The following is a 72,089-nucleotide window of genomic DNA, read 5'->3' as shown; positions in this document are numbered from 1 at the left end:
ATTTTTTTACAAATTAAATATATTTCTTTATATTTATATTTATTTTTATTAAGTTATTATTATTTTTTAAATGTCAGGGGGATTCGTATTAAATTGAAACCTTAGGGGGTGTCAATGTAATTTACCAAGGTTAAGGGTAAATATGTCATTTTAACTTAAAAGTTAACACCGTCAAATAATTTCACTGGCAAGGAGGGTTAGTGTAATCTCCCAAATAAACATAAACTTCAGGGGGTGTCACTGTAATTTATCCTTAAAACTTTAAAAATTTAAACTATATTGAATTGAAATATGCATAATACTACAATATTAAATGGGATGAGAGTATAAGATTTATTTTATGCGAGTAAAACAACACATATTTTTATTTATTTATTTATTTTTTGAATGTGACCAAATAAAAGGTAGCTCATAGAGATTTTTTTAAATGTTTAAAATTAAGATAATTAAAAAAATTAGTATAAAATATTAAAACTCTCACAAGATTGCTCATTCAAAATTTTATTTTTCTTATATAATATATAAATAATTATAAATACAATTCATGTATAACACGGATGAAACATTAGACGAAAATGAATCAAAATTGTCTTGCCAAAAAAGATTGTTAAAAAACCTACTTAGGCTTCGTTTGGAAAGCCAAATGTTGAGTTTTTTTTGTTAAAGTAATTAAAAAATAAATAAAATAGACTTTTTAGTCATAAAAAATAAAACATCACATTCAACTTATAATCAGTATATTATTTCTCACACAAAAAAACTAAAAACCCTTCCTAAATGAGATTTTTTAACTCTAAATTAAAATAATTAAAAAAATTAAAAAGTAAAAAAACTAACCCAATATCCAAACGAATAGAATTCTTCATTAATATGATTATCGTTTTAGAGATATTGGCGGGTAATATTTTAAATAGTTGTGAAGCTTTCCCGCCATTTCCCCCTAACACCGTTTTGGGAATATTGTGCGTATGGTCCATGTTGGAAAAGCATAGGACCAGAAACACTGTGCAACCATTCTGACTCTGAGTCAACCCGGAGTGTTCCATGTGATTTTTATTGTGAAGATCCTACATGATGTTCCATCATGCAGATTGAGTACGTCCCCCGTTTTTTTATCTTTTTTTTTCTTCGATAAATAAATTCAGTAGGTCTCATTTTGAATATCGACTATGGCTTATTTCGGTGTTTAAAAAAAAAACACAAAACACTATAGCGTATTTTGGGAAATAGATTAAAAAATTGATTGATTGATTGATTTATTTATTTATTTTAAACGTATAAAAAATTAGAGAGGTGATATAACAAAAAAAAAAAGGTCAAAAAGTAAAAAAAAGACTTTTCAAGTTGCCAAAACAAGCCTATATACTATTTTTTATATTTATGTCAATTATAAATATGGGAAATTCTAATATACACACCCTTAAAAATGATGTATCATATGCACAACTAATTATGTCATTTTCTGCTTTAGTTGTGACTAATTTTTCTTATTTAGTTATAACATTATTTTAGTTATATCTTATGTTATGTTTGGTTATGACTTTGTTTTAGTTATGACCCAGAAAATATGAAATTATGCCATTTTATTCTTTAGTCATAAGCATGACCGAATCTGACTTTTTCGAGCCCCAAAGGGAACTTCCAATACAGGGCCTTTCACACATATTTTTTAAAAAAATAATAATTACGTGTCTATTTTTTTTTTTTTTTTTGATATTTGACAATCCTTGTGAAAAGATTGCTTTCAGTATTGATCTATTAAATTTTACTTAAATATACATTACATTTTACAATAAGGAAAATGACCAAAATAATATAAACTGAAGTATTAAATAAAAATTAAACAAATTGTAACAAAAATCATTTAAAAATTATTCTTCTCACATTTTTAGTTGTAAAATTGCTTATCTCGTTTGCACAATCCAAATTATAAGCTAAATCATTTTTGATGAATAAAATTACTAATATATTTTAATATTTCACTTGATATAGTTGAACAAATATAAGATTTAATCAACTTTAATTTTAAAAGAGCAACTGTAGGTAGTATAGTCAATCGTATTCTATACATAATTTATACATTTAAAAAATAACCATTTAATAATTTCAAATAATTCGCCATATCAATAAGCTTTTTGATTTGTTTTGGTTAAAAACAACTATCTATTAGTTTTAATAATTTACCACATCAACCATCTATTAGTTTTAAATCATAATTGAATTTTGTCGAGACTTTTTAAATTTCAGTGAGATTTTTTTATAGGTTACTATAATAGTTAACAAAATTTTGTACCATTTTTTCAATCAATTTTTCAGGATCCAAAGTGAACTTCGCCGACTTATGTCCAAAGCCAACCCTGATTATAAAGTGAGTATGATACACACTTTAAAAGGGGGGTGTACCATAATATTTTCCTATAAATACGCATGCCATTTTTATTGTGAAGATCCTATTTAATAAATTTACTTCACAAATTGGTGTTCCATCATGCAAATTCAGTAGGCCTCATTTTAAATGTCAACTACTGCTATTTTTTATATTTAGGTGAATTATAAGTACACATGTAGTTTTAAAAATTATATTTCATCTTTTTAATTTTTAATTTCATAACAAATAACTTATTTTATTAATAAATCAATAAGTTAAATAATAATTTTTAATGATATGATTAATAGATTTTAATTAACAATTCATGCCATTTTATTATTTTATATTAGAGTAGTCATGAATTTCAATTTTTCTGTTAATTCTATTAAATACAAAATGATGGGTATTTATAAATTTTAGAACTATACAGATAATTCGTATTTTAAACAAATCTCATAAAGTGTATTTATAATTTATTATTTTCGACCAGCGAAAAGTAAAATGGTTAATTGTTAAGTTATAAATTATTAACCATGTACAATTACACAGACATATCTTTTTGTAATAAAAATTTGTTTGTGCAGTTTTTTTTTTTTTGGTGTGAATGTATAAAATTGCACTTCTAAATTCATTATCCAGGGATTGTTTAGTGGTTTTAAAAAAATAAAATAACAATAGAATTGATAATTAAAAATCATAAACTACAAACACTCATCACTCAACTTTCAGAATAATAATTTTTTTAAAACTTATTTAAATGATTTTTGCCTCATCAGTTATAACCATAAACTATATCAAACACTAATACAAATTCTGAAAATAAAAAATATAAAAAATTACAATAAATTGGACTAAACAATACAGGAGTAATCATTTTAAGGGCTTTTATAAAATTTGAGATCAATACTATACAATTTCTCTATAATAGTGGCTCATAAATTAAAGTTGCTTTGTTGAGCCACCCCACATTAATTGTTATATGGTTAATTACATACATCTTTGAGATATTTGACAATTAGAACATACATAATTTGTTTGTAATTTATGAAATTATTAGATTCATTGATCAGACAATGTTAACAAAATATTTAAATTGACCACTATTATAAAACCACAATTTATAAGTTGAGAAGTCAAACTTTGATGTCATGGATTAGGGCACATTGATGTATGACAGATACCAGTGTTATTGTGATGAAAATAGTGATGGCGGTGATAGCAGGGTATGAGTTTACATAGAAAAGCTTAAAGAAAAATATTGGCATGGTTAGAATTGTATTCATTAAAAAATAAATAAAAAAGTGAGAAAAAAATCACACCCCTAGGTCTCGTTTGGGAACCATTTATTTTAGTCAAAAAGTCACTAAATTAGCCAAAAAGTTAACAATCCATACAAAAAAGTCAAAGATTCTCTTTTCTCTCTACTTTTTGCACATCTTTTCGTAAAAAGCCAAAAAGTCATCCAAAACATACTAATTTTTTTTATTAGCTCATATTTTAGCCAAATAACCAAAAAAAATCATTAAATTAACCTGTTTCCAAACGAGGTCTTAATGCCACTGGCTAAAAAATCTATCACAATCAGGATATCAATATAATTGTAGAAACATTTTGAGATATTTGACAATTTGAATATATATATATATATATATATTTGAAATTTATGAAATTATTAGATTCAACAAAATATTTAAATTGATCATTATTATTAAAGCACAAATTATAAGTTGAGAAGTCAAACTTTGATGCCGTGGATTAATCGCACATTAGTTTGACACATTGCGATGTTATTGTAATGAAAGTAGTGATGGTGATGACAGTAAAAAAGATTGACATAGTTAGAGCCTGTGTTTGGCAAGGGCTTTTTCAAGTTTTTTGGCTATTTTGACCACAAAAAACAAAATAGGTTATTTTAGCCATAACAAACAAAACATCACATTCAACCTATAATCATTACATTCTTCTCTCACAAAAAAAGTCAAAAAAGCCAAAAAGCCCTTCCCAAGCCAAGCTTTTTAGCCCAGGCTAAAATAGCCAAAAAAGTCAAAAAGCCAAAAAGTCAACCCACTTCCCAAACGAAGGCAGAATTGTAATGACTACAAAATAAATAAAAAAATGAATAAAAAATCACATCCTTAACGTTACCGGCTAAAAAATCTAACACGATTGGGATATTCAATAAAATTGTAGAAACATTGTGAGAAATTCATAAATTTATTAAAGTTCAAGAGAAATTAGCCACTATTTTTGTTTTCAAATTTGTTTTATTTGTTTAAAATTATAAACTAATTTAATAAAAAAATATATTTAAAAAACAAAAGAATCCCTTACAAAAAAAAAAAAATCATATGAAAAAAACGAATATTTAAAAATTTTCATTTTATTCACCAAACTATTTTTACTTTGCTTTTTAAGTAACAAAATTGAAAATCAAACCAAAGTGAGTGTAATTTATCATTTTATGGAGAAAAATAAAGAAATTCAAAACACTACTTATCACGTTTTAGCAAAAAAAGAAGGAAAATCAAAATATTGTAGGTTTTTAATTTTTCAAATTTAAAACCGAGAACATGACTCGGACGAGTCACTGAGTCATGAAACCGCGAATTCCGAGTCAAACCAATCTATATGTTTGATTGTGTGCCCGCCTCCTATAACTCCCTCACAAAGACTCTGGCGAGGCGCTGGTTTATCTCCCCCATTAGGGTTCTTATCACACCGCACACCCCCCCCCCCCCCCCCCCCCTCTCTCTCTCTCTCTCTCAAAGAGACGTGTTAATGGCGGTTATCGATCAGTAACATGGTACAGTTCGTTTTCACATTCATATACATCTGTATATGCATATGCATATGTATATGTATATGTATATTTAGTGTTTTTTGAATCTGTTTTATTGACATTGAAGTCGTATCGTTGGTTGATGCATTAATCTTCACTTCGACGCTGATTTTGATTTGTTATAGTGTTTAATTTTTTTTACTTGATTATGTTTTTTTGTTCGTGAGATCTGTAAAAACCCTAACTTCTGCATTGTTTTATTGAATTAGGTTTGATCAAATCCTCAATTTTTTTCTTGGTGAAGTATTGGAACCCTAGGGTTTATTTTTTGTTGTTCCAATGGAACCTGCGGTAATTAGATTGGAACGGCGAGGGAGAAAAAGGAAAAGGAAGGATGTAGAAAACGTTTTGGCGGGTCCGCAACCGAATAAGCAGGTGGTTGAGATTAGGTCGATGGTATTGGTTGGTAGATATGTGAAGAAAGAATTTGAGGGTAGTGGGAATTTTTTTGGGAAGATTGTATATTATGATACCGGGTTGTATAGAATTGATTATGAAGATGGGGATTGTGAGGATTTGGAGAGTGCTGAAGTGAGGAAGTTGCTTATCAGGGATGGTGATTTAGTTGGTGATTTGATTGTGAGGAAGAATAAGTTAGATGAATTATTGGCGAAGAAATATGCAAAGGGTAAGGATATTGTGGATGGGAAAGTAAAGGATTTGGTGAATGTTGCGGACAGGGTCAAAGCATCTTTACCGAATGAGTTAAGTAATGATGGTGATAATGAAATTGATGTTCAAATTGACGATGATGATGATGCTGATTCATCAAGTGATTCATGTGAGCACACATGGGGTCATTATTTTAGTTCAGAGGCTGATGCCCCATTTGTCCCACCACCACAATTGCCTCCATCTTCAGGAAATATTGGTGTTCCAGAGGAGTGCGTTTCACACCTTTTCTCTGTGTATGGTTTCTTGCGCTCGTTCAGTATTCAGCTGTTTTTGAGCCCCTTTGGACTTGATGATTTTGTGGGGTCACTTAACTGTCTTGTCCCAAACACACTGTTGGATGGCATTCATGTTGCTCTCATGCATATGTTAAGGCGCCATCTTGATATGTTATCCTATGATGGTTCTGAGTTGGCATCAAAATGTTTAAGGTAAATATGCATTTATTTTTCTGCTCTTTGACAAAAAATATAATTTAGTTTTACAGTGGTGAATTTAAGCTTGAGCTTGCCATTGACAACCATGAAATATTATTTAGCTTTTTGAGATGTGGAATGATGTAAGATTTTGCTCATTTAATCATCCTCACAAATGGAGGAATTTTTTCAAAAAGAATGGTATTCATTGCACACATGCAAGAAGCATTACTTTTGCAATTATGTTTTCAACATGTATGACCCAAACTATAAGCACTGAGAACCTTTCGAGTTCACTTTATTGGCCATATTTTATATTATAAGCCATAATGCAAGAAGCATTTGTTTCAATAAGCATTGATTAGAGCTTAGAACTAACATTTGACTCTTTCTTGTAGGTTCACTGATTGGAGCTTGCTTGATACATTGACTTGGCCAGTTTACTTGGTCCAGTATTTAATGGTAATGGGATACACAAATGGACCTGAGTGGAAAGGATTCTACATTGATGTTTTAGAGAAGGATTATTACACTTTACCTGCGGGTAGGAAGTTGATGATTTTGCTAATATTGTGTGATGATGTTGTGGAATCTATAGAGCTAAGAACAGAAATTGACACGTGCGAAGAATCAATAGTTGGAATAGATTCTGACGCTGTTGTTTCTGAAAGTGGGCCAAGAAGGGTTCATCCTAGATACTCTAAGACTTCTGCTTGCAAGAATGAGGAAGCTATGGAGATCATAGCAAAAGTTCACGGGACGAAGTCCACTTGTAACTCAAGTTATTTGGGTGTAAAAGGCACTAAAATGAATGTGGATGCTGATATTGTTTATGATGGTAATGGTGATGAATGCCGGCTTTGTGGTATGGATGGGACTTTGCTCTGTTGTGATGGGTGTCCATCAGCTTACCATTCGAGGTGTATAGGTGTAAGCAAAATGTTTATACCAGAAGGGGCATGGTATTGTCCCGAGTGTACAATTAATAAGATTGGGCCAAAAATTATGAGGGGTACACCTCTGAGAGGAGCAGAAATTTTTGGCATTGATTCATATGGACAAGTGTTTTTGGGCACTTGCAATCATTTACTGGTGTATGTTTCGGATACCTTTATTACTGTGCTTCTTTGTTTCCTTTCATTTTTGGATATGATGTCTTGTTCTAATTGGATCACTTTGTTTATGGCCCTAATCCACCTTGGTTTGGCTCTATGTTGTATTCTATTCCTGCTTTTATATGTTGTCTTCCGGTTTCATCATCATCTGAAATCCTTTTATGATGTGTTTTAATAATTGATTGCAGGCTAAAGGATTCAATCAAATCAGAACCATGTCTAAGATACTACAATCAGAATGACATTTCAAAGGTACTGCAGGTACTGCATTCATCTGTGCAACATATTGTGTTGTACTCTGAGATTTGCAAGGGAATTATACAATATTGGAATATTCAAAAAGATAGTTTACCTCTTCTTGAAACAGTTGAAATGTGTAAACCATCAGCCAATGTAAAGGAAGATGGCGACTGCTCTACTTATCTGGCTGTGAGTGAGAACTTAGCAAGTTCTGTAACTGAAAGTAGTGTGGAAAATGCAGTGGTTTCATGTCCTGAAAACTCTTGTAAAGAGCTTGTGTTTAACAAGAGGTCACTGGATACAATGACCCAAGCTGGAAATCCTAATCAGCAGAGGAGTGGTGACACTACAATGAAGCAGGTTTTCCTTGTTAAAAGTACTGAGCTCATAGAGCAGACTAAAGTGGATTGTACCATGTCTTCTGGTTCAGTAATTCAGCAGGCTGATTCATCTGACTTAACTCATCAAAGCTTCTCTAGAAAATCAAGCTTGCCAGAACTTGCGACTAGTACTTCAGGAAATAGCAATGGAAGTCACAGAGGATATGTAGACGGTATATGTGTCATAGTAAATGTGTCCTCTCAAAGCAAAGAAGGTAATGTGGGAAGCGCTGGAAGAGGTTACAGGAATTCATCTGATGATTGCTTGTACATGGGGTCACATTTTAAGTCCCAGGCATATATAAATAACTATGTCCATGGAGATTTTGCTGCTTCTGCAGCTGTCAATCTGGCTATTCTTTCAACTGAAGAAAGTCGTGTTTCTGAGTCTCATTCAGACAATCGGAGGAAACTAGTGTCTGCTAACACTTCACTGCAAGTAAAAGCTTTCTCATCTGCAGCTATACGTTTTTTCTGGCCGAATTCTGAAAAGAAGCTTGTGGAAGTACCAAGAGAAAGGTGCAGTTGGTGCCTTTCTTGCAGGGCCCCTGTTACAAGCAAGAAAGCATGCTTGTTGAATGGAGCTGCCTCAAATGCTATTAAAGGTGCTATGAAAATTCTAGCTGGTCTTCGTCCCACAAAGAATGGAGATGGAAGCCTTCTTGGCATTGCAACGTATGTTATGTTAATGGAGGAGAGTTTATGTGGTTTGACAATTGGCCCCTTTCAGAGTGCTGCTTACAGAAAGCAATGGCGTAAACAAGTGGAACAGGCCACAACATGCAGTGCAGTAAAATCTCTCTTGCTTGAGGTAACTACTATATTTCTTTGCATTTCAATTGTGGGCACGCTGACATGATCCTGCTTGTAACGAGTCATATTTTCTTGTACGATTAATGCTTTTTTATTGTTTGATGGAGATGCCTGTTAGGTGGTCTCCATGTAATTATTGTTTTATTAATTGAACTGTCCTACTCTTGGTTCCATTATATACAGATGTAACAACCATTATGTTACCAGCAGGTTCTGCATTCCATTTGCCACTGGGTTTGCTATTCCTCATTCAAAATAATGTGGGTGTTTGGGAAGTGGGTTTTTATGTAAGTTTTTTTAGTTGTAGGATATTATTGGAGAAATTTTTTTTGGTGTTTGGGAAGATAGTTGGGTTTTTTTGTGATTGGATGTGATGTTTGTGAGAGAAAAAATGAAATGATTATGGGGTTGGATGTGATATTTTGTTGGATTTGTTTTTTTTGGTTTTGCAAAAATTTTGTCTTTTAGTGGAAAAAATAAAAAAGAACTCACAAAATTTTTTCCCCAAACACTGCCAATATGTGAAAGGTTCTCTTTAGAAAAGAAAATTGAGGTGTTTTATGGAATTTATTTTAATTATTAATAATGAGTTTTTCAACTTAAATGATTTTATAGGAGGATTAACTTTCGTCTCAGCTCTTCAATCTAATTTCTTCAACTTGATGACCTTGACCTCTTTATGGTATAGATGTGATACTGGATAAGATGGATGTTCACCTTGGAGGATTTGGTACACCTTTTAAACGTTAATTGCATAATTAGTTTTGGTGGATAGTTTGATGCATTACTTGTCAAACAGAGAGACCTTGGCAGTAAGGTGGTTACTGCCAAGTTGTTGCATGCTTTGTCCAGCCCGTCATCATCGTTAGGTTTTTGAATATGGATGATGTTAATAGAATAAATAGGTTCAATGTCTGTTAAGTAGCCTAATTAGTTGTAGTCTATAAATTGTAGTTAGTTTTTAATTGAAGAATATAGGAATTAATTTATGCATTTGTGTTTTATGTTCTCGGTGGTGTGACCATCTTTATATATTTGCAGCTTGAGGAAAACATCCGTTCTGTTGCTCTTTCTGGGGACTGGGTTAAGCTTGTGGATAATTGGTCTGTTGAATCTTTTGTGACCCAGAGTGCTACATTTGCCACTGGAACAACTCAGAAACGTGGACCAGGTGGGAGGCGGGGTAGAAAACCGTCTGTTATATCTGAAGTCACATCTGATGATTCCATTGACAACTTGAGTGACTTCAACTGGTGGCGAGGAGGGATCCTATCAAAGCTGATATTACACAGGGGGGTTTTGCCACGCTCAATGGTTAAGAAAGCAGCTCGCCAAGGTACATCTGAACTCTGACCATCTTTCTCGCTGCATAGAAATTGACTGCTTTTGCTTTGTTGCAAGCTTCATGGTTATCAAGTCTAATATGCTGCTTCTTCTTTATCTTTTTTTGGAACTTTAATTTCTTTGCAAGGCAATTTAAATTTACTTATACTTTTCCTACATATCAGGTGGTCGTAGAAAGATTCCTGGTATTTACTATGCTGAAGGTTCTGAGATTCCTAAAAGAAGTAGACAATATTTCTGGAGAGCTGCAGTTGAAATGAGTAAGAATGCATCCCAGCTTGCGCTTCAGGTGTGTGATCATCATCTGCATGCTATAGCAAATTGTACTATCTGTCTTCTTTTTGGTATACCAAAGCATTGCACTCTCTGAATGTCTGTTGTTCAGTTTTATGGTGAAGTTTGTGATTTTTGTGGACATACATATAACAATAAAGTTGGCCCTTCTTTCAGGTGAGGTACCTAGATCTTCATGTAAGATGGAGTGATCTTGTTTGTCCTGAACAGAACCTTCAAGATGGAAAAGGTCCAGAGACAGAAGCTTCTGCTTTTAGAAATGCTTTTGTTTGTGATAAGAAAAATGTGGAACACATGATTATATATGGGGTTGCTTTTGAGAATCAAAAGCATCTCCCTTCCCGTGTCATGAAGAATATCATAGAAGTAGAGCAAAGGCAAGATGGAAGGGAAAAATACTGGTTTTCTGAAACACACATTCCTTTATATTTGATCAAAGAGTACGAACAAGATATAGGCAAATCTCTTCTGCCGTTGGCTGGCAAGCCTGCGAATGTGCTTTCCAAGTTACAAAGAAGGCAGCTGAAAGCTTCCCGTAAGGATATATTCTCCTACCTTTCATGTAAGAGAGATAATTTGGATAAGTGCCATTGTGCTTCGTGTCAACTGGATGTTTTACTTGGGTAATGTTTTTAAATCTACTGCAAATTTCCCTCTTGGCTTTCATTCTTCCACTTGCTCTTAGCTGAGTAACATGTTCTCTGCCGTGTTTCAGGAATGCGGTCAGGTGCAGTGAATGCCAAGGTATATCAGTGAGCTATCTCATATCAAATCGTCAAAATATTTGTGTCATCAAACATGTAGAATATAGTGTTTGTCCAACTCTGATTCCTAATTCAATTCAAAGCTCTCTACATTACTTGAATTACATTTTATTAGTTATTTGAATTGCCAAATCAATCATCAAAAATGCATATGCGTTAGTGTTGAAAAAAAATGGTATTATACCTTCATCATACTAATACAAAGATAAGAATGCTTTCATAATCAACAGTTGTGCAACCTAAAAATAATTGTAGATGCCTTGGTTTAATCTCTAATTTCATGTTAGATGTTACTGCCGTAACGATGATGACAATGTTGGTTACTTTTTCACAAGAATTTTTGAAAACTTGGGGACACTTCTAACATTCTCTCTCTTATATATATATATATATATATATATTTATCATAGATGAGTATTATTGTATGGATGAAATTGGTCAATACTGCTGAACTGACCCTGCCATTTTTGTGGTCAGGTTTTTGTCATGAGGACTGTACCATCAGTTCAACAATTCAAAGGATTGGCGAAGTTGAGTTCTTAATCACCTGCAAACGGTGTAGCCCTACCAAAACTATCCCCAAAAGTGAAAACAGTAATGAATCATCAACAAGGCCTTTGCTTTTGCAAGGGCAAGAATTTCAGAATGCAGTTACAGTCAGTAAAGGTGCAAAGCAAAAAAGTTTTATTCAACCATCAACACCTGTTGGACATTTAGGGAGTTTTTTGAAGATTAAATCAGCTCCGCGTGGTTCTAGTTTGGCTGCAAAGAACAGACACAGGTTATGTTCGTGGGGTTTGATATGGAAAAAGAAGAACCTTGAAGATAATGGCATTGATTTCAGATTGAAAAACCTTCTTTTGAGGGGCAATTCAGATATGAGCTGGCCAGGACCTGTTTGTCACCTGTGTCACAAGCCTTATAATTCCGATCTCATGTATATTCGATGTGAAACATGCAAAAGTAAGCCTGCTTTACCTGATAAATTCCATCTCTTTCTCTCTCTGTTGGTCAGTTTCTCTGTTAATTTATGCCATTCATGACTTTCATTTTTGATCATTTGCAGATTGGTATCATGCTGATGCTGTAGAACTTGAGGAGTCGAGAATTTTTGATTTGATGGGATTCAAATGTTGTAGATGCCGTAGGATAAGAACACCTGTGTGCCCGTACATGGATCCAGAAAACAAGAGAATATTAGAGGCTAAAAAGCCACGCACAAGGGCTCCAAAGGCAGGAAATTCAGAATCGGATCCCGATTATGGAACCATTTCTGAACAAACTCAAGAATTAGAATCTGCCCCTCCAATGTTGCCAAAAAATGAGGCCAAGAGGACATTCTCAAGGGCTCCAAATTCAGAATCGGACCCTGGTTATGGAATCGTGTCCGAACAAGCTAAAGAGTTAGAATCTGCCCCTCCAGGGTTGCCAAATAATGAGGAAGCTGTGCGTGTGAAGGAGGAAAACCCTCTTTCTTCTATTTCAATGGCTGAGCAATTTACAAAACTCAAATCGGAAATAGATGTTGAAGGTAATGCTGTTACTGCTACTGCTACTGCTTCTGGAACTGGGCCCCGGAAACTGACAGTTAGAAGGCATATACAGAATGAAAATAATGTAGATGGAACCTCAGCAAATAATCTATCTCAGGTTGAGCTATCCACACTCGTTGAACCGAACCATGTCTTGATTCCTGCAGAGGGGTTGTGTCCTGGTGTGACGTCGGATGTTTCTAAAAGTTTTGAAGATGGTATGTTGTTTGACCATGAAGGCCTAAGCTACGAGGACATGGAATTTGAACCCCAGACCTATTTCTCTTTTACAGAATTGCTAGCATCTGATGATGTAATGGGGGATTGGCAAAGTTTATCTGCAGTTTCATCAAATGGATTTCCTGAGCCTTGTGGAATCCGTGCTAGCAATCAACAAGAACATAAAATTTCTGTCAAACCCGGTGTTGATCTAACAACTTGTCAGGTGTGTTCTTGCACAGAACCGTCTCCTGATCTGTCTTGCCAGATTTGTGGGGTATGGATACACAGCCGTTGTTCACCCTGGGATGAGCAGTCATCTTCGGAGGAAAATTGGAGCTGTGGCAACTGCTGGGGGTGGCGGTAGCTGATCACTTTTTTTTTTTTTTCAGGTTTTCGAATTTTGTCTGTTCAACTCTGTTAAGAGGGTTGTGAAATGGATCATATAGTTGAGAGATTGCGCATTTTTACAAGAGATTGGGACGGGCAGATTTAATGGTGGATTTTTTATTTTATTTTGGTGGGATGGATTTTTTTTTTGCCTGTGGTTCATGGCGAACTTTCAGAGCTTGAGCACTTTGTACAGATACTTGATGGGCTTCCCTGGTGGTGGTTAGTGGTTGCAGTTACTGAGAAGATGATGTGCTTTCTGGCAAGTTCTCTCATCTGATGAAATTCAGATTTTGACATTGCCTCAGATTCTGATTTTACAATCATAGGCTTGTTTAGATCTACACATTAGGATAAGCAGGTATGTTTTTGGGGAGCTTATCTGATTATTTTTTACTTTTGTGTAAATCAGGATTTTCTTTTTATATAATTGAGATCAGGAAGGACTGAATCTTTTGATTGTTTGGTAGAGATCAAATATTTATGTCTAGTTTTTCTGTAAAACTTGAACTGGGTCCTGGGAGTTCTGAATCTATTGATTGTTTGCTATCAATACTTATTTTTTGTAGAACAAATGTTTGGAAATGCACTATTGAGTTTCATAGTAATTAGCCCATTGGGTCTTGAATTTTGTCTCTGGGGAATTTTTTTTTTTGTTGTTTTTGTGTGGGTAAAATGGGACATTTCACTTTGCCCCTTCAACTATTACACTTGTTTCACTTTTCCACCACTCCCTCCCTCTGGCGACCCTCCTCCCTTTGGCAACAACTTCTACCTACTCGGTGGAAGATTGAAAGGAACTAGAGTGAGTGAGTGAGGTGGGAAAGCCATTTTGGTGCGAATGCCAGAGTTGAAACAAATTCTACTTCTTGAATTACAGGCAGGACGTTGAACTACTTATCCAAATTAGATACTGAGCTTAATTTTTTTGGCAAAAAAAATTGGAATTTAAACATCACGCCTATCAATAGAATGAATAATGCTATATGTATTAATTGATGTATTAATTAATGATGTAACATAATTTAAGATATTTTTGATATTTATAATTTGTATAATAAGTAGAGTCAATAATAATGTTATAACTAGTATTAATATATTAGTTAGTACTCTAATTGGTTACCATAATAGAATAGTGCCATAGCCATCCAGGTCAATATTCATATTGAAAGTTCACCTGCGGTGTTTGGAAATATCTATTTTGATTAAAATAGCCAATAAATATTATAAAAAAAAATTAAAATAATTAATAAGATAAAATATCACATCTTACACATCAATTAATTATTTTCTTTTTCATAACTGTCTATTCAATTATAAAAAAATCTACAAATAATTCTAAACACAATTTTATTTTTCATCTCATAAAATAGTTAAAAAATCAACTAAAATAACCAAGTTTGCAAACGAGGGCTAAAATTGTAAAGAAGATTGACCTTCCAAAAAAGAATGAGAAATTGAATAGATCGAGTTTGAGAATCACTATTTCTAATGACATCTCGAGTTTTTTCCCATATGAAAATGATTTTCCCCTCAAATTTTGTTCCCCCGAACAACCCGATTTTTTTTTTTTTTGGCCTTTCCCTCTTTTATCGCTGTGCTGAAAATAGAGGGAGGAAGAAAGAGAAGAGAGAAGAAGATAGAGAAAGAGGAAGAGAGACGAGGGAGGGGGAAGAGAGAGTACCATCACCGGCACCACCACCATCCTGTGTATACACAGATCTGTATAAATCTATGTACCTCTCTCTCTCGGTGTGTATCTCTCTCTCTCTGTGTGTGTTGATGGTGATGATGATGATGTGTTGTTGATGATCCGTGGTGGTTTTGATTGTTGGGTTTGTTGATGATGATGGTTTTGATTTTTAAGTCTAATTTTTGGGTTTGATTGGTAGACTGTTGGGTTTTCTTTAATTTTGTGATGGGTTGTGATGGGTTTTGTAGGTTTTAGAGAAACAAGAAGATGGAGGAGGTTTGATGTTAACAAATGTTCTGTTTGGGTTTGGTAGGTTTGGGAAGGTTTTGTTTGTTAGATGTTCACAAATGTTTGAGCCAGAAAAGAGAGGAGGAAGGCAAACGAAGACGCAAAAAAAAAGAAAAGAACAAAACGACATCATTTTGCATTTTCGAACCGTTCAGAGCAATTAGTTTTGAGCTACCCAGCAGAACTCTTATCCATAATATTTAACAAATGAAAAGAGGCCAGAAAAGTTCTTCCGAGTAGGTTTTTTTCATAACATCCTTTTGGAGCTTTAACACAGTAATATTCCACCAATTGTTATATATATTCATGGGACATGTAAGCTATTTTTTTTGGTCAACATTTTATGCAACAGCAAAACATCTCAGGTCCCTAAGCCAGCAAAATCACAAACCCAAAAAACAAAAACAAAAACAAAAACAAAAACAAAAAAAAGAAAGAAAAAGGCACATCAATGCTACATTAATTTTTTCTTTCCCCTCATAATTGCTCTTATTGGAAAAATAAATATGTATATCCACAAACAAATGAATTTGCTACAACCAATCCTACCTTCATTCACCACCTCACATACTATTCATATTACAGAATACCAATCCACTGAAACCTCGCCAGATTAAAACGAGGAAAAGGTAATAGAATTGAAAAAAAAAAAAAAAAGAGGAAAAAGAAAAAAAGAAAAGACAACCAACCCTCACCCCAAAATAGGAAAAACTCACAAGGCACAAATATGATTTGTGCAGAAAGAATCTCATCTCAAACGCCTGACCCATCCCACCCCCCCTAAGAAATCCAACTCAAAAACACAGAGCCGGTCACATATACGCTCATAAGTCCGATAGCCCTTGCATCGCATTTCTATTTAACTCACCTGTTGACTTTGGGGACGGGGGAGATAATGGGTGTAAGGCTGTATACTGAGTCTTACAAAGTGTCGAAAAAAAATCTTGAATTAATCACATTTTCACTTTTACTGAAACAAACCAGCAAGCATAGCGCCGGGATCTGATATTGCTGTCGGAGCACTGGTTGGTTGAGCTTGCTGTGGAGTTGCCGGACCAGGTGCCCTTGAAATTGTAGGAATGCTAACCAATTGTTCCTTGATGAACTCTTTTAGCCTGTACAAATGTCAGTCAAATTTGGCATCAAGTTGAATTTAGTTAAATTCTACAAAGTCGGAACCTGAAAGTAGGGCGGCTTACTCAAGTGTTAGTGTGGGGTCCCCTGAGGCAACTGTCATACGCAGCTGTGTTCTGTCCGCCGGATCTGTTTCGATTCTTATCTGAATATCACCAATAATAATAATAATAAATCATTTGGCATCACATTGTGAAGACATTTGTTATTTTTTGCTACATCAGCTTTAACTTGTCTATAAGTGAGTTCAGCCCTCAAGAGATAAGCAGCAAAATTTTCATAAACTAGTAGAGAATACAGCAATATAGAGTAATTTTCCTGCAACTATTTTCATCTAAAAGGTTATAAAATTTGAACGATTGACCGAGGTAGACTTCAGCCAAGCATGAAGACACAGAACTTTCAGACTAGGTGTTTAACCATTATATATCCCACCATCAGTAATCATTCTGTATTTTGGGAATACTATGTTGGCTGTGTGCCTGATCTATAGCAGAGCGCTAAATGCTAGTATGACCCAAAAAATAAAAATAAAAATATGGTCGACAAATCATAAAACAAAATTGGACGGGCAAGCAATCACGTGGTGTACTGGACCTATGTGATCATTTCTGCACCATAAGGTTCTTTGTCAAATGCATATTTAACAATAGCAATGACGGGATTAACTATAAATGTAGATAGCTAATACCTAGCTATTAAAAGCCAAATCTTACCAAGCATAACATGGCTCGCGTACTCTCTGAATAGAAGGTCGTGCTTGCAACCAAATTATTGGCATTTGGATCCTGAAGCATGAAATCAAACAGTAAGCGAACTTTATATAAGTTGATAGAGGGAGTCCCAGGTGGAAGGAATCAAAAACTTACAAGCCCGGGACAAACCAACAACCGGAAACTGTTAAACAAGTTTGTCATTTCCGCGAGAGACATTGGTCTTACACCTCTAACCTGTCCAATTTCATACACAAAAAGGCAAGATGAAAAAATTTATATATATATTTGCCCAAAAAAAAAATGACAGTACCCAACAAAAGCAGTAAAATAAAATTCAGAACGCTAGGCACGTGTTATGTACACAAAGGCCAACAAGGAGGTAAGAGTGTACATACAACATCTTGAAGTTTCAAAGGTGGTCCAGAAAGTGATCTCCATTGGGGAAAAAACTCTTCGGCAGACACTGATATAGGCTGAAGAAATTTATTCAAGACAACAGGAAGACGAACTTTGACATTGACCTGTAGAAGGACAAATATAAGATTCATGAAGTTACGAGAATTACACCTAGGAAATACCACATAAATCTCATTTATAGGCAATACCGCATGTGTTCCAAAGTTGTAGGAGAAGTCGAGAACAGCCACATCCCTACTTGGGCGGAGGTTGACGACTTCAAGAGGGCATTGCACCTAAGCAACAAAAAAACATGTCACAATTGAAGTAGAAGAACTAACAAAAAAAAAAAAAAAAAACACACGAGAGCCAGCTAATAATCAGTGATTATGAACTTTGTTGTCAAATCAAATAAAAAATCGAATTGTGAATTGGTTTGCTAAAATAGTGAATCGTGAATAATAAGATTCGCGTTATTTAGCATAATATATAATTATATATATTTATATACATATAATTTATAAAAATACACAATATTTAAAGTGCATTTAGTATCAATATAACTAAATTACTTGTATATGTGTGGTAGAATGCCTGGTCGAAGGTCCAGTACAGTAGGTAGCAGGCGTGTTTGTTTTGGCTCCCGAGCGAGAACAATAAATAGGCGATGCATCATGAGAAATACCGATTCTATTATCTAATTAGTAATAAAAAGAAGGAATGGAATAAGGAATAGTCATACCTTCTACTAGGTAACTCTTAGAGGAGCAACCAAGTATATATATAATCACGTATATCAATATAATTAATTAATCACTTTTTTTATTTTACAAAAACAATGTCATTTCATGCATAATGTAAATAGTATTGAATCACAGTGACTCGTAATGAATCGCACTGAATCACAATTGAATAAGATTCACTCAATTTAAGGTTTACTAGGACGAATCAAATCGTTTTGGCTGAAACTTGTATTGTTGAATCGTATGAATTGATGTTGCAAAATTCCAACAACCATGATTGTGAATAATTAAAAGCATCAGCAGTTGTCTAACCTGTGCCCGTGGAGGAATAACTTCAGGTACTAATGAGAGCTCCATCTTCAGATGGGAGGGAGGCAATATCACAGCTTGAACTGCAACTAGTGGAGCAATATTCTTGTTTCCCAAGAAAAGAACAAGTCGACCCTGATGGGCGCGCCATTCCGCTTTAATGCCAATCTGGGAAAATATTTAAAAGAAAATTAATACAAGCCTCGGTTAATCACTGTCAACTCACATAATTACCAGAGATGATTCTTTTCATCAATAACAAAATACTTAACAATTATGTTTCAATACGCAAACAGTCAACCCAAAATCTTCAAAAGGGCTGCATACCTGAATATAAGGATCCTCGTACAACACACCGCTATCTTTCAGGCATAAAGCATAAAATCTTTCTGCAAGATTTCCTATTGGCTGCAAAATTATGAATCAGTCATTCAGAACTCAAAGGTACAAATAGCACATGTAAGTCTGGTCTTTACTTTATAATGCGTAGCAGTAAAGCTATTAATCAGAATTTCTAAATGCCGATAAAACCAGATAAAATTGCAATGCGGAATTGCTATACGGTGCAGTCTGTTTTTCTTTATGTATCAACAACAAATACCCATAGCCATTCAGAACATAGAAAACAATAGGTCAAAATGATAATAATCCCCTGTACAGTGGTCAAAGCATGATGGTCAAGGATTCAAGTCTTCTAGTATAACAGTCATTAACCAGAAAAGAGGTCTGGTAAATTATTATTGTTATGGTCATTAAAAGCCTGTTCCACAAATATAGAGTATTTACGTCTGCATACTGTTCTCAATATCCTAACCACTAGAACAAAAATATTTAAGACGAGTAACAATATCATTCTTATTATCTCTATAGGGTAGCAGGAAAAGCTGTGCCCATCCCAGAAAAGCTTTGGGCTTGGGTGGCTAGAATATTGTCAGGTTGAGCAGGACCGGAACCAGCCAGCTTGATGTTTCATAAAAACATAATCTTTTCAAAAAAATTTAGGTAGAAGCATATGAGACCAGTTTTTCTAAGTACTTTATTCTTAAAGGTTACCAGTTGTAGGATAACTAATTGGGTGTCAGTGATCCAGATAGACTAGAACATGTTATGCTTGCTCAATTGGAAGGGTGACTAGCCTCAAGTCACACTAAACCAAACATCTTGGTGCTTGTTAGAGGAAATAAGTTCATTGGTACATGATTGAGCAGCAAGAATAGAGTATATGTTAGAGAAGACATTACTTATTCAAAGAGGTTCACATGTCCAAAAGTTTCAGGGGTTTATCAGAAAACCAACACTGAGTTTATTGATCACGTTAAGCAATTTTCAAAAATTCAGACAAACTAAACAAGTTGCAGTTACGAACTCTATTTTGGCATATGAATCTTAGATATCCTAGTCTAGCAAGAAGTCAAATAAATGATTAATCAGAACCCAATCAATAAGGCATGTAATAAAGCAACAGAAACCTGGATGGTATTTTTCTGCTCTTCAACAGGTGTGAGTGCTAGAGCATCTTCTGCATTTGGAGCACCTTCTGCTCCAGAGACCAAATTATGCTCAGATTGGGCAGCAACATGAGGAGGTCCTTCAATAGCCAGTGGACCTAAGAGATCACCAAGGACATCAGCTGAAGGGTCAAGCGGTTGTGGATCCACCACAGTCAGAGTCCCATTCGCCTCAGTCACCCCTTGATCTGCTGAGTTATGATCCTGTCCAAATAGTCAACCCCTGATCAGTTTCTAAGTGAAGCTAAAATTAATAGAATCTCAAATTGTCAACTCTATGGTTCATAAAATCCTGCTCAAACATGTCTCACCACATTGCTCATGTCGGGCACTTTCACCAGACCAAGCTGGTTCACAGGTGGCACTCCATTGGCAGGGCGTTGGTCAGTCACTACCAATGCATTAGAAGTTTGATGCAGTGACCGCAACTTAGTAGCACTTTGCTCTGCAGTATCAGCTTCAGTATCTTCAGCTTTTCTAATCAATGCAGACTAAATACAAAAGAAAATACTACTATCAGTGTCATAAACAGTATCATACATGTATATACATATGTGCACATATATACATATATATTAAAAGAAACTGGGCTAACAATTCTTAAAAGAAACTGGGCTAACAATTCTTAAAAGAAATTGGGCTGAATCCGATTGTACTCAAATGTTGTAGATCACATACCTGGCGCTCGGGGAATTTAGGCATTTCAGCCAATATATCCACTAAATCTGCACCTTTCCTACTCAATGCAAAATATTCAACAGCTCTTTGCTGTATCTCAACATCAATACAACTCTCATATCTGGAAAGAAAGAAGGGCAAGACAGTGTAAAAGAATTTCAAGGCATTTTGTGAGAAAGCATGAACCACAAGCTCCAAATAAATGAAAGGAAAAAATTACAATCCAGAATGGGTTAAAACTCACTTGTGAAAAATTGCCCAAATTTGATTCTGTAATTCTGGGTCTGGGGGTTGATTGTGCATTAAAATCTTAGCATATGTTGAAAGAAGAATGGAAATCGTAGAAGTCCTGATGATGCATAATGTCCATTAAGTTACTTAAATGATGAACAACAAATATTACCAAGAAAGCAGAAGTTCAAGTGCCCTTACGAAACAGTAGGAAGCTTCTCATGTATGATGCTAAAAATCTCCTTTGGACTACACCCAGGCCGTCTGGCCAGAAGGTGACTGTATTCTCCAAGGATATAAGCACTGACCTGCTCCCAAAAAACCCAATGCCCAAATACAATTATGCCTTGCAATTGATTTGATCCAAAAAAAGTTCCTCGATAATTAATCTTGGGATGCGTAATTAAATTATGAAATGGTTTTTACTTATCCAAAATAAATAAATAAATAAATAACTTGATTAATTAAATAAAAAATTATGAAATGGTTAGGAACTTGGTAATTAATCTATCAAAGAGAGGACACAATATTAAACATAAGAAGGTAGTTCAGAGCTGGCAAAATCCAAAATATGCCCATTCTGTAAAAAACAAAAATACCACTTTGTAAGGCCTAATACAAAAAGCCACAGATTCCAAGTCCAACAGATATAGTGCAACAGAATGGGCTTCTGCTAAACTATGACAGCATCTTGCTCAAGGGACAGGCATCAGTATCTTAACAAAGTCCTTATTCTTCATGTCAACAACATGCAATATCAATAAAATGCATTTACTGCTAAACTAAAAGTGTGTACCACAACAATGTCGGGTTGTATCAGCACCAAAGGGTCAAACTAAACATTAGCTCTAATGTTTGAGTTAAAATATATTCTTTTTCACATTTTATCAGAAAATGTAAATGAATCATGGGCAAAATATACACAGCTTTATGAATCATAAAAAAAATTACATATACACACCTTGACCATTGTCTCGTGTACAGCAGGCTTATCAAGATACTCCCTGGCTTTTACTGCTGCATAAAGCTAATGAAATATAAAAAGTGTAAGGCAAATAGTGAATGAATGAATTTCATAAAAAGACAAGACAAATAATGAAGCATATGTAAGAAAAGTTTTAGTCACCTGTAGGTCTTCATTGTTCGTAACAAATTGCACAACACGAAACCAAATGTCATCACTGACAAAATCGCCTGCTTTATCAATCAACTGAAGGATCACATCCACATACCTGCACAATGATTAGAAAAGAATGATAGCATAAGTAGCATATACAATAACAAAAGGATGTCCCTTCAATAATGTACATTATAAATAAATATATAAATAAACATTTTGCAATATCTGATTAAATAAAAACTCGGAAAGCTCAGGAAGAATTATTCGAATCAAATATTTTACTGCGGTATGATCAACAAAAAATTGGATATACAAAATTGTAGAGCAACAGTTTTTTAAGTATTTAAATTTTGTGTTTCATTTATAACCAAATAGTATGATATATAAATTATCAACAAGCTTGGTTGTGTAAACCTTACAGCCCTCATCCCAGCCCAATAATTTTGACGTCACAATCTCTGATCTATGTTGGAAAACAGATAGATTTCAGTTCTTGATGCTCATTGAGCAATGGGGTGGAAATGAACAGTAATACTGGCACATAGATTTTAAAAAAAAAAAAAAAACGAGAATCCATATGGTTCAATACTTCATGGCCTTAAAAACTGTCATAATGGCACAGAAATCTAGTTCATTTTCAACCAAAAAATAAGGTTATTTGGATACTTGGAAAGATTCACGATTAGTGGAACTAGTTTTAGTAATGGAAGTATAAATTGATAGGATCCATCAGTATTATTTCTTTGCTACCAATAACACACAGATCAAAAGGAAGAGCAGGACAACAAAATATCACAAACAAGTATTCGATTTTCAATAGCTTATTGACCTCATATGCAAGGCCAGGAATCAAACTCAACAGCTACTGCTTACATATGGCAAAACCTAGCTATCACTTCTCTTGCACCCTCCAACCAAATGTAGTTGGAAACAACAGTAGCTAATTTTATGCTGACGCAGAACAGAGATTAATGATTTAAAACCATACATCAGCTCACTTATGAGTTATGCCCATGCCAGCTATACATGTGAGAAATGACACCAGCAGTTTCATGATATGCAGCTACATATAACAAGGGAATATATGCTCTCCCACTTCTATAGAAATACAATACTTACCATGACAGGTCAGGGGCGAACTTCTCAGCAAGAATTGCAGCTTTTAGCGACAATTCTTCACGCATTGCAAAGTCTGCTGAACTGAGATACTGAAAACAGATAATTGTCAGCGACATGTTTGTTGTGTTTTGGTTAGGAACTTTTTTAGAATCATTTACGGCCAACTATATATATTTTAAGTAAATGTCAACTGAAATCAAAGACAGTTAACTGTTTGCGAACAGCAGTATGGTACCTGCAATAATTCTTCAACTATGTCCTTTGCATTTGAAACATCACACATGCCATAGAGCAGATCAAGAGCACGTCTCCGAATACTATGAGGGTTAAATCATTGTCAGTAAATCATAGGTACATAAACAAGCATACTAGCACTACGAATGAATTTAGAATAATGACTATATATATATTTTTTTATATGCGTAGGTATCAAGGGGACTTGTGCCCCTGACATAAAGATTGGGAGTCCAACTGCGTAACACTTAAGCCTACAAGCTCAAATATCATTAATAATCAGTAATGAAAAGCAGCCCGATTAATGCATCACTGTTTGCTTAGGTGAGCATTTTAGATTGTTGGAGCTACAGAGTGCAATCTAGAATGCCAGGAAAAGATATAATCAGCTCAGCATCTACGATACAAGTCAAGCTGATTTTACACATCTAAGATAAGCAATAAATTTCTCAACAAGTTCATGCAGATAACATAGGCATTGTACAGTATTAAATACAGATTTAATGTTGCTTTTGCTTACCATGTAACCGATCATTGTGCCTCGTGGTGAAGAAGCAGAAAGTATCTCCAAAAAACTACAAAGCACTTAAACTAACCTGATATCTGGATCCTTCAAGGAGGTGATGATCTGTGATTGATGCCTTTTAATAATGTCCTGAACATCTGAGACCATCAACATCCGGGTCATATTCTCCTGCATCAGATCAATCCATAAATCATGCAACCAGATGAAAACAACCAGATCAAACCTTCCAAATTCTGACATTTGCATACTACAACTTGGCATGCTTTGAACATAAGTTGCATCAATGAGATAAGAACTGTTGTGTTCCCGTAACTTACCAAACCAAGATATCGAATATTTGGCTCACGAACAGCAATGAATTTCCCAAGCAAGGCAACACACTGAGACATCATTTCTTTCTCAGCATCAAGATGCATGACCTGTGATAAGGCGATTAGAACACATAAAACCACAAAGAACCCCTCAAAAACCTTAGCACGGTGAAGCAGATTAAACCTACCCATGCAAAACTGCCCGTGTGTGTGTGTGTGAGAGAGAGAGAGAGGGAGAGAGAGAGGGCAAACAATGCATTGTGTTATTAGTAACTGTAAGACACATGTAAAAATTCAATGTATAAAATCAATGTATAAAAAAGAAATAGAGAATTGTATTATTGATTGATATATGTTGTTGTATAGATATTTATTACAATGATTCATGATTCCTATATATAGAAGAGGGTGAGTGTGTAGTAGGTAAGGAGTAGGTGAAGTGGAGGTGGTAGTGGTGTAGTGGGTTAGGTTTAGTGGAGTAGGTGAGGTGGTAGTGGTGTAGTGGGTTAGGTTTAGTGGAGTAGGTTTAAGTGGGTGAAGTAGGTGGAGAGTAGGTGGATTTTAACAGCCCCCGCAAACTCAAGGGGGATAGGAACTAACCAACTTGAGTTTGGAGAGAGTAACAAAACAAGAAAATACATAAAAATAAAAGAGGATAAGAGACACTGTATGGTCGTGTCAGACCATTGGTGAAGACACTGGATGGTGGTGTCATAACGTTGTAGAGGACACTGTATGGGGGTGTCATAACCATGTAGAGGACACTGTATGGTGGTGTCATAACGGTGTAGAGGACACTGGATGGCGGTGTCAGACCGATGTAGAAGACAGTTTATGGGGTCATGTCGGACCGTTGTAGCAGACAATGTTGTGACAGTTGTGGTGACAGTTTACGGAGTCTTGCTGGACCCTTGTAGAAACTAACCGGAATCAATGTCGGGACAATTTACAGAGTCTTGTCGGACCCATAAAGGAGCTAACCGGAATCAATGTCGGGACAGTTTACAGAGTCTTGTCGGACCCATGAAGGAGCTAACCGAAATTAATGTCGGGACAGTTTACAGAGTCTTGTCGGACCCATAAAGGAGCTAACCGGAATCAATGTCGGGACAGTTTACAGAGTCTTGTCGGACCCTTAAAAAGTCGCACCCTCAAAAGGTGTGCCCAATCTTTCAAAAGGCGTGCCATCAAAAGGCGTGCCCATGTTTTCAAAAGGCGTGCCATCAAAAGGTGCGCCAGACACGCGGCGATGCACGTGATCGACAGAACGCGTGTCGGCCTCTTTGTCATGGTCTTTATAAACCGAAGCGGAGGCTGAGGCTTGGAAGCAGAGACAAAAACCTGCTAGAAAAACTCTGAAAAAACTCTTCGTTTTCTGAGAGAGATTTCTGAGAGAGATACTCGGTAACACTCTGTTTTCTGAGAGAGATTTCTGAGAGAGACACTCTGTAACACTCTGTTGTCCAGAAAATGGCTTCGTCTTCCCGTGGTCTGCTCACTCTCTTTCCAGACCTTAACGAGTCAACAAGAGAGATAACTGGTGCGGGGGCCAGTGAACCTCAACCAAGCGCCCCAGGGTTTGCTCCGTTGAACTTTCCTATGCGGTCTGTGGAGCAAAAAATGGCAGTGCAAACTGACATTGAAGCCAATCAGTATACTTTGAAGTCCTGTGTGGAGACGATGACGGCAGTCACAAACTTGTCGCACCGGCTGCAGAGTAGGACAAATGAGGTGCAACAGTTAAACTCCCAGCTGGCTCTGCTCCAACGCATGTATAAGGATGCACGAGCAGAGATAAGTATGCTAAAGACAGAAAACAAGGAGCTGAAGCGGAAGGCCACCGTGATGTTCCGATTTGGAGGTCCACCATATGCTGTAGTGGAGGAGCAGGGAGGAGGAAACTTGCTTGGTGGTCTAGGAAGCACGGAGGCAACACCGTCAAGGGCCGTCCAGGACGGAGGCAAGAAGAAGAGACCGGCGGAATAGGCGAAGAAGTGAGGTCGGCGGGTGGGCCGGCTGCAGAAAAGAAAACAAAGCTTTTGGTGTTTTTTTTTTTTTGGTGTAAAATTGTGATCGGGGTTGATCCCTGAGATGAATAAAATATGGTGTTGTGTGCAAAGCTATATGGTAGGAATGGAATGGGAAAAAGATTAAAAATAATGTGAAAGAAAAATAAGGAAAGAAATAATAAAAATATATTTGAAATCAAAAATGAAAGATGGGGGAAATAAGGAAAGTGGTTTGGAGAAAATAAATAAAAATAATGGAGGTTGAAATCAAACGGAGGAGAGATGATGATTTTATTTTATTTTATTTTATTTTATTTTATTTTATTTTATAATATAATAAAAAGAGATATATATATATATATATATATAAAATAAAGAAAATTGGGTAGTGGAGACATGATGATCAAAATAGGATAAGGGGGTTAAAATAAAATAAAATAAAATGATGATGGGTGTGCAAACTTTCGTTTGCTTTGCAAAAAAGATGGATTAAAATAAATAGAAAAAAAAAGAAAAGAAAAGAAAGTAGAGTGGGGAACAGGAGTGCATTGATTATTTGATATAATAATAATAGTAATAAAAAAAAAAAAAAAAGTTAGACCACTTGAGGTTCACTTTACCGAGGATAAGATTACAAATGGATGTTGTGACCTTGCTCCACTGGAAAACATCACCATCATCAAACTCCAAGGTTAGAGTTCCAACAGGGCCAAGCTGAATTGATGTCCCCCAAAATTTGGTTCTTCATTGTTCTCTGGAGGCTCCACAAACTTGAATACAGTTGCTATGATAGTCTCACCAGGAGCAAGAATAACCCCTGGAGGACGCATGAAACAGCTTCTTCTTTGATGTCCCCTGGGAAGAAGAGATCTTTCCGCAGACGAGACCGAGCTTGAGCTTGAGCTTGAAGTGTTGCTGTGTGGATTCGATCCTTCGACCTGTGAACTCTGATGATGAGCAATGTGAGACGAAGACGAAGACGACGTCGTAGAATGCGAATTCACCGATTACCGAACAAGGCGAGGCTGATTATTAGGGATTGGAAGTGAATCTGATTATTATAGATTACTGTATGCCTGGAATGACAGGCTATGATTTGCTCAAGAAAATTAAGGAATCTTCATCTCTGAGAAATATAACAGTAGTGATTATGTCATCTGAGAATTTTCCTCATATGATGAAAACCAAACATTTGAATCAGCAACAACAAGAAGATCAAGATCAAGAAGAATAATTGGTGGCAGCGGAGTGAAGGTATGTGTAGAGGTCCGGCGGGCGGCCAAGGCGATTCTGCCGCCCGCCGGTAAAGCAGAATTATTAGCTTCTTAACTTGGCTCTGATACCATGTAAAAATTCAATGTATAAAAAAGAAATAGAGAATTGTATTATTGATTGATATATGTTGTTGTATAGATATTTATTACAATGATTCATGATTCCTATATATAGAAGAAGGTGAGTGTGTAGTAGGTAAGGAGTAGGTGAAGTGGAGGTGGTAGTGGTGTAGTGGGTTAGGTTTAGTGGAGTAGGTGAGGTGGTAGTGGTGTAGTGGGTTAGGTTTAGTGGAGTAGGTTTAAGTGGGTGAAGTAGGTGGAGAGTAGGTAGATTTTAACAACACAAAATGTACAAGATGTAAAAATTGCTGAGAAACTACTTAAGCTGCGGCACTGGTTGGCTGGCAATTCATTGATACTGAGATGTAACTCTGTGATATAAAACTATATAATCAAACCTCCAAGCGTTGCATGTAGAATCAACAAAAGTACCCCACTACCCATTTCATTATATTTTAATAAACTTTTCTTGAAAAAAGATAGCAGCGAGGTTGATAACGCATTCACAACTCTTATCATAAGCAAAATTATGTTTGAACAAAAAACTTCCTTTTTTTTTCTTTTTGATGAATATGTTTGAATAAAAAAAACTTTCAAACTTTGAGAAGTGATCATCACTATCATTAGTAGAGGTTTCAATGAAATCTAACATGCTCTGGATCCTACTTGTCAGAAATCTAACCACCAGCTTATAGTTCCTCAAGCTAGAAGTCGAAGTTTTAAAAATAGTTTCAGAATTTATAATTACGTATATCACAACTTTACAAGCAATGAATTATAAATCAATAAAAAAGAAAAAAGAGATTAAAAAACTTTTATTTGGATCACAGTAAAGAAAACTATTCAGTAATACTTATTCAAAAGATAAAAATAAAACAAAACAATTCAATAATAAAAGATGTTTCCAAATTGACAGCAACTCTCCACTACACAAATAGACTATTCTTAAAGTTGATCATCCTCTAATTTGTTTCCCCTGCAGCACATTGTGGACATCTAAACCAACTTCTCCAGTGAACACCCTAGTGTTGCTTCAGCTCAGCAAGAAACAACATAAATTAATTTCTATTTATACTTAAAGCAAAAGAATTCAACTAAGAAATATACTCTCAAAACAACAGCAAGTTTGTTTAGTATACAAGTTATTTCTCATCCAAGTTGATAATCCTCCACTCCTTTCCCTTGCAACAATTTAGAAACCTAGGTACCTGTGAGAAGCCACAGTTCTTAATTGGATTCGTACTCCTGGGATTTGCAAACAGGTGAAGAACTCTCCCGAAACAATTGCTACGGGCAGAGATGATGATGAAACAATCAATCATCTACCATGCACTCATTATGAACCTATGTCTTTTTTTAAGTCGGTATGCTTTAGGCTCGCCTCGGAACATCTACTCCCAACCAATTTCAGTGTTTTGAGGTTTGGGTGGGTTTAGGGGCAGAAACTTGCAGGATACTTCTTCATTCTCAGTGATCAAAGTTAAAAAGTAGAAATTATACCCTCGATTTTTCAGTAGAGGATAAAACAATCACCTCCTAAATTCTTTCTCTGACAAGTTCCAAAGCATCTTCCTCTGGAACATCATGACAAATTGGAATTGTATGGCTCCTTTTGCTAATTCTGGGAATTCATCTCTCTCTCTCTCTCTCTCTCTCTCTCTCTCACACACACACACACACACATGCTCGCAGAGATCAGAATTATCTCAAAGAGAATAGTTACACAAATTCCTTATGGAAAGTATAAGCATTTTCAATCCCTTGCAAGTGTTTCCTCCTGTGATACAGCTTAGTATTCCTTTTATTTCAAAAGCATCTCCCTTTATGATATGGTTTAGTATCCTGCTTATTTCAACACCATTATTTATGATGAAAATAGAAACCATGAAAGATTTAGGCAATTTAAAGGTTGAACACATTGTTACTTATCCTTTCTCTCTATAAAATTCCAACTGCATCCATTAGAAAGGGTTCAAAAACATTTCGAAGAGTCGGCAAACCATAAGGTTCCTTCTTTATCTCTTTCAGAGAATATTAAAAGTTTCTTATTCATTGTTAGAGGTGCAACTCAGGCGAATTCGGTCAGGTTGGGAGGTTGTCCAAACCCAACACAAGTTGTATTGAGACCTGCCTAGGCCCACCCAAGCCCAAATTGTAACCTGAGGTTGTCCGCTCAAGCCCGACCAGAGTTAAAACCCGAATTGTAAATGAATTTTAGTTTTTTTCTTTTTGGCAGTGAAATTATTAAAATTAGACTTTCCTTACATTTTTTTTAAGAAAATCATTAATAACATCAAAACAAATAATTTATACAATGTAAGAGAGATGCCGCTATAGTAGTCTTTACAATCGATGAGTGAGAATAAAAATTGTAAAATTTTGTGTTACTTGTATATATAATTTATATTCAATGGTATGATTTAATAATCTAAATTACATTCATATCATGTAATGGCTAATATCTTATATGTATATTTAATATTTTTATTATCTATATATGTATAATTCGGGTTTCGGATTGCTCGGGTTGTTTGACGTCTTTGCCCAAGTTTGTCCAAATTTAATTCGGGTTTTTGAATTTTTGTTGAAGCCCGTACCAAATTTAAAAATATCTTGTCCAAGTCCTAAAAAAATTCGGGTTGGCCTCGGGTTGAGCCCACTCAAGTTGCACCCCTATTCATCGTAAGGTCTGCTTCCCTGTTCCCACAATCTATCAATTGGATTTACCGAGTGCATTAGGGATCCACAAGGGTTCTGGTACAAATCTATAGAGGTCTAAGATCTTATGATCCGTAAATGTCTCCATGTAACTTTTTCTTTTTAAAAAAATTAAATTTATACAAGGAAAAAGGTGCTGATGGGGCACTTCTATATGTACAAAATTAAAAAAAGAAAAAGAAAACCTTCCACATTTACACATCATATATCCGTAGAATTGACATCCAAGAAAGGAATCAAATGACAAGATCACCCTATTTGTTTGCTCAATTCTTTTGCTATTTTGCATGCAGATATGCAAACCAAAATATACACAAATAGATACTATGATACCATATTCAATTTCTGGAGTCCATTGCTGTTAATATTAATGCATGAAGAACATTTAAAAGTGAGATAACTTAAAACTTACAGGATGAATTGCATATATAATATATGAGGTCATGAAAAAAAAACACCTTAGCCATATATATCGTACTGCAGCTTTAACATACTAATCAGCTTAGAAAGAGATGCTAACTTACAAGAGCAAGGGCTTCAAAGAGAACAGCATGTGATGCATTGTTTTTGTTCACATTTTTCACAACATCGGTTCCCATTAGAATCCGTTGTAAAACCTAGAATCACCAAAAAAGAAATCTTTAAAACTATGAAATCTAATGACAAATAAATGATTACCTTGGAAAAAAATGAACCTCAAACAATGCTCTTCTAGTGTTTGGATCTTCGATAGTAGGAAAATATTGAAGAGCCCTCATTGTCTTAACCTGCACTGACCAAATACTTTTTAAGGAACAAATGAAAGTATGTTAACTATATATCAGTCACTTTCATAAGGCTATTACTTTGAAGACACAAATCGAGTGAAATTCAAACATTCAGCTTGCATTAATTCCAAGGAAAATGATATATGTCACCGGTGTACTCCATTTTTTCTCATCATACGTAGATCCACATAACAAATCCATGTGTATGAATTGGACACAATTTGGTTGTTTCTTTGGCTCAATTCCTTCAATTATTTGCAATATTTCTATAGAATATTTATTGGGCCATTCATCAATATCGTGATTAGTAAAAAAAATGTGCAATCTTCCTGGGTTTCCTTTTCTCATCCTTTGGACATGTGTAATCCCTAATCCATGTCCTAAAACCAGTAGAGGAGATCATTCAAATTTTAGCTTTGAGTTTAGATTTGTCCTGCTCAACAACATCCTTGGACTGGCCAGTCTTTGTATTAACTTATGGCCCTGATCATTTAATAGAATAAAGTTTTTTAAAGGAGGGATACAAACCTGAAGCCAGGGAGATGGGATACCATAATAAGTGTATTCTGGTGGAATATCCTGGTTCCTGGCCAGCCTTTCCAATATTTTTACACACTTTGGAAGACAACTCCAATATGCATCGTGGTTATTAGCCACTAAAGCAACAAGAAGGCTCATAGAAGAAGTCAAAACACCCAGATCACGTTCATCTAACAGCTGTGACATCCGATCTGACCTGAAATGAGGTGAAAAGACTTAATCATAAAAGCTTAAGCTAAGTTACTCCAAGAACTTTCTGCCTCAAAAAATCTACAGTTGTGCTTACCAGCCATCTACATTGACAACATCAGAGTTTTTCCTGAACAGGCGAAGGAGACACAGAGCAGCCTTCTTTCTCACAAGTGGTCTGCAACTACTAGAAATCTGAAGGAAAAATAAAGGTTACCATCATTCACATCACATTAGTGTCAACTTAACTCCACAAATGTTTTCCTCTTACAAGTAACTTCTGAACATCAGGTGCTAATGATTCTGCAAAATCTCTCCCACCAATATTCCCAACCTGCACAAGTATTTACAACAAATGGAAGTTGGTAAGATTGTAAAGTAGTTTCCAGAGATTTTGAATGCATATATTGCAGGAAGTATAGGATCTGGTTATTATACATAGCTAGAATATGCCAAGATGATTGTAATGTATATATGCACGATTTACACAACTAGTTGTATACATGCATTATAACAAAGTGAAAACAATTAAAAGTGCCGTTATTTTAAAGATCGAGGTAAAACAGTTAATCTGTAGCCATACCAAAGTCAATGCCAGGCACTGAAAAGTTTCATTCCGACCAATAATATCATTGCGAACAGTATTAATTGCTAATCTCAAAAAATCATGGTTCTCGTTGAGCAAAGACGATGTCACTATGTACCCAACCTGCAGCAATTGGTAGCATGATAGAAGTTAGATTAAGTAGAGAGTCATAAACCCTTTTCAAAACACAGAAGGATTAAGTAGAGAGTCATAAACCCTTTTCAAAACACAGAAAACAAGAAATTTTTTTAGCATATATAAGCACTGCCAAATAAAGCAACATGCACATATCCTTTAACTATAAATCGCATTCCCAAACTATAATGATATAATATCCAATTTCAACTTCCACATTTCTATTTTACAATATCTTTCTTTCTTCAATTTGGGATTATCATCCAACGTTCTAACAGAGCAAGCATACACAAAATTCGTTTCCTGGACAAAGCTGACTCAGCTAAGCAATCAAAACACCGAAGGATAAATGCTCCCATTTGATAACCAAAATCAGAAAACTTGTTCAACCTATAGTTAACTAGAAGTTTCAGTTTCAAGAGCTGAAAACCAAAGCAAGGTATATCTATGAGAGATGAGAAGCGCAATGGCAAGCTTGACAACTTTTCACCAAGTATAAAATAGAATCTGTAAGAAAGGAAATTAAGTACTAACATTAGTTTTGAAATACTTAATTAACAAATTTTGAAGTTGAAAATTAACAACTATTTGGGTTGATTACATAATCTTGTTTTGCGATTCTCGTTATGCTCAATCAAGGGCCATAATCTCATTACAGATATACTTTTATGGATCAACATATATCATAAGGATAATTATGAGGCACCATTACTCACCATACAACAACTCTACACTCGATGAGTCAACTTATTCAAGTTGACTGCATGTCACTTACAATGCCATTGAAGAAACCAGTATGTGATAATACAAGAATGGGTAAGCATATTGTAAAAGAAATTAGAAAGATAGATTGGATACAACACCTGTTTCTCTGGATACTTTGGTGCAGATATTAAAGAAACAGCTTCCATGTGACCAAAATCAACATCATAACCAAGCATAAAGATGTAAAGCATTTTCCAAACATATTTCTTCTTTTCATAATGTGTCAAACCCTGTCAAAATAGCAAGAAAAAATATATATATATCAATAACCAAAGGCCAAGTCACAACGCAATCCTCCAAATACACTGAAAGTAAAGATTTGTCTTAGTAAAATACTTCTCAACCCCAAAACCCCACTAGTTTTTGGTGAAGAAACCACCTCCTAACTAATCAAACGATCTTTCTTCCCCTCATCAAATTTTCAATCTTATTAGCCACCCATATAGGAACCTTAAGAAAAAATAAATAATACATAGGCATACTTGACAAGACAGATTGGACCAAAGTAAATCTACCCCCTTAGATATCAAAGCTCTCTTCCGTCCTTCCCATCTTTTCCGAATCTTCTCCACACAGCTGAACCCCAATTAGAATTCAACCAATGATTACCCAAAAGGTAGCACTAGGTACTTCAAAGGCAATTATTCAATGGGATATCCTAATTGAACCACCATTCCTTGCAGTCTATTCTATAGAACATTAAGCCTCATTATTGCACTCTTACTCAAATTAACCCTGGCACATAAATCAATTCAAAAATCCTCAAAACATAGCAAATTAACCATCTTATCCTCGTCAATAAAAGAAAAAGGGATAGATCTGTTACACGGTCTTGGATAGAACTCAACCCCAAAAGCTAGCTACTAAGGTGAGGGTGCCTACACAGTACACACTTATATGCTTAACATTACTTTAGTATTCAGGCGATGTGAGACTAAACTTCAAACCCTCCCTCACGCCCAGCATGCTCACTCGGTAGCACCTACGGCGTGTAGGCCAGGGACACGAACCTTACCCATCGCTGAGTACTCCAACTCTGATACCATGTTACATGATTTTGAGTAGAACTCAACTCCAAAAGCTAGCTACTGAAGTGAGAGTGCCCTCACTTATATGCTTAACATTACTTTAGTACTCAAGCGATTTGGAACTTAACCTTCACAAATATAAGTGAGACACCAAAATGTCATCCCTCCGTACTACAAAACCATCCACTAAATCAACCTCCTTGGCCATATCAATCATCCTAGCCAACACATCAACCACTAGCCTAGCAAAAATATTTCCAAATGTGTTTTTAGCAAAATCTATTAAAAAAAAACATTTTGAAAAATTGTTTAATTCCCAAATTATTGAAATTTTGTATACGTAAAAATAAAATTGATAAATAACGATGTATTTTCAGTTTCTTATTTTTTGAACCTAAAAAAATGAAAATTGAAAAAAGAAAAATGAGAACAATTAAAATGGTACCAATGGACCCTTAGGTTTAGTTCTAGAGAAAATATGACAATTATAGTATCCGATAAATGCGCATGTGGTCTTTCTATTGAATTACAACTAAGAAATGAGAATTTGAGAGTGTTTGTGTAATCCTACTCAACTTTGCAACTATGCAGCCTCCTTCCTCCCTTTTTCTTCTTTTCTCATTCTCTTTTGTAAAAAAATTGTGAACTATTGTTTCATATTGCTATCCATACATAGAACCCCTTTCAATTACATAACTCTTTCCAATCAACCTTCTATCAACCCTATCTCCCTCACATGCCTATTGCCCTTTCATTTAACACAACTAAAAAAAACATTGTAAAATATTTGAAGGGCTTACAGTGCCTCATTGTCTATATAAAACAATCAGCCACTTATAAATTCAAGCCAATTACAACTCCTTCCCACTGTCAAATCCTAAACTTTTCTTCTCTGCCTTTTAAAACCCCTAAACCTAACAGCTTGATTTGCCCCAAATCCATCACAAAACACAATTACAAGAAGTTTCAATCTAAGTTTCTTAAAGCTCTACTACATCATATTTGTTCATAATTTGGTCCCCTATATCCTCGAGTTACCACTTTTCTTTAGCTCTCCGTACCAGTAAAGCATTCCATTATATGGCTTCTTGACTTTGTGGAAACCTGAGTTTTCATGTTCAGGCCCCTTCAAGAATAAGCATCTCATCACCCATATTACAATTATTTTGCCAAGCTCTTTCTACCAAGGTGCCTCACACTCCATGCAATCTTTACTTGCCCAAATACTTCAAGCATATGCATGCATAATTCAATATGCAAATTTTCACAAAAGACACCCCATGCATCTAATAGAAAATATTGCCAAGATTTTGTGCTAAAGTTATTCATGGAATTATATATCACACTTTGATAATAAGAATCAGCTACTTTTTTTCCTTGCGAAAAAAAGTAATTTATAGAGGGCGCCGCCTAATGGGTGCAACCTTTATACAAAGAGACTATACAAATTCAAAAAAGCCCAACACCAAGATTGGGTTCGCCTACAATTTTTTATTATTTATTTGTAAAGCAAGGTTCTCCTGGAAAATCTATACCAGTAAAAGAGGATTTACAAAGATTTTCTTGACACACAAAAATGAAAAATTATGCAATAAACACAATATAAACTTTTACACTAATGTCTCATTATCTTCAAAGGTGTGTGGGTTCCTTTCCCTCCACAGGACCCATATGACACAAAAGCGTTACCGTAATGTTCAGCAAATATACTCAAAAAATAATACCTTCACTACATAATGTTCAACCCGAAGATTTCTAATTTGTCATCCATTCAGTGAGAGCATTTGACGTTTAACATTGATTAGAATTTCAAATTGAAATATAAACATCACCAAAAGGTTATCTCCATTTTCTAAAATGTGAGAATAATTTAGCAAGAATGACTAACATAGCACAAAAAAATACAAGGGGTGTGTGTATATGCATATCTATAACATCTTAAATTCAGTAGTTCAAATCCCAACATATATCCCATTACCCATATGCACTCTTATGTTGTGTTGGATGTCTATAGAATTTCATTGCAATGAATAAAATATGACTTCATTCTATGAAGGACAGGCACCTCTCCGAAAGTCATGTACGAGGGTCCGACACGTGTCAGATATGGACGCACGCCAGACACATGTCGAACATGCTAAGACACTTGGGACATGCTATAGACACGCCGGGGACTATTTTTTCCAAAAAAAAATTAATTTTTTATTAAAATAACATACCTAAAGATTAAGGCTTCGTTTGGGAACATGTTATTTTAGTAATTTTTTGACTTTTTACAAAAAGATATGCAGAAAAGTATGAAGAGTGATGTGATAATTTATAGTAACTTTTTGACTAAAATGTATAGTTGACAAACGAGGCTAAATTTGATAAAATTAAATATTTGACATAAAAATATATATTAAACATTTAAAAATATAACATATAATAAATATATAAAATTATATTGTTTGCATATGTCGTGTCCTACATTTTTTAAAAATTTAAGTGTCCGCATGTCCGTGTTATGTCCGTGTCCGTGTTTCTTAGACTTCATTGATACAATCAATAATGATAAATGGGCTTCACATTTGGAATCTGTCGACTTAGAAATTTATCTTCCACGTCCAAATGGAACCTATTGTCTCCACATGTTTCCCATACTCGATGCAAGTCCAAATGGAATGTATTTCTTCATCATTAGTCAGTTTTGACAAAGATATTGCTTGTAGCCTACAGGCCAAATACAGACATTAGGCCCTGTTTAATTAGGTGGAGTATTAGTGATGGGATTAATAATCTCATGGGATAATTATGTGTGGGATTGTTAATACCTACCCTGCTTTGGTATTAAATATACTACAATTTTGTAGGATTAAGAATCCTACGTATGGCTAAGCCGGATGCTATTTGTGTAATCCAAATGTACGAATATGAATTTGATAGGATTAATAGTCCAATCCTATGTAGTTATCCTGAAATAAAACACACCCTTAAGGTTTTAGGACTAACTACCAATAACTCTAGATCAATTATCATCCCATTCATCTAGGCCGCACATTCAATGAAAAGAACCTTCATAGAGATACCAGCACCTTTTCATACATGGATCCCAGATAAAAAAATTGTGAACTATAAAGAGATAGCTGAAGTCCGTATTTTTTTGCTTGGCACATCAAACTCTTCTCCATCTACTCTACTAAGTACTAACAGACCCAACCAATACAACTCCGCATTCAACTATTACTAAATTCAAGTCTCTGCTAAATTAGCTTATTAAAGAGTTGTCCAAAACCTAATACAGAAATGTTGATTACAGTTCGAAAATCAAAACCCTACTCGTCCAATTTTAACAAAAGAAAAAAAAAAAAGTCACATCGTTTAATCAAAACTGCCCTAAAAAATAAATGCAAATAATTGGAACAATTTCATTACTCTTCAACTATATGAAACACAGGATTGTAGATCAAAATTGCTTTGTTGACGATTGAGAAACCCTAACCTTTTCGTTTTTGAAACGAGTACGGATATTGCCGAGCTCTTTGTCGACGCGAAGGCGTTCCTGGTCTTTGTTCTGGCAATTCCGAATGTCGCTGATGAAGACGGAGAGACCTCTCATGCCAGACAACGCCATCTCTGCTCAGATCCAGCCGAGAGGACGCCTCTGCGCCGGTGCGAGTGCGACTCCTTCGATTCTCTCTCCCTCGCTCGCTCGATCGTGGCCGTTCGTTGGGGGATCGAAGGGGGTAAGAAGAGCGAGATCTTGTTGAAGATCGATGTGGAATTGTCAGAGAGAATGTTCCTTTAGAGAGAGAGAGAGAGAGACTGCGATCTAGAGAGAGAGGGAGGGACGAGGGAAGGTGAGAGAGAGTGATGAAAAAATTTGGAAAAGCCGTCGGCCAGTGGAGAAGACGACTTTTACCACTTGCATTTCATCATTTCAATTCTCAATTTTTATTTTTTTTTCCACTCTGTGTGTTCGTTTTTGGTTTTATTTGTTTTTTAAATCAACGTAAATTACAAATGTCGATATTTGCTTAAAATAGAAGGAAAATTTACCAAATAACTCTTATTTGTTGAACTTATGATCTAAATAGTCTCATATGTTTTTTAATGTCCCATTTGGTCCTTTCGTTTGTGAAATGACAGTAGTACCATCTACTACATGTTTTTGGTGTAAGCGTAGCAGGTGTAAATGATCACGCGCGTGTGTTACATGGTTATTGGGTTTGGGTGATGGGTACGTGCATATCGAGTGGGTGTCGCACAACGTAAGAGCGCACTAAGGTGTTTTTTGCTTTATTGGTTGTGTGAGTCAATTGGCATGTGCCACACAACACTAACTCGCACACACTATTCACCATATCATCAAATTGGAATGAGGCTTGCAAACTAATAGCAGCGTTGGTATTGCCAGAGCAACAAATCAACATTACATGTGTCTCACACACCCACATCGATACACATACCCACACACCCACACACCAGGGAAATCACATTTACAATGCAATACATATCGATAGCAGCATTGGTATTGCTTGCAATTTGAGAAAATCACATTTACAATGCAATACACATCGATACACACACCCACACACTAGGAAAATTCAGTTGTCACCAAACCGCAGTAACACGACGCCTATCCCAAAAACAAAACACACAACCAACCCTGCTCCACATACCCCTCACAGTCACACAACCCCCCAATGCGAAAAAACCAATGGACTGCTACGGAGGTGCCGACCTGCAAACAGACGGAGGTGCCGACGTCTAAATTGCTACGTATGTGACACCAGCACATCATCGACGGCTGAAATAGTACGTATGTCACACCGATACACACACCGACAAATAGTATGTACGTATCATCGACGGCTGAAATAGTACGTACGTATCATCAAATTGGAATGGGGTTTGCAAACTGATAGCGTCGTTGGTATTGTTTGCAATTTGAGAAAATCACATTTACAATGCAATACACATCGATACACACACCCACACACCAGGGAAATCGACTTGTCACCAAACCGTAGTAACACGACGTCTACCCCAAAACTAGAACACACAACCAACCCTGCTCCACATACCCCTCACAGTCACACAACCCCCCAATGCAAAGAAACCAATGCACTGCTACGGAGGTGCCGACCTGCAAACAGACGGAGGTGCCGACGTCTGAACTGCTACGTATGTGACACCAGTACACCATCAACGGTTGAAATAGTACGTATGTCACACCGTCACACCACCACCTTTGAGCCCACCGCATAGCCAGTCCGAAACCCTAACGGCAATGGCAGAGTCATCTGCTGAAGTAACATTTGGGTTACCCAAAATACTATCCAACATAACAAAAAAGAAAACGTATTCTCACGAATCACGCACAATCAAAAACATAGAAGGGTATAACTGTCCACACCACGACGACGTACATGGAAAAATATGCTGAAAAGGACCAAATCTCTCTACTAGTAGGACTTATTGGATCAAAAGTTTAAAGTTGGGACTGATTGGTATAATTGATTGTGGAATGGAATTTACTAGTAAATAATCCAAAATGGAATGGTCTCATATAAAAATTTATTTTTTTATTAAATAAACTATTAATACTTCTTAATAGTTTGGTTTAATTTCCTTTAAATCCTATTGAAAGTTAATCGTGGTAAAATTGTAAATAAAAATCATTTTTTTAGACGATTTTTTATATATATCGCTAAAAAGTGACAATTTGTAATTTTTTTATCACAATTTTATAAATTATCGTAAAGATTTACAATTAATAACCTTTTTTTTGTTATAAATTGTTCAAACTATTGTTAAAAGCTAAAAATTAGTGATGATTTTTTTTAACTGTTACTAAAATTTATAATTAGTGATATTTTTGTGACAAAATTTTAAAACTATTACTGAAAATTAACAATTATTAATTTTTTTTAATAGAGTTTGATAAAAATGAAATTAATAATCACCAAACTTATTGGATAACAAGTCCACCTATTAACATCTGCACGTAAAACTTCTTTTTTTATTTAATATAATTAATTAAAAAATAAATTTTTTAGTTTATCTCTTATACAATAATAAAATTACTTAAATTATTAATTAAAATAAATTTTTAACATCATTGCAATTTGTTAATTAGATTAATGATTTATTAATAAAATAAATTATTTATTATAAAATTTAAAATCTCAAAGATAAAATGTATTTTTTAAAATTATAAAAATAATTTATATTTTTAAAAGATGCGTTCGTAATTTATCCTAAAATGAATTGCATATTCGCATGTCATTATTGCAAGGGCGGGCCATGGTTTTGAAATGCGGGTATCTGGGTATGACTTTAGCAACCCGAATTCAAGATAAGGGTTCTCTTATTTTAATTTACTAGTGCGGCTCATTTAAAAAATAAAAATCATTATGTTGAAGTTAAAATATTTTTATAAAAATAATAATATATATTTTACAGATTTTCATATAATTTTTTTATATATTTCAATACATTTATATATATTATACTTTTATATATATCAATCTCAATCAATGTTCATTTTGAGGGTGGTTAGTGTTGTATATATGTAGAATAATATTAAAAATAACAAAAGTTCTATCAAATGTTTTTATATGGGTGTGAGACCTACATTATGTGGGCCCTGTGTGGGTCTCACACCTATGTTAGATATTTGATAGAAATTTTAGTAGTAAAACTTTTGAGATCTCTAACATCTTTGATATGTGTATGGGTATTGGTAATGATTTGATAGTAGTAACAAATGACTTACTGTAAACTATGTAATGAAAAAATGTTAGAGAGAGAGAGTGAGAAAGGTTTTGCTGCTCAATGGCAAGAGGACCCATCGGTGTTAACAGGAAAATCCATAGCAACCGGCAGCCATCAAGCCCAACCAAATGGCAACCTAGTGGACACCTTAACTGAAGAAATTGACTAGCAAGAATGTCATCATCACAAATCCATCCCTAACCCAGGTACTAACCCTGCCCCCCTCTCCTTCAAGGATGTCTTAACTACCCATCTTTTCTCAAACTCCACCCCCACCCCCTCACTCCTCGATACCATCTGTAACAACCCCCATACTGTTTACTGATTAATGACCGATTGATTACCGATAATCACCGATTACTGTTAAACGAAACTGATAATGACTGATAATTGAACTGATTAAAAGTACTGAACTGACTGACTGAAATTGGAAACCGAATTGATTGAGTATATGTTAGTTAAGTTGCATTCTATCTGTTTGACTGTATGATTATCTGTTCATGCTTATATGTTTAAACTGCTAATGGAAGGCCTTATCGGCGGCCGAATCCAAAATTGATTGATGTTTAATGATCAACATAATTTATGTGATTTTATAGTATAATTATCTGAAAACTGATTAGGCATGATTAAATTAGATTAAAATAAGCTAATTAAAGAGTTTGGTTTATTTACCATATTGCCACCCTTAGTGGCACACTACCTAGTGATGCTAGAGCCTTGCATCCTTGACTCAAAACATTTCCATCAGCCATTTCTCCTGAGCTTAGCCGACCATGAGAGGAGAGTTAGAGAGAGAGAGAATTGTTCTTGTTGATTTGGCTTGAATTGCTTGGAATTGAAGTGTAGATTGCTATATTGAACCTCTAGACTTGCATTCGAGGAACCTAGGTATGAATTTCATCTTTTGATTTTGTCTTTAAGTTGATTCATGCATGGTTCATGTTAATTTGTAGAGCTAAGTCATGATTTGGTTCATTAATGGTGGATTGAAGCTCATCTCTTGCATGCATGTTAGTATTGTTGCATTTTGAGGTTGATTATATGGACATTAGTACATGCATGCTCATATTGTTGTTATAGACCATGTTTTCATCTGGTTTTGAAAAGAAATGAGCTCATTTGAGCAAGCTTTGGAGCTTTAATTTGGTTTAAAACTCATCCATGCATGTTTGAATGTTGTTCTTGAAAATGGGTTTGAATATGGTTTTAATTGACTCACCTTTGGGGCTTGAATTCATAAATTGAGCTTTGAAACTTGTTATACATTGAATTTAGTTATGTTTTCCAGAATTTGGGCCCAAGAGGTCGAGTTTGGAGTGGTTGAATGCTTGGTTTGAGCTTGGGAGGCAAATCTGGAAATTCCAGATTTGGCTTCCTCGCTCGAGCGAAGGGGTCCCCGCTCGAGCGAGCACCTTTGTCCAGGGCTCCGCTCGAGCGACCATCGAGCGACCATCGCGCGTAAAATCTCAGCATCCAGTATTTTTACTGTTTTGCAGACCGCTCGAGCAAAGGATTCCTCGCTCGAGCGAAGCCTTTGATTTTGGACTTCCGCTCGAGCGAAGAAAGTCTCGCTCGAGCGAGGCCCCTATTTTCAGCAAAGTTTGCAAAATGTTTTCTAAGTGTATTTTTGCATCCTCATCCCATCCTAGGCATTCTTAGGCCTAGTTTAAGACATTTAGATGAGGATATCGTTGTAGAACACACCAAGGCAAATTAGGGATTAAGTTATGATATTTCCCAACTGTGTAGCTTAGTGTGTGTTCAACCTGTGAACTGTGTAGGGTTGGCAACTGGGGAGACACGCTCTAGCATACTGTAGCCCAAACTCTGTGAGTAACAATTGTGTAAAGATATGTTCAACTGATATCTTTTGAATACTGAACTGAACTGTTTACTGAACTGGTATTACTGAATGAATGTATGTCCTTTATTTCTGAACTGTACTGTGGCATCCTTAGTACCTACTGTTTACTGTTACTGTTACTGTTACAGAGATCTCTGTCGGTTCCCTCGTGGAACCACTACTGTTTACTGACTGATGGCCATCATTACTGTTCGGTCTTTTAAGACCTACTGTCACTGTTATGCTAATGGATGTACCACATATGACTGTATACTGTACTGAACAACTGAAATACTGATTGAATTGAACTGTTTTCACTACTGTAAGGACATTCATTCTAAACCCCTTTACGCTTTATGTTATTCACTGGGCTTTAGCTCACTGTTTATATATATATGTAGGTGCTCAGCCACCAGATCGGAGCTAGGAGCGTGGGTTAGACTCTAGTTTTGTCAAGCCAGCCTATGTGCCTCACTGCGAGGTTCCGAGCCTACCTGTTAAGGCTTAGGGGTCTTTTACAATTCCCCCTTCTGTACTGTTTTACTGTTCTGTATAGACCGAGTGTTACTGTACTGTTATCAAGGGATTAGGTCCCTGTACTGTGTGACTGTAAATTTTTGTATAGACTGTACTGTTTGTATATGTATGAATGCATGAAAAATCTTTTTGGCATACAGACTGTCACAGCTCATTGGACATTGTTTAATTACTGTATTGGCTTCCGCCAGGCCCTGTACTCTGTTTCACTGTATTACTGTTAAGCAGGCCTTCGGTAATCTCGGATTACTGGCCGGTTACGGTGCTAAACCCATAGGGCCGGGTTTGGGTCGTGACACCATCACCGACAACGAAGAGCTAGATGAAGACGAATTTGTCCTTGCCATTACTCTCACCAGTGAAAATGTCACGACCCAAACCCGCCCCTTGTAGGTTTAGCACCGTAACCGGCCAGTAATCCGTGGATTACCAAAGGCCTCTGAAGATTTTAGCAAATAATAAGGGGCTGCGGAAACAATAATACAAAATAGACAAGGTCCAATGAGCTGTGATAACATACATGGGACAGAACATTTCAAAACTTATTTATATATATATATATATAAACATGCCAGTCCAGATACACAATATTTACAAGGTATTTACAGAATGTACTTCCCAAGACTTGACTTTACAGAGCATACACAAAGACTAGCATGAATACAAAAACAACCATGGCTTTAGGCTTCGTTCGGAACCTCCTCGGGAGGCACAACAGTTGGCTGACAAAAACAAAACAGAAGGCCGTCAACTTTGGCCCTGGTCATGTGCCGGCTCATTTACATACATAATATAAACTGTGAGCGAAAGCCCAGAAAATAATAATAGAGTAAAGGGTTTCAATGAATGAGTTCGTACAGATTCAGAAATCATAATTCAGATTTGTATCAAATTCATCATTTGTCCAGATCATATACAGACAGAAATTATAAGTCATGATTAAGTTTACGTGTTACATCCATTAGCATTAACAGAACAGAACAGAACGTATACACGTGAGGTTACGAATAACTAGTTCCATAAAGGAACCTCCGGATCCGGGCAACAGAACAGAACAGAAGCTGAGCCCCCGTGACATGGCCTCCGGTACGGGTAATAGAGTGCAGACAGAAATAAGTTCCATAAAGGAACCTCCGATACCGGGTAACAGCTAACAGATATCACATGATGCTAAGGATGTCACGAATACATATAAGAAATTGAACAATCATTCATTGTACAGAACATATCATTTCAGAAAACAGATCTTGTTTTATCACACAGAAAGTAGATACAGTTTGAACATAACTTTACTAAGTTATTACTCACCATTGGCTTTGAAACAGACAGACGGAGCAGATTGATCACACGATACGCGGCACGTGACTTACATAACACATAACGGACACACACTTGAAACACACATTCTAATTGCACAAAACTTACGTCGTTGGTTCTTAGTGTGTTTCTAACCTTAAATCCTCACTAAAGAGTTTTAAACATGGCCTAGGGATGCCTATGATGGAATCCAAAGATGCCTTGGAAAATATTTTTCAAAACTTGCTGAAAACAGGGGTCTTGCTCAAGCGTGGCTTCCTTCGCTCGAGCGAGTTTGTCAAAACAGAGGGGTCGCTCGAGCGTAGACTCCTTCACTTGAGCGGTCTGTAAAAAAATGCAAAAAGTACTGGTTGTTGAAATTTTACGCTTGATGCCCGCTTGATGCTCGCTCGAGCGTGAGACACAGCTTTTCGCTCGAGCGTAGGTCTCGTCACTCGAGCATGTGTCTGCGTGCACCAAAAACCTGAGAGCTTGCAATTTAAGCTCGATCCACTATTCCTTCGTTTGAGCGAAGTTCTGAACAAACGATGGTCGCTCGAGCGTGAAATCCTTCGCTCGAGCGAGGAAGCCAAATTTTGGAATTTCCAGATTTGCCTCCCAAGCTCAAACCAAGCATACAACACCTCAAAACTCGACCTCTTGGGCCCACTTTTTGGAAAACACTTGTAAACTCATAGTATAAGATGTTTCAAAGATCAATTTATAAAATCAAAGCCCAAAAGTGAGTCAATTGAACACAATTTCAAATAAAACTTCAAGAACAAAACTTAAATATAACATGCATGAATTTTTATGAATTTTAATGCTCCAAAACCTGATCCAAAGCAAGATTAAGCTCAAGAATAGGATGAATTCATGGACTATAACAAAAATATGGACATGCATGCGAGGATTCTATGAAAACAACCTCACAATTCAAGAATGTAGACATGTATGCATGGTTTAAGCCTTAATTCAACATTTTCAACCAATTCTTGACTTTAAACTCTAATCTTCCATGAACCATGCAAGAATTAATCTTAAATTCACAATTGAAAGGGGAATCTCCTACCTTAAACCTTGAATTTCAAGTCTAGGAGCTCAAATTTGCAAAGCCTCTTCAATTCTCCTAAGTTCCATGCCAAATCTTGATGAACTCTATTTTCTCTTAACTCTCTCTCTCTCTCTCTCTAGTCGGCTTTGGCTTAGGAAGATGGATAAAAATGATGTCAACACATAACATGGAGAGTAAACAATGGCCTAGGATTTTCCACTAAGTGGCAAAACGGTAGATAAGTCCAACTAATGTAATTTAGCTTATCTAATCCAATTTAATCATACCAAATCAAATTTCAACTAAATTTACCATAAAATCACATTACTTCTAGTTAACACAAAACACTAATCAGTTTCGGATTTGGCCGCCGATAAGGCCTTCAATTCGCAGTTCAAAGTCAAAACATGAACAGATCATTTTATGGCAAACAGATAAAAACACAAAGATAATGTAATACATATGCAATTTAATTCCGAATTCTTTCTAAATTACTGTTAGGCATAAATAATCATGGTTTAGCACTAATCGGAGGTCGGGGTTATTACAGTCTTCCCCCTTTAAAAGAGTTTGGTCCTCCAAACTTGAATTACCTTCATTCGAAATCAACATTGGGTCCAATGGAAACAAATCCGGATATCTCTTCATCATGTTTTCCTCGGTTTCCCAAGTTGTATAGGTTTCTCCGTGGTTTTGCCAATCAATTTTTACCAACGGTATTTCTTTATTTCTCAACTTTTTGATCTGACGATTCACAATCTGGATAGGTCTTTCCTCATAAGTGTAGTCATCTTTCAAAAGCACATGTGTCGGTTCAATGACGTGGAGTGGATCCCTCAAATATTCTCGTAGCATCGATACATGAAAGACGTTATGCATGTGTTCCATTACTGGAGGTAAGGTTACCCGATATGATACCGGATTGATCTTTTCGAGGACTTCATAAGGTCCAACATATCTTGGCGCCAATTTTTCCTTAACACCAAACCGAGTTTGGCCCTTCATCGGGGTCACCTTTATGAACACGTGGTCCCCAACTTCATATTCCCTCTCTGTTCTTCGAACATCGGCACAGCTCTTCTGCCGACTCTGTGCAGTTTTCAGACGCTGCTGTATCAGTTTCATTTTCTCGGTTGTTTCTTGCACAAGTTCCGGTCCCAACAAAGGTCTATCACCTACTTCAGCCCAACATATCGGAGAACGACATTTTATTCCATAGAAAGCTTCATAAGGAGCCATTTCAATGCTTGAATGGTAACTGTTGTTGTACACAAATTCAGCTAATGGCAAGTAGGTCTCTTAATTCCCTTGGAAGTCTAACACACACAGTCTGAGCATATCTTCTAGAGTTTGGTTCGTTCGTTTAGTTTGGCCATCTGTCTGTGGGTGATAGGCATTGCTCAGTCTTAATTCAGTCCCCAAAGCCTGTTGCAAACTCTGCCAAAATCTCGATACAAACTTTGAGTCCCTGTTAGACACAATAGATACTAGCACTCCATGCAATCTCACAATTTCAGTCATATAGATATTGGCCAATTTATCAGCGTTATAAATAGTTTTGCTAGGCAGAAAATGGGCAGACTTAGTTAAACGGTCAACTATAACCCAGATAGAGTCCATACCTCGAGAAGAACGAGGCAATCCCACAATTAAGTCCATGGTAATGTGCTCCCATTTCCATTCCGATATTGGGAGTGGTTGTAGCAAACCAGCGGGTCGTTGATGTTCAGCTTTAACCTGTTGGCACTGTAGACATCTAGCCACAAAGTCTGCAATACTCTATTTCATTCCAGGCCACAAAAAATTCTGTTTCAAATTATGATACATCTTCGTGTTCCCCGGATGCATAACAAATTTACTATTGTGAGCTTCGGTCATAACACGTTTCCTCAAATCATAACAGTCGGGTACACAAAGACGGTTCTGAAATTTCAGCACATCATTCTTAAACACAAATCCTGGCCTCGGCTTTGAATCAAATTCCTCCATGATCTTTTTCAAGTATTCATCCTCACACTGTTTTTGTTTGATCTCGTCAAGAATTGTAGGTTGAGCGGTAATAGCAGTTAATAGCCCATCTTGTTCTAGGTCAGTCAACAATTCTTTTCGGCTGGATAGCAAACATGACAAATTCGCACTAGATTTTTGGCTCAAGGCATCTACTATGGTATTAGCCTTTCTTGGATGATACAAGATTTGGAAATCATAATCCTTGATTAGTTCTGACCATCGTCTCTGTCTCATGTTCAATTCCTTTTGGGTGAAGAAATATTTTAAACTTTTATGGTCTATATACACCTCGTAAGTTACCCCATACAAATAGTGACGCCATATTTTTAAAGCAAACACCACAGCCGCTAATTCAAGATCATGTGTTGGGTAATTCTTTTCATGAGGTCGAAGTTGTCTAGAAGTATAGGTAATCACCCTTCCGTTTTGCATTAGTACACATCCCAAGCCTTTATAGGAAGCATCACTGTACACTTGAAACCCATCAGTACCATTAGGCAAGGTTAAGATTGGTGCAGTCACTAACCTGGTTTTCAACTCTTGGAAATGTGCCTCTCTTTGTTCATTCCAGTCAAATGGCACATTTTTTTGAGTTAACAGAGTCAATGGCATGGCAAGCTTGGAAAAGTCTTTCACAAACCTCCGGTAGTAACCTGCAAGTCCCAGAAAACTTCGGACTTCTATCACATTTGTTGGTCTAGGCCAATCCACGTCAGCTTTAATTTTCTGAGGGTCAACAGAAACTCCATCCTTGTTGATTACATGTCCCAAAAATGCACATTGTCAAGCCAGAATTCACACTTGGACAATTTAGCATACAATTTCTTTTCTCTCAAAATTTGCAAGATGGTTCTCAGATGGTTCTCATGTTCTCTGCAGGTGCATTGGTCATCCCAAACGGCATTACTAAAAATTCATAATGTCCATATCTAGTTCGGAATACAGTTTTCTCTATGTCCTTAGCTCTAACCTTTAATTGATGATACTCGGACCTGAGGCCAATTTTGAAAAACACTTGGGCACCCTGAAGTTGATCAAACAAGTCATCTATTCGGGGCAGAGGGTATTTATTCTTGATAGTCACTTTGTTCAGTTCTTGGTAGTCTGTACACAATCTTAAAGATCCATCATTCTTTCTGACAAACAAAACTGGAGCACCCCAAGGTGAAGTACTCAGATGAATAAATTTGTTATCTAACAGTTCCTGAAGTTGGGTTTTCAATTCTTTCAATTTAGAGGTAGACATTCTATAGGGAGTCTTGGAAATAGGTTGTGTCCCCGGAAACACCTGAACAGTGAATTCAATTTCTCTATCAACTAAGTCCCCAGGTAAGTTAGTCGAAAGCACATCGGGAAATTCACAAGCAACAAGAATTGTTTCTACAGTATTACTGTCAGATGGTGCTGTCAGTATACAACACAGATAACCCCTACATCCCTTCCTAAGGAGTTTTACAGCTTTCATAGCTGAAATCAAATATGGGGGAGGAATTACCCCATTCCCAATAAAAGTAAATTCAGGCATACCCGGTGGTCTAAACACAACAGTTTTATTTGCACAGTCAATGGTAGCACAGTATTTAGTCAACCAGTCCATCCCCAAAATACAATCAAAATGATTAATGTCCAAGGGTAATAAGTCGACATATAACATCATATTGCCAATCATAACATCACATGCTAGATAAACATGAGCACACATCATAGAATCCCCAGACGACATAGACACAGATAACACATAAGTCATAAGTTCTAATGGTATAGTCAATTTTCGAGAAAAAACATACGATACAAAGGAATGTGTAGAACCAGAATCTATCAATACATATGCATGTTGAGAACATATAGGGAGTGTACCTAACACCACAGTATAGGTGTTCGACACGTCACCGGGCACTAAGGAAAACACTCGGCCTTGTCTCAGAGGTTCTTTCCCAGTATTGGCTTTGGCATTGGTTTTGGCCACAGAAGCGGATCCCGCTGAACTTGCTGCAGGACGACTAGTAGTCTCAAACCTGAGCGGGCAATCTTTCACTACATGACCTAGTTGGTCACACCAGAAACAAGCACCAGACACCCAGTAGCACACACCCCTGTGCCTTTTACCACAATTAGAACAGACCGGAATTGACCCACTACTCTGACTCGAGCTGTTTGAAGTCCCTGTGTTTTGCTTCTTACTGACAAAGGACCGACCTCTTTTAAAACCAAACCCGGATCTTTTTCCTCTCCACTCAGTTGTTGTAGTTACTGGGGCTTTACTTTGTTTCATAGCAGCTAGGGTGGCCTCTGCCGTTAAGGCCCTGTCTAGAACTTCTACATAAGTAGGCAATTTCAGGACGCCCACTCGATCAAACACGTCTACATTCAATCCACCTTCAAACTTTCGTGCTTTCTTGTAATTGGTATCCACCATATGTGGAGCAAACCATGCCAATTCGGTGAATTTAGCTTCATATTCTGCCACAGACATTCTTCCCTGTTTGAGTTCTTGAAATTCAAACACTTTCTGATCCCTGAAACATTGGGGAAAATACTTGTCGTAGAAGATAGCATTAAACTATGCCAGTGTCATATTTTCATTGCCACTTCGGATTAGTAACCACCACCTGCGGGCTTCATCTTTCAGAGTGTAAGTGGCTAGGAGGACTTTCTGGGTTTCAGAACAAGGAAATACTTCATACAATTTTTCCATCTCAAGCAACCATGTCTTAGCTTTCAAAGGTTCAATTCCACCATAGAACGTTGGCGGTTTCATTTTCATGAATTTCTGTGTCAGATTGATGATGCCATTATTATCTGCCTCGACTTGTGCTGGTGGAGGCGGAGGGGGCAAAGGTTGTTGTCTCTGTTGTTGTGTCAAGGTTTCAGTCAATGCTGCTAACATCTGTTTCATTCGACCCATGCGAGCCTCTGAAGATTCACTTTCACCACTTCCCCTTGCATTCTCCATCTTACTAAACAGACATCAAATGATAATAAACATAGGCATAATCTTATTCGTTTCCTTTAATTCATTTGATTCAAATGTACATCCATTTTTCATATTCAGTTGCATTACCACACACTCACACATGCAGATGGAATGCCCCTAACTCTTACTAGGACATCCTAAGCTCAGACAGAGCTCTGTGTGTGGTAGAACACGTGCTCTGATACCACTCTGTCACGACCCAAACCCGCCCCTGTAGATTTAGCACCATAATCGGCCAGTAATCCGTGGATTACCCAAGGCCTCTAAAGATTTTAGCAAATAATAAGGGGTCGTGGAAGCAATAATACAAAATAGACAAAGTCCAATGAGCTGTGATAATGTACACGGGACAGAACATTTCAAAACTTATTTATATATACATAAACATGCCAGTCCAAATATACAATATTTACAAGGTATTTATAGAATGTACTTCCCAAGACCTGACTTTACAGAGCATACACAAAAACTAGCATGAATACAAAAACAACCATGGCTTTAGGTTTCGTTCGGAACCTCCTCGGGAGGCACAACAGTTGGCTGACAAAAACAAAACAGAAGGCCGTTAACTTTGGCCCTGGTCATGTGCCGGCTCACCTACATACATAATATAAGCTGTGAGCGAAAGCCCAGTGAATAATAATAGAGTAAAGGGTTTCAATGAATGAGTTCGTACAGATTTAGAAATCATAATTCAGATTTGTATCAAATTCATCATTTGTCCAGATGATATACAGACAGAAATCATAAGTCATGATTAAGTTTACGTGATACATCTATTAGCATTAACAGAACAAAACAAAACAGAACGTATACACGTGAGGTTACGAATAACTAGTTCCATAAAGGAACCTCCGGATCCGGGCAATAGAACAGAACAGAACAGAAGCTGAGTCCCCGTGATAGGGCCTCCGGTACGGGTAACAGAGTGCAGACAGAAATAAGTTCCATAAAGGAACCTCCGATACCAGGTAACAGCTAACAGATATCATATGATGCTAAGGATGTCACGAATACATATCAGAAATTGAACAATCATTCATTGTACAGAACATATCATTTCAGAAAACAGATCTTGTTTTATCACACAGAAAGTAGATACAGTTTGAATATAACTTTACTAAGTTATTACTCACCGTTGGCCTTGAAACAGACAGATGGAGCATATTGATCACACGATACACGGCACGTGACCTACATAACACATAACGGACACACACTTGAAACACACATTCTAATTGCACAAAACTTACATCGCTGGTTCTTAGTGTGTTTCTAACCTTAAATCCTCACTAAAGAGTCTTAAACATGGCCTAGGGATGCCTAGGATGGAATGAGGATGCAAAGATGTCTTGGAAAATATTTTTCAAAACTTGCTGAAAACAGGGGTCTCGCTCGAGTGTGGTTTCCTTCGCTCGAGCGAGCTTGTCAAAACAGAGGGGTCGCTCGAGCATAGACTCTTTCGCTCGAACGGTCTGTAAAAAAATGCAAAAAGTACTGGTTGTTGAAAATTTACGCTCGATGCCCGCTCGATGCTCGCTCGAGCGTGAGACACAGCTCTTCGTTGAAGCGTAGGTCTCTTCGCTCGAGCGTGTGTCTGCGTGCACCAAAAGCCTGAGAGCTTGCAATTTACGCTCGAGCCATCATTCCTTCGCTTGAGCGAAGCTCTGAACAAACGATGGTTGCTCGAGCGTGAAATCCTTCGCTCGAGCGATGAAGCCAAATTCTGGAATTTCCAGATTTCCCTCTCAAGCTCAAACCAAGCATACAACACCTCAAAACTCGACCTCTTAGGCCCACTTTTTGGAAAACACTTGTAAACTCATAGTATAAGATGTTTCAAAGATCAATTTGTAAAATCAAAACCCAAGGGTGAGTCAATTGAACACAATTTCAAATAAAACTTCAAGAACAAAACTTAAATGTAACATGCATGAATTCTCATGACTTCTAATGCTCCAAAACATGATCCAAAGCAAGATTAAGCTCAAGAATAGGATGAATTCATGGACTATAACAAAAATATGGACATGCATGTGAGCATTCTATGAGAACAACCTCACAATTCAAGAATGTAGACATGCATGCATGGTTTAAGCCTTAATTCAACATTTTCAACCAATTCTTGACTTTAAACGCTAATCTTCCATGAACTATGCAAGAATTAATCTTAAATTCACAATTGAAAGGGGAATCTCTTACCTTAAACCTTGAATTCTAAGTCTAGGAGCTCAAATTTGCAAAGCCTCTTCAATTCTCCTAAGTTCCATGCCAAATCTTGATGAACTCTATTTTCTCTTAACTATCTTTCTCTCTCTAGTTGGTTTTGGCTTAGGAAGATGGATGAAAATGATGTAAACACATAACATGGAGAGTAAACAATGGCCTAGGATTGTCCATTAAGTGGCAAAACGGTAGATAAGTCCAAGTAATGTAATTTAGCTTAATCTAATTTAATCATACTAAATCAAATTTCAACTAAATTTACCATAAAATCACATTAATTCTAGTTAACACAAAACACTAATCAGTTTCGGGTTCGGCCGCCAATAAGGCCTTCAATTCGCAGTTCAAAGTCAAAATATGAACAGATCATTTTATGGCAAACAGATAAAAACACAAAGATAATGTAATACATATGCAATTTAATTCTGGATTCTTTCTAAATTACTGTTAGGCATAAATAATCATGGTTTAGCATTAATCGGAGATTGGGGTTATTACAGAAAATAAGACACGAATTAGAACCCCTTGGTTAAAAGCAATCATTATCAAACTCAAGGGTCGCAATATTGGTTTCAACTATTTCATGACAAGAGTTAAAGCTTTGTGGAAACCCACTGGAGCTATCATTGGACTAGTTTGGGCAACCATTTCTACATCATTAAATTCCTCAATGATGAAGACCTCTCTAAGGTATTGAATGAAGGGCCCTGGTTCATTGGAGCTCACTTTATTGTGGTGCAAAAATAGGAACCTCGGAGTTTCAAGCCACCCACTCCTTTACCTACTCCACAGTCGTTTGGGCCACATTCATTAGTCTTCCGATTGAATTTTTCGACAAATCCATTCTCCAAAAGATTGGTGCCAAACTGGGTACACTTCTGAAAATTGATGTTCACATAGAGAATGACAACAAAAGGATAGGATTTGCAAGACTATGTGCCCAAGTTGACCTCTCCAAACCATTTATTGCAAAAATCAAGATTAGCATTATTACTCAAAGAGTCTCTTACGAAGTCATATCATCCACCTGCTTTGACTGTGGTAAACTGGGCCACAAGAGAGGTAATTGTAACATTTCTTTCTCCACCAGTTCAAACCCACCTTCTGCCAATCCTCCACTCAACTCACCAACAAACACCACGTCTACCATCCCTCCTGAAACCCACTTTAGACCTTGGATACTTGTTTAACGTTACTACAAAACCACCATTCGACCATTAAACCACCCTCTCTCTCGCTGTAAAACTAACACCTCAGTAAACCACCCTATCTGGTGAAAAAATACAAAAAGATCGACTCTAGAGCCTTCTGCTAACCAGGTATAGTCAATCTTCTCCTCTAATCCCTCTGTACCATCTGTCTCCTCTGGCTTCTTGCTAGCTGCACCTCCTCAAGCCAGCCTTATCCTTGATTCAAATAACTTCTCTATCTTTGCAAACCTTTCTGAAGATTGTCACACCTCAAACCTCATCCCACTCATCTAGGTCTGCCCCCCTTTGACCTCGTCTTCTGAACCTTTCACCTTTTCATCTCCTGTTACACCTAGCAATGCTTCCTTAACCCTTCCAAATAATCCCATTTGTCTTCACCTACCCATCCTTATTCCCCATAAACCTTACAATACTCTTACTCCTCACTCTCATTCTCTTAACCTCATACCACTCTCACCTCATTTTGTTGCCTGCCTAACCAATGCCTCGCTTTCACACCCATTTCCGGCGAAACAACATGACCTCCATAAATCTGAGAAGCCAGAGAAATCCTAACTCAGAAGCCCACCTAGATACCCAAATTCCTTTCAGACTCTACAACCTCAACATTCACCCCAATCTGTTAACCTACCAGACCCCCAACAGTCCAAGATGGTTCATGGAGATCCAAGATCACCACTGTCTAGTAGAATATTGTCTTCTAATGGAAATCTAAAGAGACCCTACCCATATACTTGGTTGGTTCGACCCGGACAATCTCCAAATTTGGATGTCTCTCTCTCAATACTCCCATTTCCCAGCTCAACTCTTAAATTCCCAAACCGTGATAGTAACCTACATCTCAACCCCCTATATTCACCTCACGAATTGCCCCCACCAAACTATCCAACTGAACCAAATAATTGTTTCCATAAGCAACTTTCTCCCAAATCTTCAACCATTCTTGGACCCTTGTCTGGTCAAAACCCTCATACCACTACCCACCCTAGGCCACAATTGCCCACCATAGACCACCATTTCCTTGCACATCACCAGAGAACCTTTGTTTTGGAGGGGCACTGTTACTAAGCAAAGAGGATCATAGCGGAATGAAACTTGCACTTCATTCGCTTCTCCATCAAGTCCTTCATGACGTAAGGAAACTCAAGTCTAACTTATAACATAGCTCTCATACTGACGCTGGCATTCGATCCAATGCCATTGGAGGACAGCCCTCTTGGTCTGGGATGGATCACGAACAACAAAGAAGTGATCAACGCGGAGGTAATCAAACCCCCACTTCTCCCCCTCTTTGATCCTCCAATGAAGGTCTTGCTATAGAATTGTCATGGCGCTGCTAGCCCACATTTTCCCCGTCATTTTTTCACTCTTGTAAATGAATACCACTTTTAGCTTGTCATTCTCACCGAAACTAGAGTAGGTGGAACCAGATGTAAAGCCCTTAGTGAAAACCTGGGTTTTTCTAATGTCTATATCTCTAATACCATTGGATTTTCCAAAGGTATCTGGTTGTTATGGAATGACCTCGAGATCAATTGTGAAGTCTTCTTGACCACCGAGTAAGAGATCCATGCTTGGATTAAGGTCCTTTCTAACCCCTCCCCTTGGATTTTTCAGCTATATGTGCTAGTCCTTATTTTAATCAAAGATGTATTTTATTGGATAATCTTATGTTACTTTTTAAAACACACTCCTTTCTATGGCTCATGGTTGGAGATTTCAATGAAATACTAACTAGTGCAGATAAATTTGGTGGCCGTGCAATCCAACCCCACCGTGCTAGGAGATTCAAGGAATGTATGGATGAATGTGGCATAATTGACCTAGGCTTTACTGGCCCCCGCTACACCTGGTCTAACCCCCATATCACTGGAGCCTTAATCTGTGAAAGGCTTGACAGATACTGGTGCAACAACTCCTGACAACTACTCTACCCCGAAACCAAAGTCCTCCACCTCCTTAGAATACACTTTGACCACTGCCCCTGCTACACCTGCTCGTCAATTTCGTTTCGAAACGATGTGGTTCTCTGATCCTAGTATCTTTTCTGTCATCCAAAACAGTTGACAAGATAATACCCTCCCATTCTCAGCTTGTGTCAACCTCTTTGTAACCAATGTCAAACTTTAGAACAAGCTCTCCTTTGGTAATATTTTCCATAGAAAAAAACATCTCTCCTCCCGTATTCTTGGAGTCCAAAAAAGCCTTAAAACTCACCCCTCTCCCTTTCTCTTGTTAAGGACTTTAATGACATCCTCAAGCTTGAAGAGGAGTTTTGTGCCCTCAAATCTCGTATAAACTTTGTTCTTGATGGTGACAAAAACACAAAATTGTTCCACCAATCTACAATCACTCGTCGCCGCAGAAACAAAATTCTAGTCATCCGTGATTCAAACAACAACTGGATCTATGATGAGCCAAGTATCAAAACCTCATTCATCTCCTACTACTCCTCACTACACTCTACCTCCACCACCTCCGCTACCTTCACCTCTTCCCCTCCATTTCATTTCCCTCAAATTGATGTCAGCTACCATTCTTCCTTCTGCTTAACACCCACTGTCTATGAAATAAAAGCTGTCCTTGGGTCCTTTAAGCCTTAGAAAGCCCCTAGACCTAACGATCTCCATCCCTCAATTTTCCAAAAATGCTGGAGCATTCTAGCCTCCTCTGTCATGAGAGTCATTGATGATATCTTCTTCACCAATTCGGTTGACCCCAATCTCAACCACACCTTCATTTACCTCATTCCCAAAATCGTTAATCCAGAACTTGTCACCCAATACCGCCCTATCACTCTCTGCAACACCATTTATAAACTTCTCACCAAAACCATTGTGGCTCGCCTTAGACCCCTGCTCGACAATCTTATTAGTCCCTACCAAACCAGTTTCATATCGAGAAGGAAAGGAACTGATAATGTTATTATTGTTCAGGAGGTTGTCCACAGCTTTCGTGCTAAAAAAGGCAATAGTGGCAAGATGCTCATCAAGATTGACTTAAAAAAGGCCTTCGATAGACTTGAGTGGGGGTTCATTCGTCACATACTCATTTTCTTCAACTTCCCAAAGATCTGGATTGACATCATCCTCTCTTGCATTTCTTTTTCTACTGTGTCAATTATGTTCAATGGTGGTACAACAAACCCTTTCTCTCATTTTCGCAGTATTAGACAAAGTGACCCTTTTTCCCCCTATATCTTTATCCTTTGCATGGAATACTTGTCCATTGCTATCACCCAAGCTTGTGATCAAAAATTATGGTCACCTATTAAAGTCGGTAGATCCGGTCTCTCCTTGTCCTGCCTATTCTTTGTTGATGACCTAATCCTCTTTGGGAAAGCCACTGAGGAAAATTGCTCAACCATAGCCTATGTCTTTAATGACTTTTGTTGCAAATCAGGCCAAAAAATCAATCTAAGCAAATCAAAAGTTTTCTTCTCCACTAACTTGGATGATAATGCCAAGACCCATCTTGCCAACAAACTTCAAATCCTGATTACCACCAGCCTTAGGAAATATCTTGGTTGCCCTATTTACCACACCTGCCTATCCACCAACTCCTTCTCCTTTATCGTGGAACAAATCCAAAATAAATTGTCCGGTTAGAAATCCAAATTGCTATCCCTCCCTGGTAGAGTCACCCATATTAAAGTTGTCAATTCAGCCATTCCCAACCATGTCATGCAATGCAACAATATCCCTAAGTTTGGTACCAATAAAATTGACAAACTCAATAGGGACTTCTTTTGGGGTACCGCCTTCGAAAAAAAGAAAATCCACTCCATCAATTAGGATAACGTAGCCAAACCTAAAAAAGTTGGAGGGTTGGGTGTTAGACAAGCTAGCCTAGTAAACAATGTCAACATGGCCAAGCTCAACTGGAGACTAAACTCTAAAAAACATAAACTTTAGGCCAAAGTACTTAACTCTAAGCCCCGATCTAAGTCCGCAGTCTCCTCTCCTACTTGGAAAGGAATTAATAAAGGAGCTAAACTCTTCAAATTAGGCTCCAAAATGCTCGTTCGTAATTTGCTCCATACCTCTTTCTAGTTTGACGATTGGATAGGCCCTGGACCACTTAGATCACTTATCGAAGAGCCCTTCATCCTTTCTGACCAAAACCTTTCAGTTAGAGATTGTTGGGCCGAAAACTCTTGGAACCTCACTACCCTCTCCCAATCTATATCACTAACCTTCTTTCTTACATCACTCTCCAATGATTTAATCCCACTGATGATTACCTCACTTGGAAACTTTCCCATGATAGGTCTTTTACCTCTAGCTCTGCATACCTCCACTCTAAACCTTTTTCCTCATCTCTCCATTTGATAACTGGACTTGGCTTTGGAAGAGCCGAACATTGCCTAGAATATCCTATTTTCTCTAGCTCACTCTCTATCAACACCTTAGTAGCCAAGACAACCTCCTCCTCCGCCGAATCACCAGCGAACTCTACATGCCCTCGCTGTCTTATCCATCCCGAAACCACCACTCACGTCCTTAGGGATTGCAAATTTGCCAAACACTTCTGGGATGCTCTCCAAATCCCAGCCGATGCCCTTCATTTTTTTGCCCACCCTCTTGCTAACTGGATTAAATCCAACTATACCTCCAACCTAACCTACCATTTATCTGCCGATTGGTCAGTCCTTTTTCCAATCTCTTGCTGGTTCATTTGGAAAAATAAAAATTCTTGGTGTCTATCCACTCCCAACCCTCGCTTCCTCAACCTCTCTTTGGTCATTGCCTGTGCCATCGAATGGAAACATCTCTCCCCAACCAAGCAACCTCACCCCTCTCCACTATCTGTTATCTTTTGGCTACCCCCTAAATCTGGCCTGTTCAAACTCAATACCGATGGTACCTGTGGCTTGACTTTTTATGCTCATTGTGGATACGATTAGCCCTACAGTTCGGACTCCCGTGGTTCTGAATCTTATTCCACAAGTGTAATATGAAATAGAAAATACAAAAGAGTCCAAGCCTGACAAATCTTTTGGTAAATCAATTTTGAATCAAAATGCCAAAAATAGATTGCTTTTCCAGATACAGAGTCATCACCTAAATATTTTATTTTGAAAAATTTAGTAACCCATGACTCGTGCCAAAGGCCATTTATCCGTCATCACCAAAGTTTTCTCGGCTCGAGAATTTAAGTACGAGAGGGGAAGGTCATGAATTGAGCACCCCTGCTTGCCCGATCAAAGATCGGCCTTTACTAATCATGATGTGATTCTTATTTACATTATATGCTCTTGTTCCGGTTTATTAGGCTAACTTACTATGTGATGTGCACACAAGTATAGACTAATTTACAAATATTGGAACATTTGATTTCATGTTTGCTTTTGAAAAGAGTTTGTGAATGTGCCACTTGAAAAAAGTGGGCTCAAATGTACATTAATCAAACCACCCCAATTCAAGCAACTAACCTTCATCCACAAGCATTCAAACAGTTTATCACTTAAGCATTTAGCCTCATGGTGAACATGCTTTGATGTGATAACAACCACACTCATGCAATATACCAAAATAAATAAAAGCTCACCTAGTACTCCGAGCAAAAAAAGATGACAGAGTTAGAATAATGCATGATCCTAACTATGCAATGTGATTAATGCAACGCATACGATATGCAATTACTAAGCTCGGCTACTAATATGGCATATGAATCAATTTGATAGCATGTGGTCTAAACACGTATTCAAAGAAGTATTTTAACTAACAATGTAAGTTAGAATGATGAGCCGAGCTCAATGTATGCAAAACAATGGATGCAAGGCATGAGAGATGCTAAACGAAATATGATGCCCTAAACTAACCATCATAAGCAGGTAAATAAAAGGGAGAAAGACGTGGGGTTAGAAGACATACAAATTATTACAATTGTGCCCACGCGTAGGAGGGTTCGAATAAACTAACTAGCTATTACAACAACAAATTAACTAATTATTACAAAACCAATTAATTAATTAACTATTCTATGGAACTAACTAATTAATTACACTAATTAATTAATTACAAATTAAAATTAACTAATTAATTATAACATGAATACAACATAAAAGAAGTAACTAAGCTAACTAATCAGCCCCGGGAAGCAAGGAATGCTCATGTATGCATGGATTTCCAATCGAAAAGCCCAATGTTCTGCTACCAGAAAGTTTCTGTTGCACAGTAGAACATTTTTTCACCTCAACCTCTATTCTGTTCTGTTCTATTCCAAAAAGCTGTTGCTCAATTTAACAAAACTGGCCGGCAGGCCTAAAGTAGTGGCCGGTCAGCCACAAAAGGTAGCCTACATCCAAAAGAAGTGGCCTACCGGCCAGAAAAAGTGGTCTGCTGGCCACTAAAGCCTGGTTCCTCCTTCTGCAACAGAAAGCATACAGAGCACAAACATGATATTCTCAAGGTATGTTTGTATACCTTACCCCTCGTTATCATCAAACAGTTCAAAGAAGTAGCAAGCTCAATTGGCAAGCCATCAATCGATGCAATTTCATTGCATGATGGCCTATGAACCAAGGTATACAATTTCAATAAATGCACAATAAAAGACTTTTAAACCTCCTCCCTATCATGGATTGATCAAGGGAAGTGGTTGACCTTGGAAACTTGAACCATTTCATCACTAGCAAGTATGAAATGCCTCAAATTTCCATGTGTTCAATTAACGTTTGATGAACACCAAATTGTTTATTATCTTACATCATTTTTAGTCCCAATTTTATTTCTTTATTTTAATTACCAACCATTCCTTAATCAATTGAGTCCAAAAGTGAGCTTTAAGTCCTCTAATGGAAAGGAGTACCAAACCAAGTGTTGTTTTAGGCATGAGAGAAATGCCATGCCATTGGTAATGAACCCCCAAAGGGATTAAACCATTAAGCACAATACCTCAATCTTAAGTTTGAACAAACAACTAGTTTGAAATAACTTTCAAAGCAAAGAAAAAGCCAAGAAATGAAGGAGGTTGCAGAGGTGATTAGGGATGAACACAAGTATGGAAGCAAGAAATAAACACTATCAACTCAAATAGGTTGGTGGCTAAGGCATAAACCTCCAAACTTATGAGGACCATTACACTACAAGCATACTATACAAAGCATAAATACAATGAACAACTAAATATAGTCCTAAAATATGTTGGAATTGAGATAATAATAGCTAGAACAATGAGCTAAAATATGGAGCAAGGTAAGCTAGTAAACAAGTACAAGGAGGGGAGGCTACCCCCTCCATTTTTGGGACTTCAAAACATGGTTTTGGCCTCTAAAAAACCTCTGAGATTTAGTGGTAAAAAGCTCAAAAAAATTTGAGAAAAGAATAGGAAATACAAGGGCAAAAGGTTAGAGAGCAAGGTTCAAAAAATGGTGATTAACCCCTCCACCTTTGGTAGCTTTAAACCACAAGTTTCAGCCCATAAAAATAGTCCAAAAACTATTCAAAACTTGCAAGAAAAGATAAGAGAAAAGTAGTGTAGAGATACTCAAAATTATACCTCTTAAAGTAAGGTTACTCTTTTGTTCACAAACCACAAAGCTTACACTCTCAAGGGATGAAATTTGGACTCAATAATCTCAGCAAGGAGAGCTCCAATATTGGTTTAGGAAGTGTTTGGGTAAGGTGTGTGTGTTGCAAGATAGAGATATAGAGAGAATTTCAAGTTTTAGGACTTTTGGAATTTTTTGTAACCTAAAACCAAGAGGGTTGGCCTAATATATATAGAAAAACATCCTCTCAGGTTGGAAATATCTGTATAGGAACAACTGGAGCTTTTGGGGGACAGCTGGCAACAAATATTTGGGTTTCACACAAGTGGTCGGTAGTCTAGAAGTAGTGGGCGACCGCCACAAAAATTTGCTTCTAGACCGGACTTCAAACGGGCATATCTCTTTCATCCGAACTCGGTTTTAGGTCATTCTTGAGTCTAAATTGAAGCCCTAGAAGTATACTTTCCAATAGTGGTGGCCTCACAACTAAATTCTAAGTGTACAAACAGATAGGCCTGATTTAGTGAAGGCTATTCAGTTCTCTCTTAACGGTTTCATGCTCAACCAATTCCCCAACTAGTTTACTTCCCTCCCCTTTTATTTTCTCTAACTCCAAAACTATCAATAAGATGCTTAAAAACACTTTTCAAAGAGTTCACTTCCCTTTCACTTATTTTCACTTTGTCCTTACTCGGTTTACCGAAAAATGCAATTCTTAACGAAATGCGAGCCTCAGAACATCGTATAAACATTTTCAAAAATATTTTGAAAGAGAGGATTTTAAGGTCTAAAATAGTTTTGGTCCAAAATGGGGTGCAAGGTTGGGATTTATAAACTCTTTTTGCTGAAGAAATTAAACTTTTATACAACATAACTTTCATCATCGAGTGATCAACTTGAGGTGCCCAAGTCTTAAGGGCGGTCAAAAATGGGGTGTCTACAGTTGCCCCTCTTTGACAGAACTTGAAGTCATGAAGTGATATGTGTGAAGGTCAAAGCCCAAAGACGACCCATTTTGACAAGGCCATAAGACTTGGGCGAACAAACAAAATGCAGATACAGTTGGTTGAACTCGAGGGTTGCCTACGTAACCCTTTGCAAGGAATCAAACCAACATAGTTCAGGGGTAGAATGTGTGAGGCGCTAACTTTTTGTAATGTCCTCAAACGCTTATAGTTGAAGAATTTCAATAAGAAATCTTGTTTCTCCATTTCTTGCAAATTAAATCCTAGAAATCAGGAACGACTGTGCGAGATAATCAGCAAACCTTAATTGACTCCGAGAACTTAAGAAACATTTTAAAACCCTAAATTAATAATTTAGAAACCCTAGAATAAAAAATTATAAGAGAAAAATCCTAATTTTCGGTAATCGCAGTTTTAGTCCGGTATCTCGCCTTTTGTTGCGAATCGGCACCACGTGGCCCGAATTATTTTTCCTATCATTATTTTATTAATTATATGACTTAAACATATGTTTTATTTTAAAATTTCAAATTGTACCATTTTCTTTCTTAATTATTGCATTTTGGCCCTAAAACCTTAATATTTTATTCAATAAAGGTACAACCAATATTTTATTAATTTATACAAAATATCCTCTATATTTTATTAACAAAAAAAAATCAAATTTTCACATGGGTAAATAGGGTAGCCGGTTGTGGGTGGTGAAAATGACCTAGAATTGTATTTTTATACATAACAAATCTTGTGCAAATATGCAATAAATCTTTGACCAACATGGAGGAATGAGGGGACATTTATTGCTATATCTTTTTTGTCTCCCAATTAATTAGTAAATAGGATTACTTTCTCTTAATCAAGATCAATTAACACATATCTTAATTGGATCCAATTACAAACTAACCAAACTTAAATAGTTTCTATTGAAAACTAACCAAACCAAACCAGCCATTTTCTCTCCTCCTTGGCCTATAAATACAAGCCTTGCTAGCTATTTTATTTCACTCCATACACACACAACACATAGCTGAGAGAGAAGAAAAGGGAGAGCAAGTGAGCTTGAGAGAAAAAGAGAAGAAAAAAGAGCAACAAGTAGGCAAAAGATCTAGCAAACCAAGGTAAATCTCATACACCGCTTCTCTCAATGAATCATCATGTTTTTCCCCTTCATAATACATGCTAAAAATATATTTCACATGATACTAAGAGTTACTACATTATTAGATGATGTATGGTTTGAAAATGAAATGCTCCTCTTCTTCCGTGCAACTTCCAGCAAGCTTTTCTTAAGGTTTTTGATTTTATTTCCATAGCAAACCTTCACTAACTCAAAATATATTTTAAAGGGGTATTAATTGACATATATAGAGTATGTTAAAATTTTGACTAAGACCATGGATGTGTTTTTATGACTCCTTTTATTTTTCTAAATACTTGGTGCAAGAACCTGTTTAAAACAGGGAACTTTAAGAAATTCTAGAAAATTCTAGAAAAATGATCTCGATTTTTTTATATCAGAATATTCCTCTGAAGGTTAGCTTTCAAAAAAAATTTATTTAAATGAAAATGAATGAGTATTTTAAGAGAAACACCAAATTTTGTAACAGTTGTAAAATCTGGACAGATCTGTGTATTTCTTAAATATCTAAAAATCAAAAGGGGCCACCCTACTTCCGTAAAATGATTCTAAAACTAGACTTGTTTCTCTACAAATTCTCAATAAGCCACATTTCTGAAACCCTTAAAAAATAGTTTTTCTATATTTATTTTTGAACCGGTGCAGTGCTGAAAATCTGACAGTGTGGTTCTTGTTGTAGTTGGTGTCTTTGTTAGACTTATTTATTTTGATGATTTGTTTAATTATGTTTTAATTTATTTGGAAGAGAAAAATAGAATCAAAATTTATTTTGATGATTTATTTGAAAGAGAAAAATAGAATCAAAATTTATTTTGTCCCATTATTTCTCACCTAAACCTTTATCTTAAATGTTATTAGAATGTATTTAATATTTGATTAAATCAGGAGTTTAAACAGCCCAAAAATAGAGGTTCAAACAGCCCAGCACAGTAGTAGTTCAAAAGGTTCAAAAGTTTCAAGTGGAAAATATTCAAATTAGTAATGATGGAGTGGAAGATATGCAAATTAGTAATGATGGAGTGGACGATATTCAAATGACTACAACGGCTATAAACGGCTATAAGTTTCATTATATATACCAAAACCTCTGATGTGAACAATAGATAGCAACTACAAACAAGTTACAGAAACCAAAAAATATTCTTTGATCTAAAATCACTCTCATCTATTCTTTGAAAAATTTTATGAGAAGTGTTCTTCAATTTTTGTTTACATCCTCTCTCAGAAATTATACATTAAGTCGTATAGCTTTAAGTCCATCTTTCCTGTTTGAGGATTACAAAAAAATCAGAGTCTCATTTTTATATCTATCTTTGAGAGATAATTCTTATAGCTATTTGTGAAAGCAAAAACATGTTCTTTTCAATCTTGCAAGAGTGTAGTACTCTCAGTGTTTTTTGGACTTACAAAGTCTGTGTAAAATCCGTGGAGGATTGCTCCATCTGTGAAAAGGTTGCTAACACCCTGTGAAGCTAGAGAATAGTGGAAAATCTCAAGTGAAACTTGAGGAGTAGACGTAGGCCGAGTTGAAGCCGAACCACTATAAATTTGTTTGCCTCTCTCTCCATTATCTCTTTATTTTATTTAAATTTCCATAGCTATATTTCATATTTTCATTGTGCAAAAATCATTAATTGACATAGTTGTAGAACACTTGTTTTAATTATTTTTATTTCATTAACTATATTTATCTATTATGCTAGTCATAATTTTTATTAGGGTATTATTATTTTTATTTGTAAAAACCTAATTCACCTCCCTCTTAAGTTGTCTTTTGGGTAATAGTTTTTGTGCTATCATGACATATTTGTTGTAATATATGTTATACTTGCATGCTTGAGTTTCACCTTGAATGACCTTATTTTGCTCTTACTTGTGCTAACCGCTAATGTGTAATGAACTTAATATGAAAAGGGAAAAACTAAATGGGTTGGTAAAGAGGGTTGACAGCCACACTAGTTGTACATCATAAATAATGAGAATGTTAAGTTGATATTAGTAGTGGATTAAAATGAGCAAGTCTTGTGCAACTAGTTGTTTCAGAACCCTTGAATGGAGTGGTTGTATTTGGACCCTAGGTAGTTTGGTGTAAGGAGAGATTTGGGCTAGGCCCATCATTACCGTCTCTTTTGAGGCCCTCGGTTGGCGTTACGCAGTATATAACCGTTGGTAGGCATCCGAGGTAAGGTCTGCAACAAAGCAGCAAAAGGGGGGCATACCGAATAATCCGCTTCCAATTCTTGGAGTTGGGAGGACAAAATCTCTTTGGGAGATTTCTAGACTACTAACAATTAACCATATAATCTGTGCTATGAACTTAAATGCCATGATCCTTCCTCTGTCTTTTTGTTAATGTTGTTGTGTATTGGACTGGGAAAAAGAAATGGAGTGTGTGTACGTTTACTGGGCATTCAAAGCTCACGACCTATCATGCCAGGTGCCGAAGAGGAGCTTACAGCAGGAGACTACGAGCTGGAAACCTTCGAAGACATTTGGCTATCTTAAAAAAGTTAGAAATTTCCTTTTGATGTTTTGTAAAGTTCATATAAAAATTTAAATTTTCTTTTGGGATGCAATATTATTGGAACGAGCTTTTGTAATTAAGGATATTCGTAATTATTCTATTATTATGTACTTATATTCTAACACCAATATAACCCCTGATGTCGCTTATGAGACCTTGTGTCAATGCCTCTTAAGATTTGTCAAAAGGATAGTGTGCTACCTAAGAAAGTTGGACTTAGAAGGGAGTCTAATTTGACTCCGGCGATTTGGGATCTTACATGGTTATTGGCCATAGGACTCATTAGTGACTTTCCCTTGACTACAACCATTAGTGTAGATTTGGGGCGTCACAAAATGCAAAATGATACATAATGCAACAAAATAATGTAATGATATACAATGTAATGCAATAATCAAACCATAAGTAGTGCAAAACTACACAAATACCATAAAAGGATGGAGATGCAAAATCAAACTACGCTTTATATAGAAAAAAAGTGGGCACAGCCAAATGACGCCTAACACAGACTAAGTGCCTACATCCTTAATATTGGTCTCAGTGCAGCATGGATGCTTACATATACCAGAACCATATTTCAACGTGAAAGGGGTGCGAGCATACGTAGAACTATGTTTTTCGCAGAAAGAGAAAGAGTACAAGTAATTGGGTGGTATGATATAAGTGAGGAATGATCTGTTGGGGAAAGATAATGATTCTAAGTCTTGAATGCAACAAAACAAAGTATAATACAATGGATGAAGTGAATAAGGCGTAGGTCGAACCACAATTTACCTAGAAAAGGCATGGACACAAAACAGACCACGTCTAACACAGAAAAGGTGTTGACATCCTCAATATTAGCCTCAGTGCAGCATGGGTACTTACACATGACAGAACCATATTTCAACGAAGGAAAGGGATGAGCATATGCCAGACTAAGCTTAACATAGAAAGAATGCATGCGATAAAATGGTATGATGTAATGGATGTACTGGATAATGTAGTACATGCATGCGATAGATGCTATATGCAATGTAATAGAAGTACTAGATGATAGATACGATGTAGCAGCTAGGAATTGGTGTCTTAGAAAGCACCTTACAGGGGTAATTGGTGATGACTCACCTTATGTTGCTGAGGATTTACCTCTTCTTCTTGGGTTCAAGACTTCTTCCTGCATTTTGTGCTTCTAAACCACAGGTACTACTTTTCTCCCTAGCTATGTTTGCAATTTTCCCTATTCTTCAACAGAGTGACAGACTAGGTTTAGTATCCAGAATTGAAGCGCATACAAGCTGCCTCAACCTATGGGGCTGCTATACAGATGTCAAGCCGAGGATACACCCCTGGGTATTTAAACCAGACTTTAGTCTTGGAAATCCCAAACCTTTGTGTTCTAGGCCTCAGCCATTCGAACTCTAGTTTCTACCGTCTCAGTTGGTTTCCTAGGAACTCACCGCAAACACAGTCAGGTGGCTATACCAAACTGCTTGAAGCCATTCGGGCATGACAAACACCAAAGGAATTGCGCCTTTAGAGGATTTAAGGCCTCCTAGACCCTCTGAGTGCACAAGACAGTGTGGGTAAGGGTGAATGCACAAGACAGTGCGAACTCAAGGTGCGCAAAACAGTGCGAATAAGGGTGAATGCACATAACAGTGCGATGCAAGGTGCACAAAATAGTGCGATATAGAGTGCACAAATAGTGCGATACAATCTGAATGCATAAAATAGTGCGATACAGGATGCACAAAATGAATGAGTGCACAAAATAATGCTAAATGAGTGCACAAGACAGTGCGATGCAAGGTACACAAAACAATGCAATACAAAGATGAATGTACAAAACAGTGCGATGTAGGGTGAATGCACAAAACAGTGCTAAATAGGTGCACAAGACAGTGCGATGCAAGTTTGCACAAGATAGTGCGATATGGGTGAATGCGCAAGATAGCGCAATGTGGGTGCACACGACAGTAAGAGTGAGGTTGCACAAGATAGTGCGATGTAGGGTACACAAGACAGTGCGATGTGAGTGGAATGCACGAAATAGATGTGAATGCACAAGACAGTGCGATACGGGGTGCAGAAGATAGTGCCATGCAAGTATATAAGACAGTGCGAGGTAGGTGCACAAGACAGTGCGAGCAAGTGAATGCACAAGACAGTGCTATGGAAGGTGCGATGTAGGTTAAATGCACAAAACAGTGCGATACAAGTTTGTACAAGACAGTGCGATACAAGGTGAAATGTACAAGATAGTGCGATACAAGGTGCACAAAACAGTGCGATACATGGTAGAATATACAAGATAGTGCGATACAATGTGCAAAGGATAGTGCGATACAGGGTGCACAAAATAATGCGATGTAAGATGAATGGTATGCAGAGGGAAATGAGCAGTACATAGAGTAGTGCATCATGTACCTTATGAAATGAGTGTAGGGCAACTTGCCATAACTCATTGAAATGTAATTGAAAAACACTACGGAAGGTAACTTAACGAAACTCTGTTAAGTACAGAACAAAGTTAAGAGTAAGAGTAACCAAACACACAGTTCAAATCAACTAGAGTGTAGAAGCATGCATGTATAATACAAAACACATGTATTAATCAGAGGGAAGATGGCAATCCCGAGAGAGTTTTGAAATGGTTGGAGACAACTTTCGAAAGCTGAATCATATCAGAATCATCATGGGGGTAAACCTATCCTAATCTAGGGGAAAGTGCTCGACAAATGGCTTTGGCAGATTGAGAGATAGGTTGGGTTCATGCCCCTTGTTTAATTGATGACCCGATTAGATGCACTGAAAATTTCCCTTAGTGTCCAGTCACTGGCCACCGTTTTCCACATTATGCAGGCACATGTGATGGGCATCATCAGATCTTGAAATAGTTGCCAACCAATCAGACTCATGCTTCTCTTTTGACATATTGAGAACTTACTCTAGTCCCCTCCAAAGTAATGACAAATTCCTCATATACACTTTGCAATGATCATGAATGCGATACCCCTTGTATAGGCGTTCTCAGTTTGTTTATGAATTCCACACATGGACTTGTTTTTGAGTTTGGAGTGAACATTTGTGTATGGAATTTTGACCATGCCACTCTGTTGAACTTTGAGCGACGGACTCGCTATGGTGACTCAATGAAGAACGCTTTTTGAGCGACAGACACGCTATGTTGACTCGATGAAGAGCGCAAACTAAGACAAACACTAGGCACGACACAACAGACCTTATAATTGACCCAAAAGCAGAAAAAGACTCAAGGTGACTGATCATTCATAGTGCCCCTAGTATTACTTGTGCTCCTTTTAGAACTCAATTTCGATTCATGTTTTGCTTAAGATAAAGATTTTATTGATAAGTTCAAGTATTGAAAATTTCTCCACTTGTTGATTCAAGTTAGTTTTTTTTTACCCAGCGCAAGTATATAATATGCACAACAGTCGGTGTAGCTCATGGATCGATGCAAAGCTGACGATATGAATTGGGCAAGGTGATCGAGTTGAGATGAATAAGATGGATATGATCGAGACTGAACTTCAGGATAAAGTTGCCTACGTATCCCAAGAATGGGAATTAGGTCAACGTTGTTCATGGTTGAGGTTCACTCGGGGTGTTGACACTCTCCTTTTGCGTTCTAACTTTTGCCAAAGTTGCCCCTTTGGGATTTTCAACCTTGTCAGCTTTATTTATTTGATTTCTCATTTTTCATGCTCTAACTTTTGCCTACGTCGCCCTTTCAAGTTTTCGGCCTAGCGAGCCTCTCAAGGTTAGCGTTACAACACTTGCGGTGACTTTGATCAATAGTTATTCTCGCCCTAACACTGGAACTGGCTTCGCCTTGATTTGAGCTTGGTTCTCCATTCTCTTATGCATGTCTTCTTCTTTTCTTTCGCTCTATTTGCTAAGTTGATTCTTCTCACAATGTGATACTTCCTTGTATTGGCCTCCTCGGATTCAAACAAAAGTGACCTTCCTCACTGTTGGTTGGATTCCATTCCAATGGATACCCTTGGTTTGAGGGTTGACTTCTTTTTATTTTTTCCTTTCTTCTTTTTCTTCTTTTTTGGCTTCGCTTATCCATTTCTTTATGAAATAATGAAAACACCAGGGGGAGAAATTATATGATTATGAGGTCTAAAAACCGTCTTGTGCTTGCCAAAATGATCGCCTAACGGTGAAAAGAATCCCCAGGACACTGTAGAATACCACGCACAATTTTGAACCTAACTTTGCAAGTTTTGCAAAAGAAACAACTTAAAATCTTTGAAATCATGAATGATTTTGAGCCGATAAGTCAGAATTCACTCAAACCATTCGAGGGATCCTTCACAACACTTAAGCTTATTAACGGAATCTCATTCAAAAACAAAAATTCAAAGTTTTTTTTTTCTATTTTTTTAAAAGGTCACACATGCATTACTGTAGGCATAACCAACTAAAACAACAAAACAAAGACCCGAGGGTACGCGAGAGCGACTCAAGGGAAAAGACTCAATTAATGCAATAACACAAAAAAAAAACTCACAACACAACTATTTGCAGGACATAACTCAAAACAAAATAAGCATTTCTGAGACAAAGGGGAGTTTCCCTTCTCTAAGTCCATCTGTAGAATTTCAAAAACAACTTCAAGTAGCCCACGGGAAGGTCTAGACCTGCCTTCCATTCAGCAATACACATCTACACCCAGAAGGATTGATTTTCGACTTTCAATCGGGTCTCACAGATTGAACCTCATAATTACATTGTCCCCACACATTTTCTTGACCGAAACAATTGCTTTTTCACACTATGCCCTTAGTTCAGAAGGTCCTTTACAAGTGCTTTTGACAATTACCATAGCTGAGACTGAGATTCATCATTCCAACCACCAGTGCTGGCATCATTGCTTCATCAAGCTTGAACTCGCCAAGATCGAGTAAACTTTCTATCTCTTCAAAGATTTTGTTCCTCTTGCTCAGATCAGAATCAGAAGATTCAAGAATGAACACAATGGGTTTGGGCTCATTGGCGGGTATGATGTGTTGGCTAGGGTAATGGTTGGTTGTTGGCAAGCTGTGGGTGGGTTTTATGTTATGGAATGGCAATCTATTGCGGCCATGGAGAGGGTTATTGACAACTTTGGGATTTTCAGGTGGAGTGATGGCTTTGTTGTCAATCAAGTCTTGAATTGCATGGCGAATGTGAAAGCAACGGTCAGTATGGTGACTGTACTGCTGATGTAATGTGCAATATTGGGTAGAGTCATATGTAGGTGGGAGAGAATTAGGGAGAGGTTGAGGATTAAGTGGTTTGAGATACCCTTTCTCCATCAGTACCTTCAATGCACAGGTTAGGCTCATATGGAGTTGGGCGAAGGTTCGTTTTTTGGAAGAGGAAGCATTAGGTTTAGAAACATTGGCGAATGGGTCGGCAAGTGTTGATCAAGTATTCATAGGCTTGGGATTGGAATCAAGATGGGTGTTTTTGGTAAAGCATCTCTTTCCATTGTTTGCCCCATGATTCAAAATGCTCTCATCCTGAGCAACAAAAGTGTTATTCATAGTCTTTGCAACAACTTCAAGCACTTGCTGCTAGTTTAACCCTTTAACCTTTAA

General features: G+C 36.8%; 3 protein-coding genes across 5 annotated transcripts; 1 reads left to right on the top strand and 2 right to left on the bottom strand.

The window, feature by feature from the left end:
* Nucleotides 1-5,023: 5,023 nt before the first annotated feature.
* On the top strand, nucleotides 5,024-13,939 carry LOC114297222 (DDT domain-containing protein PTM). 3 transcript variants are annotated; one of them, XM_028241617.2, is made up of 11 exons: nucleotides 5,024-5,171; nucleotides 5,417-6,310; nucleotides 6,694-7,389; nucleotides 7,599-8,841; nucleotides 9,885-10,179; nucleotides 10,352-10,476; nucleotides 10,638-11,104; nucleotides 11,197-11,225; nucleotides 11,723-12,208; nucleotides 12,312-13,222; nucleotides 13,389-13,939. In XM_028241617.2, exons 2-11 carry the CDS (start codon nucleotides 5,487-5,489, stop codon nucleotides 13,443-13,445), a joined length of 5,133 nt encoding a protein of 1,710 aa, XP_028097418.2. In that variant the 5' UTR covers nucleotides 5,024-5,171; nucleotides 5,417-5,486; the 3' UTR covers nucleotides 13,446-13,939. The 3 variants fall into 3 exon arrangements, with proteins under 3 accessions (XP_028097418.2, XP_028097415.2, XP_028097417.2); XM_028241614.2 differs by having other exon boundaries at nucleotides 12,312-13,939; XM_028241616.2 differs by having other exon boundaries at nucleotides 5,029-5,171; nucleotides 9,972-10,179; nucleotides 12,312-13,939.
* A 1,880-nt stretch (nucleotides 13,940-15,819) lies between these two features.
* LOC114297221 (AP-2 complex subunit alpha-1) lies at nucleotides 15,820-38,485 on the bottom strand. The gene is made up of 27 exons (XM_028241613.2): nucleotides 37,945-38,485; nucleotides 33,534-33,665; nucleotides 32,533-32,658; nucleotides 32,221-32,283; nucleotides 32,047-32,144; nucleotides 31,749-31,956; nucleotides 31,149-31,220; nucleotides 30,978-31,070; nucleotides 24,399-24,500; nucleotides 24,152-24,249; nucleotides 23,557-23,638; nucleotides 23,322-23,410; nucleotides 22,209-22,314; nucleotides 22,044-22,109; nucleotides 21,284-21,390; nucleotides 21,096-21,200; nucleotides 20,852-20,972; nucleotides 20,485-20,664; nucleotides 20,135-20,377; nucleotides 18,993-19,073; nucleotides 18,669-18,833; nucleotides 17,823-17,909; nucleotides 17,613-17,738; nucleotides 17,371-17,451; nucleotides 17,218-17,289; nucleotides 16,567-16,646; nucleotides 15,820-16,482 (listed from the first exon to the last, which is right to left on the bottom strand). The coding sequence occupies exons 1-27, from the start codon at nucleotides 38,074-38,076 to the stop codon at nucleotides 16,335-16,337; spliced, it is 3,063 nt and encodes a 1,020-aa protein (XP_028097414.2). The 5' UTR covers nucleotides 38,077-38,485; the 3' UTR covers nucleotides 15,820-16,334.
* Nucleotides 38,486-39,674: 1,189 nt separating this feature from the next.
* LOC145803728 (uncharacterized) lies at nucleotides 39,675-50,918 on the bottom strand. The gene is made up of 6 exons (XM_082897064.1): nucleotides 50,756-50,918; nucleotides 50,575-50,641; nucleotides 50,179-50,481; nucleotides 49,254-49,407; nucleotides 47,781-48,208; nucleotides 39,675-39,780 (listed from the first exon to the last, which is right to left on the bottom strand). The coding sequence occupies exons 1-6, from the start codon at nucleotides 50,916-50,918 to the stop codon at nucleotides 39,675-39,677; spliced, it is 1,221 nt and encodes a 406-aa protein (XP_082753190.1).
* Nucleotides 50,919-72,089: the final 21,171 nt, after the last annotated feature.

This window comes from Camellia sinensis, chromosome 12 (assembly GCF_055761805.1).
Source record: "Camellia sinensis isolate YWXY chromosome 12, ASM5576180v1, whole genome shotgun sequence".
NCBI lineage: Eukaryota > Viridiplantae > Streptophyta > Magnoliopsida > Ericales > Theaceae > Camellia > Camellia sinensis.
The sequence above is the reverse complement of the archived record's forward strand: the minus strand, read 5'-3'. Positions and strand labels throughout refer to the sequence as shown.

Excerpts from the sequence above, each read along its gene's own strand:
- LOC114297221 (XM_028241613.2), bottom strand. The coding sequence starts at position 38,076 with ATGGCGTTGTCTGGCATGAGAGGTCTCTCCGTCTTCATCAGCGACATT. Across the intron at positions 32,284-32,532 it reads AGTGCCTGGCATTGACTTTG|GTTGGGAATATTGGTGGGAG; the intron begins GTATGGCTACAG and ends ATACTTGTGCAG. Across the intron at positions 20,665-20,851 it reads CTAAATTCCCCGAGCGCCAG|TCTGCATTGATTAGAAAAGC; the intron begins GTATGTGATCTA and ends TTTTGTATTTAG.
- LOC145803728 (XM_082897064.1), bottom strand. The coding sequence starts at position 50,918 with ATGGAGAATGCAAGGGGAAGTGGTGAAAGTGAATCTTCAGAGGCTCGC. Across the intron at positions 50,482-50,574 it reads CTGAAAGATGAAGCCCGCAG|GGATCAGAAAGTGTTTGAAT; the intron begins GTGGTGGTTACT and ends CCAATGTTTCAG. Across the intron at positions 39,781-47,780 it reads CATCCGGGGAACACGAAGAT|TATTTTGGGTAACCCAAATG; the intron begins GTATCATAATTT and ends TATGTTGGATAG.
- LOC114297222 (XM_028241614.2), top strand. The coding sequence starts at position 5,487 with ATGGAACCTGCGGTAATTAGATTGGAACGGCGAGGGAGAAAAAGGAAA. Across the intron at positions 8,842-9,884 it reads TAAAATCTCTCTTGCTTGAG|CTTGAGGAAAACATCCGTTC; the intron begins GTAACTACTATA and ends ATATATTTGCAG. Across the intron at positions 12,209-12,311 it reads TCGATGTGAAACATGCAAAA|ATTGGTATCATGCTGATGCT; the intron begins GTAAGCCTGCTT and ends GATCATTTGCAG.